Source organism: Gymnodraco acuticeps, unplaced genomic scaffold (assembly GCF_902827175.1).
Source record: "Gymnodraco acuticeps unplaced genomic scaffold, fGymAcu1.1, whole genome shotgun sequence".
NCBI lineage: Eukaryota > Metazoa > Chordata > Actinopteri > Perciformes > Bathydraconidae > Gymnodraco > Gymnodraco acuticeps.
The window spans coordinates 301,905-373,993 of record NW_022992023.1 but is presented as its reverse complement, the minus strand read 5'-3'; the positions used below and the strand labels follow the sequence as shown (position 1 = coordinate 373,993).

General features: G+C 41.9%; 2 protein-coding genes across 5 annotated transcripts; both read right to left on the bottom strand.

The window, feature by feature from the left end:
• Positions 1-36,324: 36,324 nt before the first annotated feature.
• On the bottom strand, positions 36,325-40,551 carry cx43 (connexin 43). The gene is made up of 2 exons (XM_034201512.1): positions 40,433-40,551; positions 36,325-39,091 (listed from the first exon to the last, which is right to left on the bottom strand). Exon 2 carries the CDS (start codon positions 39,073-39,075, stop codon positions 37,912-37,914), a length of 1,164 nt encoding a protein of 387 aa, XP_034057403.1. The 5' UTR covers positions 39,076-39,091; positions 40,433-40,551; the 3' UTR covers positions 36,325-37,911.
• Positions 40,552-42,700: 2,149 nt separating this feature from the next.
• lbr (lamin B receptor) lies at positions 42,701-68,586 on the bottom strand. 4 transcript variants are annotated; one of them, XM_034201517.1, is made up of 14 exons: positions 68,375-68,586; positions 63,655-63,829; positions 57,990-58,199; positions 57,220-57,303; positions 52,698-52,863; positions 52,003-52,199; positions 51,411-51,465; positions 51,080-51,274; positions 50,898-51,001; positions 50,546-50,671; positions 50,294-50,462; positions 46,045-46,125; positions 45,832-45,954; positions 42,701-44,231 (listed from the first exon to the last, which is right to left on the bottom strand). In XM_034201517.1, exons 2-14 carry the CDS (start codon positions 63,817-63,819, stop codon positions 44,071-44,073), a joined length of 1,836 nt encoding a protein of 611 aa, XP_034057408.1. In that variant the 5' UTR covers positions 63,820-63,829; positions 68,375-68,586; the 3' UTR covers positions 42,701-44,070. The 4 variants fall into 4 exon arrangements, with proteins under 4 accessions (XP_034057408.1, XP_034057407.1, XP_034057406.1 ...); XM_034201516.1 differs by lacking the exon at positions 68,375-68,586 and adding an exon at positions 67,189-67,527 and having other exon boundaries at positions 57,220-57,297; XM_034201515.1 differs by lacking the exon at positions 68,375-68,586 and adding an exon at positions 67,189-67,525 and having other exon boundaries at positions 52,698-52,860.
• Positions 68,587-72,089: the final 3,503 nt, after the last annotated feature.

The following is a 72,089-nucleotide window of genomic DNA, read 5'->3' as shown; positions in this document are numbered from 1 at the left end:
TGACCAAAATGTCTAGTGTCCAAACGGCGGTACTGCAACTTCTGTGACGTCACCCGGCCCAGAAAGACCTTTTCCCATTGACTAACATTGGAGGAAAAGCTGAGAGTGAAAGAGCTCGGACCTGATCAGCCTGACATAGGCAGGAGTTAAGGACAGAGGACAGAGGAAGGCAGTATACCTGCTCATGGGCGTCGCAGCCATTATATGAGGGTGGGACAAGTCCCCCCCACTTTTTGAAATGATTAGTTTAGACCCCCCCACTTTTACCATGTGGAAAGTCCGTGAATTGGTCTATCCACTCGCCGCACTTTGTAGAGCGCTGTGTCAGTGCTTCACTATCAAATCCATTCCACTTGCTTATTGAGAGAATGCCCAAATCAATGAAACTCCGTACCATGTTTTCACTGCTACTTTGTACCAAGGCAGATTCTCCCATAGAGAACCGCAGTGACGCATCCTAAAACCCGGAAGTAAGTTAGCATTTTTACCACGTCCGATAAAAAGCAATGCAATTTCTCCATAGGATTTTGGAAAATAGCTCCAAATAAGGTCTGTGTTTGACACAAATTGAAGAGACAGATCACGTTTTGTTCTACGACATTAAATACATCAGCAGTGACCCCACTGGTGATTTTTGAAGAGTTTACGTGTCTGAAAAACGATGGTTGTTAACAAGTGGCTGAATAGGACTACAGAAGTTGTCCAGGCCGTTTTACGCCATTACACCGAACACGTAAAACACTCCTGCTAAGTTTGTTTGCCCTGTTCTGCTTGAAAGCAAGTACCTGCCTCCTGCAAACTGTTCAAACAAACACTTCAACTCGTACCATTTACAATCTGTGTGTTTGAATATGGATCTTAAGTTGGCGTGACGTTGAAGCAGCGACCCTGCTGTAGTTCCTTTATAGCATAACGTTAGCATTTTGCTTCTGGCGACTAGATTTATGCTTAGAAAATGATAAAAGTAGGATAGACATGTGGAGATTATCCGGCTGAACAAAACGTGATCCGTCTCTTAAATGTGTCTCAACCACAGACCTTATTTCCAGCTATTTTCCAAAATCCTATGGAGAAATTGCATTGCTTTTTGTCGAAGGAACCGGAAGGAGTTTACATCCAGGTTTTAGGATGCGTCACTGCGGTTCTCTATAGCGCGCATAGATGTATAATAAGAACTGGATTCAGCGTGGGAGGCGGGGCCTCATTAATTCCTATGATAGTTGCTCAATGGCGCATGATGACAAAATTGCCCAACTTTTGAGAGAGCGAAACATCACAGATTACCCAGCATGCCTGAGAAGTACTCGTATGTGCACTCATAGAGCATGCGCAACTTTAACCACGCCGCCCAAAAGGCTCGTTCATATTAAGCACGTGAATTTGCGTACACGTAACAGCACCGCGCGTTCATGACAGCATGGTACTGGATTTATATTAACGAGGCGGCAGTTAGCAGCTAGCGGCTAGCTAGTCAATTATGCTAAGTTACACATCAATCGTTATGTACGTTATATTACGCTGACATCAGGATCTAGTGATATCCAAGCAACAGAGCTTCATTTAGCATGATACTTGTGTGGGTTGTACATGAAATCACTTGGTAATATATACAAATGTATATGTTGAAGCCTGTTATTATCAATTGTGAGTTAAAACTTTATCTAAAAAGTAAAGCTGATGATGGATTACTGTGGTGGAGTTAAAATAACAATAGCCTATTTATTTTTGAAATGTGATGGAGTAAAAGGATAGTAACTGTGATTATTCATGTTAAGTAGCCCACAAGTAACTAAAACAATTGCAAGTGCAATAAGAAGCTACAGGAACGTTAATCTACGTCGGTAATATTAACTTTATTTAATACAACATTTACGGTACAAGATTTAATCATACAGCCCATGTAGTATAATATTTTACAAATGATGAATTACAGCAAACATGTGCAATATATCCATTATTACAGCTCCGTGGGATCGCAGTAAGGCGATATGGTCCGTTGTTATTGTGCATCCATGGGTAAAGAGAAACTCATGTAGTACTGAACACGTAACATGAACGTGCCGGGCAGCGCGGTCCCGTGGGTTAGATGCGCGTTCATAATGCAGAGGGAAATAACTCTCAGAGTAACGTTATTAGCACATTTTTACAACTTGAGGAACGAATGTTTTTAATAAGGGCTATACAAACGTTCATACTGGGTAGTTTATTTAGTTTAAAAAAAATTATCCAACGAGTTACAGACCACTCTTTCCCCATGTAAGTCAAAGGGAAAAAGTGTTTCCGTGCCCAGCAATCTAAAGGAAGTGTAGTACCGCCGTTTGACCAGCACGAATATTCTCATCAGACTCCGGCGCACTTCCTGGGGGCTTGATAGCGCGCGCATGTTCAAGGAGTGTTATCATAGTTGGACAGCTCAGATCTTTTGTATGAAGCGATGCCGGTAGCGGAGGTAAGGCACACACACCAAATGTTCAGGAAACCTCTTAAGCCCTGAGCCTGTTTTTCAGGTTTCAGACTCGAAAATGCCACGAACACAACAAAGACTATATCTTCACTTCTAAAAAGGGGTAAATTAATAATCTTTTCTCTGAAAGCAAGGTTACATATGTGAGTTGGATATAGAAGTGTCAGAATCAATATAGATGTTTTTATTTTAAAGTGAATTCAGATGGAACATAGTAAAAACATGTAAATTATAATGTCCGCCTAAAGAAAACCCCTTTACTTATAGTGAAAACCACCCTTGAATGATGGGTTAGTAGACTAAAAGCTTTAGGAATCCAAACTATAACATATAATAAGTACCCTGTATCAAGATTGATGCAAAACAAGTGAAATTTGACCTTTTTAGATAGGTTTAGAAAAATAAAGTCCAGGCGGATCACCTCTGGGTAATTTGACCTTTTTCACTGTAAAAATCATTTTATTACTTTGAATTATCACTATAGGTATTCATTCCATCCAAAGACAACTGTTGTGAAAAAGAAAAAAAAGAAAAAAACATACTCTGTTATCCTCTTAGGCCCCACGGACCCGGTTCCGGGGCCGAAATCGCGTCATTTGCAGGAAAACAACGTCTAAGGAACCTTAATATTTGATAAACTATGAATATTTTATATCCATATAACGGGAAAAAACTCATTTAACTGAAATTTTTCATTTTTTTTCTGAAAAAACACACAATGCTAACAGTGAGCCTCTGAATTAGCCCCGAGCGAAAAATGCTAACCTATTACTGCACCGAAAATCACTCCTAGCTCCCTTATTACTTATCCTAGCTGCACATCCAACACATTGTTTATGATCGTAAAGACACAGAATCTAACGGTGCCCACCTCAACACTGAAAGATACAAACTCGCGACGTTATCAACAAAAACGTACATCAAAACAAGTGGCGCTAGGTACTAACATGCGCTAGGCTAACATGGCTTACCTTGGTCTTTGTCTGGTCTAAACTGGTCTTCAATGGCATTAAAACGATAACAACGATGATGTAGTTAATCCATGGGTTAATATCCAATGTGACAGTGTCCCCTTTGAAATGTTCTGATAATCTATAAGCAATAAAACTGCAATTCCGTTATCTGCTGTCCGCTCTGTGCTCCGTGCGCTTCCGTAGTAAACAATAAGTAAAGTCTGCTGCGTAATGTGCTTACGCTGGCTGGCATTCTTTATACTTTACGCAGGACCATATCTCTGGAACCCAGTGGTCGATTTGGGTGATTTACACCTTTTTCTTAACCATTACATCCAATAGAATCGATGGGCAGTTCCCAAATCCACGTAAACATTACCATTGCGGACGTAATAGAGAAGCAAACGAGGCATATCTGAAAGTACAAGCCTGGACGGCAAAACTTTATACCCAGTATATTGCCATAAATATGATGATGGATTATCAGTAAAAATGTCTACGTGACACAAAGACATTGGATTAACCTTGAGTGGCGTTTTTATTCCGTTGAACACAACTTTTGATCACAAATCAAAAAAGGTAAGATGTAATTATTGTAATATTTTTGAAACCGGATGTTGTTTACTTTCTCTTTTCTGGCTGATAGCTCCAGGAATTCGGGGTCGTACAGTGATGACCTTACATGTGTGGAATCTGTGGAGTCTCAGCTTTAATCGGATATCTTGTTTGTGCAGTTACGATAAGTAATAAGAGCATTTCTACTGTGAGTGCTGTGCAAAAGTCCGTTAGCATTAGTTAGCATTTTTTCGCTCCATGCTAATTCAAAGGCTTGGTATTACTCTTGTGTTTCTTTTAGCTAAAAATAGTTCATAGTGTCAGTTAGCTGAGTTTCTTACCGTTAAAAGGGTATGATGAAACATTAATAGTTTCATAAATGTTAAGAAGCCCTGAGACATAGTCTCGTAAAAAAACGGTGGGAGGGGTCCACTGGGGGGACCCTCGGGTTTAAGAGGTTAATACAGCGAAAATCAAAGCTGACGATCTCTTGGTTTGATATGTTTTCTCCCCCAGACAACATGGACATAAGAAAAAAAAATTCAAAGAAGAGGAAAGTAAGTAATCAGCTGGTAGCAGTTAATCAGTTAACAGTGATGGCGGCAAAAGCGTCTCACTTCTGGAGAAGAGTTTCGTCTTTATGTCATGATAGAGAGATACAAATACTGAATAGTTAAGATGAGAAAAGGCATCGAAATGCCAGGTTACTAGTATTTATCATGTAAACAGGGAACATGAATAACCCGATCTCTCTGTGCTCATGTAAACACCATGGTGTCCATGTAGAGACGCAGTCAGTGTGTTTTAATGGAGCCTCAGTTCGATAAGAGATTATTTTCTGAGTTCTTTAACTTCGGTACTCTCTCTGAAAATGATAATGTGCATTATGTTTTAATTATACTTCTTATCGTTCAGAAGCTTTTTGTGTGTGTTTATGTTTTACTGAGTGCTTATAGGCAATTTCCATCCCAGTATTCAGTTAACTGTTTATTTTCTGTGCACATTACATAGACTAGCTAATATTCTACCTACTGCTTGGGGCTTTGAGTCTTCAAAATGTCCAATATCACAGACTGGGACTTACTTTAGAGTCCGTTGTATTTACATTCAGTATGACTTGTTATGATTCAATGTGAAAGAGTATACTGCTCAGTAAATAATGATCACTTCACCACCTCTCTTGACATCTAGGCGCTTGAGAGTGAGTCAGAGGCAGAACACAGGGACAGTGGAGAGAGGTCCATTGCTGAGGTGAGAGATGAAAGGGAAATGACAGTTTAGAGTAAATTGTGATGTGGACTCTCATCCCAGAATGTTAAGGAAGTCAGTGGGGATATTGAACAGGAAGCATTTCAGTCAAGGGGCATCATATGACCAATATAGATAGAAGAGCAACATTTATTTGAACATTTAAGTCAATGATACCATTCCTAGGTGAACTTAACATCTGTATGGAGTCAGATCAGTCTCAATATTAATAAATGCTCACAGAAGGATTCACAAATATATTTTGCGATTTATATATAAATGACTCTCCACAACAATATATCTCAATGCACTCACAAATATTTATTGTTGTATATAAATGTACAAAAAATGGGCATTTAAACTGCTTTTTATTCATTCAAAGACGGCTCTGAATTAATAATCAAATATGTTTCCTTTCTCTACTACTGGATGAAATTACAAAATGCACCCATCATTTTCCTCATGCTAGTATAGCCACATAAAAGTATCAAACCACCTGTTAAAATGCACCAGAATACAGGAAATCTATTTATTTATTTTCGTGGGGGGATCCCCAAACCCCCCGTTAAAAATGTCCCCCCCCCACATTCAAGATGCTTCCTACGCCCATGTACCTGCTCTTTTTCAAGGAGCTGGTTTAGCAAGAAGGCTTGGCTAACTACCTGTAGCAACACCAGGGCTATATTTAGCTTCCCCTGCCTCCCTTTTCAAACGTCAGGATCAGACCAGTCTATGGACCAGACCCAGCATGGATCCAGACAGATGTGAGTGACTTAAAGGTCCCATGTCATGGCCATTTCTACTGATCATAATTCCATTGTTGAGGTCTACTAGAATAGATTTACATTGTTCAATGTTCCGAACTCACATTGGTTTCTCAAACAGCGTCTCTGTATAGTATGTGTATTCACTCTCTGTCCTACACACCTTGTTGGAGCTCCTGCCCCCCCCCCCCCTCCCTATGAGCCCAGTGTGCTCTGATTGGTCAGCTCGCCCACTCTGTTCTGATGAGTCCACCACCGTTACAGCGGAACATCAGTGATTATGTTTTACAATGGCGTTTGTTAGCAACCAGGAAATGACACCAGTAATGACAAACAGATGAGAATGCTGCGTGGGGTCTGGGTGCCGTGTTGGTGGGACGTTGCGGGGCTCGCTGCTGGAGCGGACAGTGTGAGCTGGCTTGCTGTGGGGGATCTGCGAGACGGCGAGACACAGCGAAACCCAGCCTGAACCCAGCCCTAGCACACACACACACACACACACACACACACACACACACACACACACACACACACACACACACACACACACACACACACACACACACACACACACACCTGTAGCCTGGCTGTGAGTCTGCGTGTGTGCTCAGAACGAGCCCAGAACGAGCCCCGCCGCATCTCGCAGTCTCAGGCTGAGTTCAGACTGAGAAATCCGCGGAGCTGCAACTGAGAAAAGATTGAGTGTGTGTGTGTGTGTGTGTGTGTGTGTGTGTGTGTGTGTGTGTGTGTGTGTGTGTGTGTGTGTGTGTGTGTGTGTGTGTGTGTGTGTGTGTGTGTGTGTGTGTGTGTGTGAGGAAGTCACTATACCCAATACGTCACTGTACTTTCTACACTATAAAAAGAAAACAATGGAAAAAGAGACATGTCCAACAAGGCGTTCTGGGGCAGCAGAGACAGGTATTTTCTGTGTTAGAGTTTTACTCCCTACAGGGTGTACTTTGAGAGTTTGTGACCATTTACATGCATAAAAACCTTCATAACACACAAGGGGACAGGTAATAACCAGAAAAGCATGACATGGGCCCTTTAAAGCACATATCAGAAAAAACTAAAAAGCATGAACAAACTAGAGTCCACATGGATGATGCTATGCGACTAGCCATGTTTAGGAGAGTAAACACCGCTGTCCAATGAGGGCTACAGGATAGGGATCAGTAAGCATAATAAGGAGGCTGACAAAAACAGGCACTCAAATAATAGACTGTTTCAAGTGCTGTGTGCCCTGCGTTGTAATAGGACATGTTTTGAGTTTGTGTATACGTTTGCTTACATTTTGGTAGATCCCCCCCCTGGAGAAAAAGGCACCAGCCTCCAACTTGTCCAGTCTGTATTGCTGTCTCTCTTCTTCGCCCCAAATATGTTATTCCCCAAACCAAACCTTTGTCCATCCATCCACCGGAGGCTGCTCAGACTTTTCCTCCTTCACCCAGACCTGACGTAGTTCTGCTGGCGGCACACGCAACAGTTCAAGTCTTTTCATGGATCATTAACAGAAACATGTAGAAATGCACAACACTTTGCTGGTAAAGCCTTAAATAGGTTTGTGTCACTTCTCACATCCTTATAATGTGGATATTTAGCACAGGATGCTTTGGAATGTTTCCATCAACATTCAGTCTCTTAGTTTTGTTTTAAAAACACAAATATTCTTATTTGCTCAGGGGTTTACAGAACTAAGGGCTAAAAGGTGTTCCACATAAGTGCTTCTGTCTCTCTCTCTTGTGATCCTTTCCTGTGCAGACCAGTGACATGCAGTGAACTCAGTGAATGGGGAGGAACCAGCTAATGGCAGGGCCATATTTACAAACGTTTAGTTTAGTTTATTTGTTTATAGTGTCATGGACAAATGGGGCAGCTTTAGCCAATGTCGCTAATTTCCAGCTGTTGTCCAGATGATAATGTACACACCTTTTAAAATCACAATACATCAACAGCATTAGTTATAAAAAAAAGTAGATGGAAAGGATAAAATAGAACAATAAAATGCAAACACGTTACTACTAGGGCTGTCAAGTTAACGCGTTAATAACGAAATTACATTAATTAACGCAAAAAAAAAATGAACGCCACTAATTATTTTAACGCGATTAACGCATGTGTATTTTTGTTCCTCGGCCGCCCCGTAGTTTCAGAGCGCATCGAGTTTAAAATACCATCTACAAGCTGATGCTGACAGCCCCGCTCCTGCCGCCCGCTTGTGGCAGACCACACTTCCACGCTCACCGGCAGGCACCGACTGGCTATTGGGAGGACCGGGAGGGTGTGTGTATGTGTGGCCCGAGCGAGCGAGAGAGAGACCTTACGTGCATTGTTAGCATCTGGTGCTAGCTAGCTGCGCTAATGGATAGAAGGAGCTGTTTAAATGAAAACAGAGGAGCGACATTTCGCCACAACTGCGCCGAGCACTTGACTTTACTTTATACAGGAAGCCAGACAGTGGGACATTGTACGAGAAGTCAGCACACTCAGCACGGATAGTGCACAACATGATTGCAGCGTCCAGGCAGCTCCCGTTCGAGCATATGCCTTGAGTTGCACATAGCGCCAACGATCCATCACACACACACACACACACACACACACACACACACACACACACACACACACACACACACACACACACACACACACACACACACACATACACACACACACACACACACACACACACCATTTGTATTGTATTATTGTATGAGAGAGGTTCCAGGTTGAATTGAGGCGAATATTTGTAATGTTCAGAGGTTGTTGTGTTTAATATTCATGAGAATATTTGTCATTGTTCAAATGATAATAAACATTAGCATAAAGCATATTTGTCCACTCATATGTTGATAACAGTATTAAAAACTTGAAAATATTCCTCTAAGGTACATTTAGAACAGATAAAAAATGTGCGATTAATTTGCGATTAATCGCGATTAACTATTTTAATCGACTGACAGCCCTAGTTACTACATGTCAGATATAGCACATCACAATCTCATAACAGAAACAAGGGGCAACATCCATGATCACAACATGTAACACAACATGTAACACACACGCCATACTAAACACAGAATAGTCTGCAGGTGTAGTTCTCAGTGAACCATGTTTTTTAGGCCCCGTCCACACGGAGATGAGACGGGTCGTATCCGCTACTGTTCTTTATCGTATAGATGGCTTGTCCACACGAGGACGTAACGGAACTGCGGAAACAGAGCCCTCAAACGATAACGCATCCCAAAGTGGGTAGATCTGCGGACGTAACGCTTGCGGCTCCGTGTAACGTTGACGCCATAGCCCCGCCTCTCCCCACCTCTGCTGCTCACCCCGCATCATTGCTGATGTGTTTCGCCAACAACAAAAACAACAATGGCGGATCACAGGGTTGCTTTCGTGCTCCAGACGCTACTGACCATGCTACAAATGTTAGTGCAAAATCTACAGCTCCTCTACCACAACCATCATCAACAAGTGGACATGGAGAACTACATGAACTACATGTTGCTAAATCCACCGCGGAGAATAAACAGAAGGGCAACCAGGCAACCATGGTAACCATGCTCGGGGGGTCTTATTCGCTGCTTTTGGTGTATTTTGTGGCGGAAGTACAGCGCCACTTACAGGCCCGGCATATGTACTACAGCGTCTCCAGCGGGTCGAGCAGTCTCGTTTGGACGGACAGGTTTCTTGAGCCGATTCCTTGTGGACGGAAGACTTTTTTGATATCGAATTTGGTTCGTTTTCGTCTCCGTGTGGACGGGGTCTAAGTTAGCTGTAAAGGCAGGCCCGGTTCTACGGGGTTGCATAGGCATGCATTGCACCCCCAGTTGAATGTTATGCACCCTCTATTCAAAAAAGAGAACGGAGCGAAAAATACAAACAACAAATTGTGTCAGGTGCGCGTGACCTGCTCCGCTGCGCGTGCATCATTTCCAAAGTGCTTCCACAGCAGTGACACACATCTGTGGATAATCATTTATACGAAAATGGTTAAAGCAACCATCACTAAACGCCAGCAACACTGCCTCTACTGCAGACAGTAGCAACAGGTCAGATGGGGACATCACGTTACCCTCCGTCGTGGACACTAGCTTACTCCCGCCTGACTCGCCGCCCTCGCCCCCGGAGCAGCAGTCTTCGTCGCCCCAAACACCGCCGCCCCTCGGCGGCCCGCAGGGGCCAGGATACCACGGCAAAACAGAGCCTGCCCAGGTATATCTAAACAAGTACCCGCCTGTACAGTGGGGTTAGGCGGTCATTTTGCAGCTCGTGGTATACAAATAGACAATGGCTAGAATATTTATGTGAAAATAGTGCCATATTCTGCCATGCCTGTAGAAATGTTGGGTCAAACATAATGCATACAATAGCACAGATGCCTTCACCACGAATGGCTACAAAAAGATCTCATATCCCAAGCTTATCAACAAGCTAATGTTGCAGCTGAAATGTTCTCCAGGTCACAAAGTCAGCCTCACGTGATGATGATGTGATCCAGTTTTCAAGCACAGTAAATATTCTCTTCCCAGAGTATATGATGGGACCAAGGTGATGATTTAGTACATGGTTTCAATAATACTTTTGCTTTTCAATGTTTGCCATTTCAAACCATGAGCTGGTTCGAATAATATGTGCCTTGATTTACAATATGTTCTCATTTCATATCAGTACAGTTTTGAAGCTTTTGTGCTTTTCTTTGCCACAGTCCACTTTGGACTATATGAAATATTTCAGGATTGCACTTTTAACTCACTTGAAATGTTCTCACTTGCTTGGTTTCAAAACATAACAAATGCCATAATCTGTTCATTGGGACAGATTATGGCATAACATCAATGCTATTTTTTATTGCTGTTGCTGGTAGGGCTGTACCCGAATATGCGAATCTTTTTTTTGGGAGCTGAGCTGCACTGCGTCTGCCAAATTGAATTTATTGAAATCTCCAATATCAATGTAAGAGCTTGTGCCTCTTCGGGAGGTGCTAACACTTAACCATAAACTTTATTGTTTACTTTATCCGTCTTTATATGCAGATATTACTTTTCTCCGTTAATCTCCTTAATGTTGTTTCCATAGCAACAACAACTTCCTGTCAACAGCGCTAACTCTCCTTCAAAATAAAAGCATATCCATAAAAAATAGGAAGCCAAGCCAAATTACACTTAAGACATATACAACTGCAACGAAAGTAACAAACACAATGCAATATCCTTTTCAATTTCAAAGAACACAAATTGGGTTACATTAACAAATAACTATAAAACAACAATACTGTAGAATAACAAAATGAATGCCGTGAATAAACCGAAATACACGTGTCGAAGCGGTTGAATATCCGGAGCCCGAAAAATGGTATTCGGGACAGGCCTAGTTGCCGGCCACTATTGCTCACGTAAACCTAGACCTAAACTACAGCTGCACCCCCTGTAATCTCAGATGCACCCCAAGTCATTTTGTTCTGGAACCGGGCCTGTGTAAAGGTGGTATATGTATGTATGTCTTTGATTTGAGTGGGTAGAGAGTTCCAGTTTGTATTGCTGTGACCAAGAATGATAACTGACCAAAGGTACTCTCCCTGAACGTACGAACCCAATAGGCGTAGATTAAATTCACCATTCAATTAGGATTTTGCACACCGTTTCATATTTGATATCAGCATTCTTTATAACAGAAGAAAAGGCCTACATGTAAGTTACATTTGAAACCAACATGTTATTTTTGTATCCCTTCGTTTATAGTAAGTTAGGCCTGAGCTTAAGGACCTACTTCAGACGGGCCATTCCTACAAATCACCCCAATCTATTGTATTGTAGCCCACACCCCCCCTGCTAAGGACCCCATGCAGGCCCATAAATTGAATTGCTGTCGCAAAGAGTGGACCCTCTCATTAAAGGGCCAGACCCTCTGGGCCCTCATCTTTCCGTGCTGCCCAGCTGATAATGAGCCACAAGCCTTTTGGTTGTGCTGGACCACTTTTTGGCAACTCACTTCCCAAGTCATGTACTCTATAAATCCAAACAGCAGCAGTATGAAAACGATTTGTTTAGTATCAAAGTGCGTTAATGAGTGCAGCTGCACTAGTGATGAACTGGATGATGAAACAGGGACTGGGGGGGGTAGTATGCAGGAGCCTGGGGGCTGCCTGTTGCCCTGCTCACTCTGATAGATGTCTAAGCCTCTCGCTGAGTGACGCCCTGGATTTCATGAGGAGTGGGGAAGTTAGCTTTATTGAAACAGCAGCACTCAATGACTCAAAGCCACATACATATTTCACCTTAAAACTAATGAAGCCCAGCTTCAAAACACAAGACAAGGTTGGAGGTCTCCATGACTCCGACTGGCTGGTCTGTAACTCCTCGTTCCTCTCCTGTTCCTACACCCATAGAGTGATGAAGGTTTTCCAGAAGGTTTTTTAGCAGTGATGTTCTGGATGTGTTCTGAAGAATAGGGGAAGAACAATGTATGTCAGTAATAACCCAAAAGTCAAAAAGAAAGAAAGTTTAGAACAACCCTAAATTATTCAGAGAGAATGGGGGGAGACTTATAGCTCTCAGGGTTGTAGTGCTATTTTTACAAGTTCCAGAGTACACCTATGACTCGCGCATTTTGAAATTAAATGCATCAATCTTGTGCACTTTCAGAGCAAAATTAAGGACTAGATCTATGTATACATCTCTCAACAACACCCATGTGAAACAGAACTGTAAACATATTTACTTTATGCATATTGTACTAATCACTCCCCTTTTAAACTGTATTCTTGTTTTACTGTCCTATAGTATGAATTGTATTTATTCTTTTAACTATAAAGATCATATAAAGGTGTGCCTTGGAAATACTTGTTTACATAAATAGTGAACTAAACGTTTGAGACCCACCAGGATAACATAGACTAAAGTGAACTGAGAAAATGTAATTAAATGCTCTGTTTTCGCTGTCTACCTCTTTTTTGAGCACGCCATTTGAAATAACTCCGACTGTTTCTGTCTTCTTGTCTCGTGTGTGTGTTTGAATCTATCGTGCTGACTCACTGACTGCACCGATTTGATTGGCTGAGTAGCGTCACCTCCTTAAAACATTAAACAACAACTTTTTTAAACCTTTTTATCTTTATGTTTTAAACATTTTTAACATTTTCAACATCGTGGATAAATCCTTATATGCTCCCGGCAACACACTGAACGTCAACTTTGCCTCCTCATTACACTCACCCCTACTTTAGTGGGAACAATGAGTCTGCGTCTTTGATGCGCACAGGCGGATAATGCGGGGGTCAGAGTCCTGCTTCCGGTCGGTACTTGCTTTGATCAAAGTCAATGCGGAAAACCCACACTCACACAGGTAGGTGGAGGTGAAGGGAATGAGCACTTGTACAGCCTTTTTGGCGCGTTGGGGGAACTCGGTCTCCACAGACAGCCAAAAGTGTGGAAGTGACACTTTACTCATCTTTTTGTCGTTATTTTTTTCTCACGCTGCGCCTCCCCTGAAGCTCTCTGGCGCCCCACAGGGGAGGCGCGCCTCACACTTTGAAAAAATTCCGCCCCTTCCTCCACACTTCCTTACAGAGCCCCTCTTCCAACACACAAGAACGCGCACATGACCAACACGAGATAAGTTTGTGCACGAGATGGAAGGCTGACAGGCAAGTAGTTGAAAAAGTAGTCTCGGAACAGCTGGTGTCACACCTAAGCTACAACAACCTACTCCATCCTATGCAGTTTGGTTTTAGGACCAATTATTCTACTGAGACTGCGGAGTGCCACAAGGCTCAATTATTGGACCGCTGTGGTTCAGCATATATATTAATGATCTCCCATCTGTTTGTGAGGATGTGAACGTCCAGATGTATGCTGACGACACAGTGGTTTACACTCATGGGAAAGATGCTGAACAGCTTGCCTCTAAGCTCTCGTCGACGCTGCAAAAATGTTGCTCAATGGTTAAATGACTTGTGTCTTACTCTAAAGGCAAGGCAAGGCAAGGCAAGGCAAGGCAAGGCAAGGCAAGGCAAGGCAAGGCAAGGCAAGGCAAGGCAAGGCAAGGCAAGGCAAGGCAAGGCAAGGCAAGGCAAGGCAAGGCAAGGCAAGGCAAGGCAAGGCAAGGCAAGGCAAGGCAAGGCAAGGCAAGGCAAGGCAAGGCAAGGCAACGCAACGCAAGGCAAGGCAAGGCAAGGCAAGTTTATTTATATAGCACCTTTCAACACAAGGCAATTCAAAGTGCTTTACAAAAAATGAAAGACGTTAAGAAAATGGCATTTAAAATCAGTCATTAAAAAGAAAAGATAATAAAATAAACATTAAAAGAAAAAGTACATGGATCAAAGTTACAGTGCAGTCTAAGATATGAATAGTTCAATGAAAAGCAGCGACAAAAAGAAAAGTCTTCAGCCTGGATTTAAAAGTAGTCAGAGTTGCAGCGGACCTGCAGGTTTCTGGGAGTTTGTTCCAGATATTTGGAGCATAATAACTGAATGCTGCTTCTCCATGTTTAGTTCTGACTCTGGGGACAGAAAGCTGACCAGTCCCTGAAGACCTGAGAGATCTGGATGGTTCATCATTTAGCAGGAGGTCAGAAATGTATTTTGGGCCTAAACCATTCAGTGCTTTATAAACCAGCAGCAGTATTTTGAAATCTATTCTTTGACACACAGGAAGCCAGTGTAAAGACTTCAGAACAGGAGTGATGTGATCCACTTTCTTAGTGTTAGTGAGGACTCGAGCAGCGGCGTTCTGAATCAGCTGCAGCTTTCTAATAGATTTTTTAGTGAGACCTGTGAAGACACCATTGCAGTAGTCCAGTCTACTGAAGATAAAAGCATGGACAAGTTTTTCCAAATCCTGCTGTGACATTAGTCTTTTAATCCTAGATATGTTCTTTAGGTGATAGTAGGCTGATTTAGTAACTGTTTTAATGTGACTGTTGAAACTCAGGTCAGAGTCCATGACCACCTAGATTTCTGGCTTTATCTGTTGTTTTGAACATTGCAGACTGAAGCTCAGCGCTACATTTTATACGTTCTGCCTTGGCTCCAAAAACCATTACCTCAGTTTTATCTTTGTTTAATTGGAGAAAGTTCTGACACATCCAGTCATTGATTTGTTCAATGCAGTTACTCAGTGTTTGAATTGGAGCATAGTCTCCTGGTGAAATTGTTACGTAAATGTGTGTGTCATCTGCATAGCTATGGTAACTTATTTTGTTGTTTTTCATTATCTGAGCCAGTGGTAGCATGTAGATGTTAAAGAGAAGAGGCCCCAAGATGGAGCCTTGAGGAACCCCACATGTCATATTTGTCAACTCAGATGTATATTTACCTATAGAAACAAAGTTGTTTCTGTCCTTTAAGTAGGATTCAAACCAATTTAGAACTGTTTCCGAAAGTCCCACCCAGTTTTCCAGTCGGTCTAGTAATATGCTGTGGTCAACAGTGTCAAACGCAGCACTGAGATCTAATAATACTAACACTGAAGTTCTGCCACTGTCTGTGTTTAAGTGGATGTCATTAAAGACCTTTACAAGAGCAGTCTCAGTGCTGTGGTTTGGACGAAAGCCTGACTGGAACACATCCAAACAGTTATTTAAATGCAAGAAATTACTCAACTGTTGAAAAACAACTTTTTCAATGATTTTACCTAGAAATGGGAGGTTTGATATGGGCCTGTAATTGTTCATTACTGAAGCATCTAGATTATTCTTTTTAAGAGCGGTTTAATGACTGCAGTTTTCAGGGCCTGTGGAAAAATACCTGAGTGAAGAGATTTGTTTACTATATGAAGTAGATCTGAGGCCATGCAAGGCAAAACATCTTTGAAAAATCCTGTTGGAATAATATCAAGGCAGCAGGAGGAGGATTTCAGAAGTTGAATAATGTCCTCTAGGTTTTTATCATTAATCTGATGGAATTCTGTCATGATGTCTGAATTGATGTTAAGTGGAGATAGGGACAACACATTTGCTGTTCCTGATGCAGAGGCACTGACTGCTTGTCTGATTTTCTGAATTTTGTCAGTGAAGAAGGAGGCAAAATCATTGCACGCCCTGGTGGATAGAAATTCAGAGGCTACTGACACTGGGGGGTTAGTTAGTCTGTCGACGGTAGTAAACAAGGCACGTGCGTTGTTTTTGTTTTTGGTAATGATGTCAGAGAAGAAAGACTGTCGTGCGTTTTTCAATTCCAAATTATAAAGGCCAAGTCTCTCTTTATAGATTTCAAAGTGAACCTGGAGATTTGTTTTTCGCCACCTGCGTTCAGCTTTTCGACATTCTCTTTTTTCTGTTTTCACGGTCATGGCCTTTCTCCATGGAGATATTTTCTTGCCAGACACTTCCTTTACCTTAGTTGGAGCAATGGCATCTATAACATTTTTTATTTTTGAATTAAAATGATCTACTAGCTCATTTACTGAGATGTTAGCAGGGGCAAGTGTGGAAGAAAAATTCTGAGTAAACATTTCCCTAGTATTTTCAGTTAAATATCGCTTTGTGGTTACCTCTTTTTGAACATTTTTGTGAACAGAAATAGAGCTCTCAAAGAAAACACAGGAATGGTCAGAGAGTGCAACATCAGTCACCACAACCTTAGAGATATTCAGACCCTTTGAGATAATTAAGTCCAGAGTGTGCCCCTTATTGTGCGTGGGCTCCGTCACATGCTGAGTCAGTTCATAGCTATCAAGAACACAAAACAGTTATTTAGCCCCTCTGTCCTGGGGGTTGTCAACATGGATGTTAAAATCACCAACAATGACTCGACGGTCAAAGTCAATACACACTATAGACAGCAGTTCAGTAAAGTCATCAAAAAAGCTTGCACAGTATTTGGGTGGTCTATAGATATTTAGGAACAGAGCTCGAGAGGAGCATTTCAGCTGAAGGGCCACATATTCAAAAGAAGCAAAGTTAAACACTAACAAAACAGTGACAATGTATTTCACGAATAAGAAAAAAACAACCACGCATCCACAGCTTCGTGTGAATGGTAAAATAATTGAAAACGTCAATGAGGTCAAATACTTGGGAGTGATCTTGGATGCCAATTTGACTTTTGAAAGCCATATTAGAAGCATGACTAGAAAGCTGAAATATAACATTTTCAAATGTAAACATATAACTCATTAACCATAGAAGCATCGAAAACCTTTTTGCATGCCATGATACTATCACATTTTCACTACTGTATAACCTGCTAATAAGACTGCTATGAGACCACTTGAGGTTCTTTATAAACAAGCCTTAAAAGTTATGGATAGAAAGTCATTAAAACACCATCATTGCAATATACTGTCCAAATACAAACTGTTCGGTTTTGATAGTCTTGTTCTACTTTCCCGAGTTCGATTGGTATTCAGAATCATTCACAATTCTACAACACCACCGTTGAGGGGCTTTTTTCAGCTTCGCCGTGAGCAGAGTTGCAGAAACTCCAGATCTGCATCAAATGCAGATCTAATCATCCCTCTGAGGCGCACTGCCTTTGGACGGTCAGCATTTTTCGTTTACGGCCATCAAGCACTGGAATACTTTTCCAGTTGAACTTAAAACCTGTACTGATTTTAACTCGTTTTCCTATGGTGCAAAAAAAATGATATTAAGCAACCAGTCATGCCAACATTAATTACACTGTAATCTGAGTTGTTGTTTTTTTAAATGTATTTGAACTGTATTGTCATACTATATCTTAGATATTTTATTTAAGTGTATTTGAAGTGTACTAAATATTATGTTCGTAACCTGTATTTAAATCAGGCTTTATAATTATTTGAGTGACCGAGATCATGTAAGTGTATTTCAAGTGTACTATTAATTTATTGAGCTGTACTTAAATCAGGTTTTAAAATGGTTTGACTGATAGAGATCATGCAATGTTATTATTTGTTTATTGATTGTTATGAACCTGTCTGAGGAGCACAGATGGAAATTATCTATTAGCTATAATCTGGCATATTGCATCTCTTCTCTTTGCTGAGATTAATGTTTTTGTTTAATGGTCCTTCTATAAATAAATACAAATACCAGATACCAGGTAGGCCATCCAATTATCTGACCCGGGCCGGCTCAGATGATTGGTCGTGCTTTTTACAGCGCCACAGATGACGTTTTTTTTATGTATTTATTGTCAAAGCATTTAATATATTCATTGCTATCGGGATGTTAAGAGCATTCCATGGAATATAACAAAAAGTGTTTCTGAAGTGAATGACCTACCCTACCTTTAACACCTGAGCAAATGCAAATATTAGAGGCACTGAACATAAAAGCTGTGGATGACAACGATCTAATCAAGTACCGTTTTAAGGTACTTACACTTCTTTTATCCGCCAGCTAATTTTATTTTTACTTTAAAGGATATGCTTGTGTATATATTGTGATGCAATATTTTATTTAAATCAGATCCACAGTATTTCATCAGTAATAATAACCCAGCAATAGAATATAGCCTCTTCATGGGTACTTTTATTTTAAATACTTTTTACTCTAAAACTTAAATGTAGAACTTTTCTTTGATATTTACTTTATTGTAGTCAAGTTAACCTGTTAACCGGGTGGTTTTCACTATAAGTAATGTATTTTTTTTGGACAGACACTATAATTTAAAATGTTTTACTATGTTCAATCTGAATTTACTTTAAAGATCCCATGACATGGACATTTCTACTGATCATAATTCCATTGTTGAGGTCTACTAGAATAGATTTACATTGTTCAATGTTCCAAACTCACATTTGTTTCTCATACAGCATCTCTGTATAGCAGGGCTTCTCAAACTCCGGACTCCCGCATTGCAGACCGCAAATTAACCACAAGTTTACCTTGACTTTCTAATGCAGGGGTGGGGAACCTTTTTCCTCTCAAGGGCCATTTCAATTTTTCCAACATCCTCCGAGGGCCGTACAAATGATTGACCTCTGCTTGAAAATACTGAAATCACAGCTCATTCATTTGGCCTTTCTTTCATGCTGTGCAAAGAAAAAGCAACCTCTTAATCCAGATATCTCACCATGACTCGTGCATGCATGCACGTGCACGGTGTGGCGTGACCACCAAAACAGAAGGATATGGACACAAGATGTGTGCAAATGTATTTAGTTTCATATTCATGTGAATCCATGATTTAGGTGGGGGGTGGATCTAACCACTAGGGGGGTCCGGGGGACAGATTTTTTTTTAAATGTTGAAGTTTAAAGCATCAATCTGGTGCACTGTGAGAGCAACATGAAGAGATCTATGGATACATCTCTCAACACCCATATGAAACAGAACTGTAAGCAGATTTTCTTTTTCTTTATGGATATTTTACAAATCACTCCCCTTTCAAACTGTATTCTTGTTTATTAACTTTTTTTACTGTCATATATTTTATACCCGTTTACTTTATTCTCTTGTTCTGTCTCATCTATCTCGAGTTTTCTTTTTCTGCTTTGCCAAACGCCACTGTGTCAAGTGTCCTATTAGAGTTGCCGTATGTAGTTGTCAAACATGGCGGCCCATCTCGCACATGCGCACTGCAGATAGGGCAGGGCGGCAGATCGGGTAGTGACAATGACAAACAGATGAGGATGCTGCGTGGGGTGCCATGTTGGCGGGATGTTGCGGGGCTCGCTGCTCCGCCCTTTGAGGATCGAGGAGCGGACAGTGTGAGCTGGGTTACTGGTGTGGTTTCCTGGTTGCTGCGTGGGGTCAATCAATCAATCAATCAATGTTTATTTATATAGCCCAATATCACAAATGTTACATTTGTCTCAGTGGACTTTACAGTTTGTACAAAATATCAGTATGACAATACGACACCCTCTGTCCTTAGACCCTCACATCGTACAAGGAAAAACTTCCGGAGAAAACCCACAGTTTAAAGGGAAAAATGGGAGAAACCTCAGGGAGAGCAACAGAGGAGGGATCCCTCTCCCAGGACGGACAGACGTGCAATAGATGCCGTGTGTAAATTGAAAAGATAATACATTTGCAACATAGGTAGTCCAAATGTTTGGAAATGCATGTGTGTATAATAGGAAGATGAATCCACGAGGATATCCATCCAGGACCTATGATCCAGGACCACAGCCACGACTCAAGATCCAGGGCTCGCGATCCAGGACAGAGGAGCGCAGGATCATCCATGACTCCGGATCCCGGCGTATATAGACACCAAAAAGAAAGACATTTGGGGAAGCTGGGTTAATCGGAACATGAGAGTACACAGGTATAGACAGAGAGAAGGAAGAAGTAAGATGTCCCCCGACAAACTAAGCCTATATCAGCAAAACTAGGGGCTGGATCTAATCAGCCCTAACTATAAGCTTTATCAAAAAGGAAGGTCTTAAGCGCACTCTTAAAAACGGATAGGGTGTCTGCCGCCCGAACACAAACTGGAAGCTGATTCCACAAATGTGGAGCTTGATAAGAAAAGGCTCTGGCTCCCATTGTACTTTTAGAGACTCTAGGAACAACCAACAACCCTGCATTCTTGGAACGCAATGCCCTAGTAGGACAGTAGGGTATAATGAGTTCTTTAAGGTAAGATGGCGCCTGCCCATTAAGGGCTTTGTAGGCGAGAAGAAGAATTTTAAATTCTATCCTGTGTTCTATAAGGAGCCAGTGTAAGGCAGCCAGAACAGGAGTAATGTGGTCCCTTTTCCTAACTCTGGTTAGTACACGAGCCGCAGCATTTTGAATCAGCTGAAGCGACTTGACTGACTTCTTGGTACACCCTGATAATAAAGAGTTACAATAATCCAGCCTTGAAGTAACAAATGCATGGACTAGTTTCTCTGCATCGTTTTGAGGCAAGATATGCCTGATTTTTGCAATGTTACGTAGATGGAAGTAGGCGGTCCTTGAAATTGATTTTATGTGGGCGTTAAAGGATAAATCCTGATCAAATATAACACCAAGATTCCTTACAGTCTCACTGGAGACCAAATTAATGCCATCCATAGTTAGTATATCCTTAGATAATTTGTTTCGTAGATTCTTCGGGACAAGTACAATAACTTCAGTTTTGGTCGTGTTTAACATCAAAAAGTTTAAGGTCATCCACGTTTTTAAGTCCTTAAGGCAGTCTTGAATTGTATTTAGATGATTAATTTCATCAGGCTTGATTGATAAATATAGTTGAGTATCATCCGCATAACAATGAAAGTTTACAGAATGATTCCTTATAATATTGCCTAACGGAAGCATATATAATGTGAACAAAATAGGTCCGAGCACTGAGCCCTGTGGCACTCCATGGCTAACTTTGGTTTGCGTGGAAGATTCATCATTGACACGTACAAACTGAGAGCGTTCAGATAGATAGGACCTAAACCAGTCTAAAGCAGTACCCTGTATGCCAACTAAGTGCTCTAGTCTTTGCAATAAGATATCATGGTCGATAGTATCAAATGCAGCACTGAGATCGAGCAAAACAAGAATAGAGACACGTCCCTTGTCAGAGGCTATTAGAATGTCATTTGTGACTTTAACCAGAGCTGTCTCTGTGCTATGATGTGTTCTAAAGCCAGACTGAAAAGCTTCAAATAAATCATTGTTTTTTAAGTAATCACACAACTGTTTTGCGACCGCTTTCTCAAGAATTTTTGAGAGGAACGGAAGATTAGAAATAGGTCTATAGTTGGCTAAAACCTCTGGATCGAGGTTGTGCTTTTTAAGAAGCGGTTTTATCACTGCTACTTTGAATGATTGTGGAACATAGCCTGATAATAAAGACATATTCATAATATTTAATAAATAAGTGCTAATTAATGGAAAAACTTCCTTCAACAGCTTAGTTGGAATTGGGTCTAACATGCACGTTGATGGTTTAGAAGAGAGAATCATTGAATTTAATTGTTCAAGGTTTATGGCTGAAAAGCATTCTAGTTTACTATCTAGTGTAATATTAGAACTTATGTTTCCGGGAGCTGTTGATAACACTATACTGGTCAAAGGCAAGAGGTCATTAATTTTGTTTCTAAGAGTAACAATTTTATCGTTAAAAAAGCAAATAAAATCATTACTACTGAGTGCTATGGGAATAGAAGGCTCAATCGAGCTGTGGCTTTCTGTCAGCCTGGCTACAGTGCTGAAAAGAAATCTTGCATTATTCTTATTCTCATCTATTAATGAAGAGTAGTAAGCTGCTCTCGCTTTACGCAATGCTTTCTTATATTCATTGAGAGTAATATGCCAAATTAAACGAGATTCTTCAAGTTTAGTAGAACGCCATATCCTTTCAAGTTGTCTCGACTTTTGCTTTATTTTGCGGGTTTCGGCATTATGCCATGGAGCTAGTCTATGTTGTTTTATTTTCTTCTTTTTCAAAGGAGCAACAGAGTCTAATTTTATTCGCAGCGCATCTGTAGCACTATCAACAACATGATCAATTTGGGGTGGTGTACATTTTGTATAAGTTTCCTCCCTTACATGCAGACATGCTATCGAGTTAAGTATTGGTGGAATCTCTTCCTTAAATTTGGCTATAGCACTAACAGATAGGTTTCTGCTGCAGGAGCTTTTGACTAATGCTTTGTAGTCTCGTAACAGTACTTCAAAAGTTACTAAGAAATGGTCGGATAAAGCAGGATTATGCGGTTCGACTAATAGTTGCTCAATTTCAATACCATAAGTCAGAACAAGGTCGAGAGTGTGATTATAGCAGTGGGTTGGTTTATTTACACTCTGACAAAAACCAACAGAATCTAATATAGAGTTAAATGCAACAGTAAGGCTATTTTTATCATCGTCAACATGCATATTAAAGTCACCTACGATAATTACTTTATCTGTTTTAAGAACCAAAGTTGATAAAAACTCAGAGAATTCAGATAAGAATTCTGAATAAGGACCTGGTGCACGGTACACTGTAACAAATAAGATTGGCTGCAAAGTTTTCCAGGTCGGATGCGTAAGACTAAAAACGAGACTTTCAAAGGAGGTATAATTTAATTTTGGTTTAGTATTGATAAGTAAACTTGAGTCAAAGATGGCTGCAACTCCACCTCCTCGTGCCTCGGGCAATATGAGTATTGATATGGCTGGGTGGAGTGGCCTCATTTATGCTGACATATTCTTCATGTCTCAACCAAGTTTCAGTGAGACAGCATATATCAATATTATAATCTGATATTAAATCATTTACCAATATTGCTTTAGATGCTAGAGATCTTATGTTTAAGAGACCACATTTAATACTCCAGGAGATCTTATGTTTAAGAGACCACATTTAATCTTCCTGTTTTGTTGCACTGTAGTAGTTGTTACATTTACTTTGATTAGGTTATTATGTATGACACCTCTATTAGGTTTTACCTTAACTTGTCCTTGGGCAGACACACACACCGCTAATATTGGGTATTTTATTGGGTTCGGGATTCCTATGGATGACTGCCTAGGAGAGAGCGCAGAGAAGCGTGTAAGACTGCGACTCCGCCTCCTGGTCTCAACTCCAGTTTGTCATGGATTAAGTCCACAAAGCCCTGAAATGTTTGCCGAAATGAGATCGGCACCTTCCAAAGTAGGATGAATGCCGTCTCTCTTAATCAGACCAGGTTTTCCCCAGAAGGCTGTCCAATTATTGACGAAGCCCACATTGTTTGCTGGGCACCACCAAGACAACCAGCGCTGAAATGATGACATGCGGCTATACATGTCATCATTGATCAGATTGGGGAGGGGACCAGAGAAGATTACGGTGTCCGACATTGTTTTAGCATAACTACACACCGACTCCACATTAAGTTTGGTGCATTCTGATCGGCGTATACGAACATCATTACCACCGACGTGAATAACAATCCTACTGTATTTACGTTTATTTTTAGCCAGCAGTTTAAGATGCGCCTCAACGTCGCCCGCTCTGGCCCCCGGAATGCATGTGACTGTGGAGGCTTCGGTCTCTAATTTCACGTGTCTCATAATAGAGCTACCAATAACCAGAGTTGGCTTCTCAGCGGGTGTCTCGCTGAGTGGGGAATATCTGTTAGATACGTGAACGGGTTGGTGGGGACCTGCGGGTTTCGCGTTATGCCCCTTCTGAACAGTCACCCAGTCTCCCTGCTGCTCGGGAGTTGCCGGGGGACGGCTAATAGGAGCTACCTTTTGCCGGTCCGCACCGGCTAACATGGGCTTTACTGTAGCTGAGTTTCTTTCTAAGATGCGGAGCCGGGCTTCTATGGCTATGATTCCCGCCTCCAACCTAACAACTATACTACATTTAACACATGTACCGGTACCAGTAAAGGAGGTAGGGAAGTAACCAAACATGAGACAGTTAGAGCAGGAAATAGCACCCGAGGGTGGGGAAAGAGCCATGGCTAGCTATCAAGCTAAAGTAGCTACCGTTAGCAAACCCGAAAAGAGTGTAGGCAACTGTGGAGTTACAGTCGCTAAGAGAAGGAGAGTTGTGAGAGCTTAAGTTATAGTAACGTGTGATTACAACGTCAGGCATTTGCCGTGATCAAGAGTTTTAAAACGATCGATTAAGTTAAGATAATAAGCTATCAGCAACAGAACGGGCACACGGGATACCCGGAGATGACAACAACCGGAAGTTACAACATGCTTACCGCAATAGTGGTCCGTGTAGAAACAGCTGTTGAAGCTCCACATCTTGTGGGGTCTGCGAGACAGCGAGACATCGCAGAACTCAGCCTGAGCACACACATAAACTCACAGCCAGGCTGTTCGCCACACAGTTCGCCACACACTCACAGCCTGAGAAAAGATAAGGCTGAGTGAGTGTTTCTCCACGATCCCAACTCGTCTATTACCAACGTTCATGGAGCTCTATGCAAGTCAATGGGACTCCCTGATAGTTGAATATGTACGCTAAAGGTCCCCCCACTGCGTTTGATAATGACGCCAAGGGATCCTGGTGTGTGAGGAGCTCCACGGATTGGTCCATTTGGTCGTCGTTACGTCAATTAGACCAGGAAGAAAAAAATGGAAAAAGAAAAATCTCCAATGAGGCAGCATAGACAGGTCTTTTCTGTGTTAGAGTTTTACTCGCGCACTTTGTGCGTACGGGTGTACTTTGAGGGTTTGTGACTTTGCAGACCGTTTACATGCATAAAAAGCTACATAATACGGGGGCGGGAAAAGCATGTCATGGCACCTTTAAAATTAAAAAAAATCTATATTGATTCTGACTTTTCTACATCCAACTCACAGGTGTATCATTCCTTTGAGAAAAAAGATTATTCATTTACCCCTTTTAGAAGTGAATATATAGTCATTTGCTCTGGGAATGTCATTTTCTAGCCCTGAGGCCTGAAAAACAGGCTCAGGGCTTAACAGGTTAAGGGAAAGATGTGGCTTCATCTTCTACCACTGCAGAAAGTAAAGCTATATCAGAGAAATTATGGAACCAGGAGGAGCTCATGATTTATAAATCGTTGTGTTTAACGGGGTGAGCTCATTGGCCTCTGGTGTGCATGCCATGTGCTCACAAACAGGCTGCTTCATGATGAGGAACATTAATAATGAACTGTAATTGCTGCATTAATAGGAAACAACAAAGCAAATGTAAAACTTGCTTCTGGACTGGGAGGGTGTTTGTTTTAGAACCTCCATAAATGCATCTATGGTTTGGCACACAGTTTAAGTATGTGTCAAAGTCTTTGTTGCTTCTAACAGAGGCCAGCAGGGTGGAGGAACGGTGGAGAAGACGAAGACAGGAGACATAAGGACGAGGGAAATGTATTTGGTTGTGTGACATAGGTTAAAACACATCGACAGGGGTATGGAAGAAATGCCTCAGATCCACTTTTTCGACACCTCATAGAAACAACAATGGTTTGTTCACAAAGCATGCCACTGAACATTTCTGAAAATAAGTTATGTATTCAAGACAGCTAACAAGTTTATCATAGGTCCATTTTCAACATTTCATATTAGGCTGGGTCAGTTGAGGTAGACAGGACTGTCCATCCTTCCAGGACATACATGTTCCCAGGCTAGATGGAGTATATGATATCTCCAGGGTGTTATGGGTCTGCCGGGTTCTCCACACAGTTCAACAGGAAATCCTCAAAGAAGACATCCAAAGGGCCCAAGAACCGTTAGAAGATGTCTGAGCTGCCTCAGGAGCTGGAAACTCAAAGCATTCAGTGTTTTGATATTTGTTCCATATGTTCTAGACTAGAGCCAACCAGGCCAGGCCCTCCCATTTTACATTTCTGCTCCCCCCCAAATAATAATAAACTGTGCACTTTAATGCTACGATGTATGTGATCTTAGATAGTAAGTCAGATGGACAAAATATATCCTACGTCAAATACATGTGACTTTTGTGATTTGATATTCGTCCACATTTAGACTAATCGCTATTAGAAATAGAATCGGAGGGATGAAACCCTCTTTAAGGGTCACACATGCAGAGCACACAACACACACAGTGAAAAGTGGCCTCTGCATTTAACCCACCCTAATACTATAGGAGCAGTGGGCAGCTATAGAGTGGTGCAGTGACGTGCCCTAAAACCCGGAAGTGAAGTTAGCATTTTACCACTACGGGTTCCCTCATCTCAGAGTCAATGGGATTTCTCCATAGGATTTTAGAAAATAGCTCGAAATAAGGTCTGTGGTTGACACAAATTTAAGAGATGGATCACGTTTTGTTCTACGACATTAAATACATCAGACAGTTTACGTGTCTGAAAAGCGATGGTTGTTAACAAGTAGCTGAATAGGACCAGGAATACGTTTTTTTCCCCTGTTTTGCTTGAAAGCAAGTACCTGCCTCCTGCAAACTGTTAAAACAAACGCTTCAACTTGTACAATTTTTTATCTGTATTTTTGAATATTGATCTTAAAGGGCCCATGTCATGCTTTTCTGGTTATTACCCGTCCCCTTGTGTGTTATGAAGGTTTTTATGCATGTAAACGGTCTGCAGAGTCACAAACCCTCAAAGTACACCCTGTAGCGAGTACAACTCTAACACAGTCTATGCTGCCCCAAAACGCCTCGTTGGAGATTTCTTATTTTCCATTGTTTACTTCCTGGGACACACCCTCTGCCAGCATTTCACAAAACAAAGCTTCCCAAACCTTTCAGCGATTCATGCTGGATATGTACAGCGTAGGGCACAGAAGAACGATGCTGTTCCTACTTTGTTTGGACCAGCAGGAGATTCGGGTACACAACCTGTAAGTATCCATTGTTGTTTGTGTATTTATGAAGTTTAAAACAAACAAGGTATCTACCTCGACTGTTTAAATGGGTAAACGTTTTTCGGGCTACTACGTTGGGATCGCGGAGATGCTCTCCGCAGACCCATTCTCACAGTATTATAAACCTTTTTCGTACTCAATATCAAGGCACACTTAATGTTTTTACTTCGGCTGTGAATGTTTGTGTGTGCTCAGGATGAGTTTCGCTTGTTCTCCTGTATCGCCGACCCGGAAGCCTGTCTGCTCCTCGCAGCAGATCGCAGCAACGGACCTTGCAACGTCCCGACCAATCAGAGCACACTGGGCTCACAGGGAGGGGGGGCAGGAGCTCCAACAAGCCGTTAATACCGGTGAATACACATACTTTACAGAGATGCTGTATGAGAAACCAATGTGAGTTTGGAAAATTGCTCAGTATAAATCTATTCTAGTAGACCTCAACAATGGAATTATGATCAGTAGAAATGGCCATTTCCACAGACCTTATTCCGAGCTATTTTCCAAAATCCTATGGAGAAATCCCATTGCTTTCTTGTTGAAGGAACCCATACGCAGCTTACTTCTGGGTAAATACGTCATCCCTGCACCGCTCTATAGTACAGCGCCCAGGGAGCAATGGGATTGAGGGGGGAAGGGGGATGTCCGATGTTCAGAACAGATCAGCCAAGAAGGTGTTGTGCGCAGGGCCGTATCCAGGATTTCCTAAATACATAGGTCCAAACATATTAGGGGGGTTTGGGGGTATACCCTCATATTTTCATGATCTAGTTAGGTGCTTTTTAAGTCCTGTGGGGGATCACAAATTGGATAATATGTTGATTTCAAAGCATGTCAGTGGGCTGCAGCATACATTATTTTTGAAAGTGTAATGCATAACAATCAGTTGATTGTTACTATTAATGATCTGGACATGCAGAAGAGGCTAAAATGATCACAAAACATTGTCAACATTCATTTTCCATGAAGCTTTCTAATTTCTCTAATTTCCCCTCCTCGACTCCTCGACTCCTCGACTCCTCGACTCCTCGACTCCTCGACTCCTCGACTCCTCGACTCCTCGACTCCTCGACTCCTCGACTCCTCGACTCCTCGGTCCTCCGGTAGTGACCCGGAAATGGATTTCAGCGCGCCATGTTGAAGGACATCTCATTTCTCTGGAGGAGCTATATCTGAGGATACACTGATGGATCCTCCGCCAATGACAGCTCTGCATGCATCCCCTGGATATTACCATGTACCACCGTGTACCATGCTGCGAATGGATCTGGCCCTTCCTACATCCAGGACATGGTTAAACCGTACACCCCAGCATGTGCACTACGCTCTGCATCAGCCAAACGACTCGCTGCACCCGCACTGCGAGGGGGACCCAAGTTCCCATCAGCAGAAACACGTGGGTTTGCTGTCCTGGCTCCAAGATGGTGGAATGAGCTCCCCATTGACATCAGGACGGCAGATAGCTTACACACCTTCCGGCGCAGACTGAAAACTCATCTCTTTCGACTCCACTTCGAGCGATATAATTACTAACAGAGCACTTATATACTAATAAAGGACTGGCTTATCTAAAGCCAGTTGAGTAGCACTTGAAATGTTTTTGCTCTATGAGGCCTGATGTACTTATATGATTCTGTTTTCTTCTAGTTTGTATTTTGTTGGTCGAACGCACTTATTGTAAGTCGCTTTGGATAAAAGCGTCAGCTAAATGTAATGTAATGTAATGTAATATTATTTTATTAACTGCTTGAATCAGATGCGATGTTTACAGTGAGAACAGCTGTGAGGTCCGTGCAGAAAGCAGAGCAGTGTGTATGATATATCACTCAGTATAACAGGCCTACATTACTCTCTTTATTTGTATGTGTTAGTTTAGTAGATATCTACGGAGCCCCTAAAGCAGTGGTTCTCAAACTTTTTCTTTCAGGCCCCTTTGGAGAAAAAAAAAAGTCGGGCCCCCCCAACACAAATAGTCACGTAATGGGCCAAGTTAACATTTATTAAAATACATCAATATGAACGTGAGCATTCCTTTAAAAAATAAATAAAAATCACTTTGCTAGAACAGTGATAATAAAACAATGCTCCATAAGTCTGTGTGCTCAAAACAATAAATACATAATACAATTGTGCAATCCCTTTGCTAGAACAATAAGTTATAATTCTTTGCAATCTGTGCAAAAAAATGAAAAGAAAGAAAATGCTGATATTTGGCAGAAAAGTGTGTCTTCTTATCACAGCATGAGTGGCTGCAATGAGCCTGTTTGGCACTGCACATTTCTTCAGAACGGGGTTGCAGGCTCAGTGGCGGCGCCAGAGATTTATTTTGGGGGTGCTGTGGGGTAGCTTGACGTTTCATAGAGGGTGCTCAAACATGTAGGGTTTCCCATTAATGTACCGGTCGCTACAGAGGAATTTTCTACTGCAACAATCCACATTTTAATATCTTACAGGACTGGCTATCACACAATAAACTACTGCTTAACAAAACAAAATCTTATACCATGGTCTTTGGTACCAGGCAGAAGCTCAAATCCAAACCTAATGTAGTAATAACATGTAAGGATGGCACTTCTCTGCATAAAGTTGATAGCTTTAAATATCTTGGTGTATGGCTAGACTCTGAACTTTCATTTAAACTACATATAAAGCATGTACAGTAATACAAAAAGTCAATTACGGAATCGGTGTTTTACACTGCTCTCAATTGTTTTACGCTCAGTGTCCGAAAGAGAATTGCTTCTCAACGTATTCTTCCGATTATGGACTATTGTGATGTTTTCTACCAAAATGCACATAAATCAGATCTTGCTCCACTCAACATAGTGTTAGGGTTAGGGTTAAACCCTAACAGAACCCTACACCCTAACAGACTATGCCGATTTGTTCTTGGTTGTCCTTTTCGTACACATCACTGCACAATGTATACATTGCTTAAATGGCCTTCTTTAAATGTAAGAAGACACACGCATTGGCTTCAGCTGATATTTAAATGCATTTATCTTAACTATCCCCCTTATTTAAAGCAGTATTTTGCACCCTACTCACCAAATCATCAAGTTAGACATTCTGTTCAGATTTATTTCTCTTTCCCCGCTGCAAAAAAATTGATTGGCAGAAAAGCGTTCATTTTCAAAGCCCCAACAGACTGGAATACTTTACCTGCTGTTATTAGATCTCTTGCGTCATTGGGTATGTTTAAACAAGCATTGTTATCTCACTTTCAACTGGTCTGTACTTGTTATAACTGATATTGATGAAACTGATTTGCTTTTTGTTTATGTATGTCTGTAAGTTGTTGCTATTGTCGGGACCCCCTTGAAAACGAGATGGTGCATCTCAAGGGGTTTATCCCAATGAATACAATTGTCTATATAACCTCTCAGTCTGACAGGAAAGGACTCTCCTCCACCTTGTTGTTGAAAAAACTCCTTATATCCGTTAGCGTAGCTTGCTAGCACCAGAAGCTAACAACAACAATCTCCGGTACCGGTGCGTTCTCTCTCTCTCTCTCACTCGCGCATGCACACAAAATGGCTCGTTCCACACACATACAGAGCTGAGTTTGAATGAAACACAGAGACCCAGACGTAATAGTACTGTACTGTATCGTATTATTTTCGAATCAATAATTTTTCAATTTATGTTTTTATTTTTTTTAATAACCATTTTTCCTCCTGGTCTCTCGTGCCCCCCCTGTCATTCCCCAGGGGGGACGCACCCCCTACTTTGAGAAACACTGCCCTAAAGGGACAGAAAAAAACAGAAAAAGTCAGGATAACGGGTCAGGATAACGGGTTAGTATATATTTTTGAGAAAGTTACCGGTGCGCCAAGGAGGAAGTGGAGCGCACAGGAGACAAACATTTCATTGCAGACTGTTATGTTTATGTGGGAAAATGACAGTGCATACATTATTTGAGATATATTTCGTACTCAGACTTCACTTTAAGGACATTTCGGCCAAGGGTGTGTGGTCACTCCAGGAGGCAGCGGGACGTGTAACTCAGAGAAGAGACCAGGGGGGGGCTAGAGAACTGTCAACGGGGAGGAGCCTCGCTGCGAGGAAACGGTGGACCTAGTGGCCCGATCGGAGTGGGCCGAGTGGCCCGACCGGCCTACTTCGGTACCGGGGAACGTCCTGATGGCCTGTCCGCCACTGGCTCTGTCTGTGTGTGTGTGTGTGTGTGTGTGTGTGTGTGTGTGTGTGTGTGTGTGTGTGTGTGTGTGTGTGTGTGTGTGTGTGTGTGTGTGTGTGTGTGTGTGTGTGTGTGTGTGTGTGTGTGTGTGTGTGTGTGTGTGTGTGTGTGTGTGTGTGTGTGTGTGTGTGTGTGTGTGTGTGTGTGAGTTCGAAATATATCTCAAATAATGTATGCACTGTCATTTCCCCACGTAAACATAACAGTCTGCAATGAAATGGTTGTCTCCTGTGTGTTCCACTTCCTCCTTGGCGCATCGGTAACTTTGTCAAAAAATAAAAATAAAGTCGGGATAACGGATTAGTTTCTCGTGCGCACAAACCCATTTTTATATCTCTTAAACCGTTATCCCGAGTTTTTTTTCTTTTTTTCCACAATTAGTATTGTAGTGTCTCGCTGCGGGAAACACACTTTGTCAGCGCTGTCATCTGCCGGTGCGTTAAGACCACCTCAGTGTCGGATTTTGGAAACTTGATTTCACCTGACAAACCAGGGGACTTAACTTCCTCTTGATACCGTCGGGTTATTTACAAAAAAACACCTAAATATAGCCTACTTCAGTGGCGACCGGCCCATAGGGGCGCTTGGAGTGCCGCCCCCCCTCTTCCCACACGTTTGATTGTCATTAAGAAATACATTTAAAACTATATTTAAAACAAAAAAAATATTTTAGATTTTTAATGAACAAGGTAAATATTATATAATTGGTATCAGTAAAATGTATTATCTACAATAACATCTCGTTTAAAATTGTGTTACGATGTCTAAAGTTACTGATAAGTCACATGTTTCCTGCCTGGCCGCAGCGTGTATCATTACCCTCTCTCGTCTGGGCGGTAAGAAAGGAGCCCGCAGCCAGAGCAGCAGCAGCCAACACATTGCTGACTATCTGTAAACTATGCCGCCAAAACATAATTTCAGCCAAACAGCGCCGTCAGATCTGATGCTCACAGGGCGGCAATTTCAGCGCCCGATGCAGTTTGAGTTGTTTGGACTCGTATCCAAGGTGACGTTAGTGAGGGTACCGGGGTTAGAGTTAATTAGTGAGTTTATTTAAGTTAATTAGTTAGAGGCCCTATTTTATCAGTATGTCTGGACTGCACAGCAGTTACAATGGTCAATCTACATTAGAACAGAATTGTCCCCATGTTGTCTTTAATAGTTACTAACATTAGATATTTTAATGAGATATGGACCGCAAAACAAAAAATGTCCCTGGTTTTCATTTTTAAAATCAAGTCACCGAATGCAAGTCGCCTTAGCTTATTTTGTTATGCGATGTGAATTACTGTTCAATTTAGTTGATGTAATAATCGTTTGGTTTCTTTTACATTAAAAACAAGTTACAATTTTCAAAAGGTCTTGTGTTTTTTATCGGGGGAGGCCCTTTTTCCAGTTTAGAGCAATAGCCCCTCCAGATGTCTGTGCACGTCCCTGCTGCTTAATGTCTTTATTTTTTTTTACATGTCTAGTAGTTTACTCCAACTATATGTGAGTAGTAATTTGACATATTTAAATCTTCAAAAATTGGGCTTTCTCCATCACTTTCTCATCGTTTGAGTTATCGATATTCTTTTGAAATGTAGCTTTACATTTGATTAGCAGCTATTCCTTCCAGAATTGAAATGTGTAGGATCTATTCTCTGGGAGAAGGTTTTAAAAGTTTGCTAAAAACAAAGGAAAAACTCACATTAATAAAATTGTCCAGGCTAATGAAAGCCAATGTGAAATGTGTTAACAATTCCATGAGCAATGTCTGTTCCAAATTCTGTGAAAATCGGGGAAACTATATCCAACTACCACGATAGGGTATTGAAGCTATTATAACACAAATGAAAGATCATGGCCTGTGACGTGTGTACAAAGTTGTGTTTGCAGCTAACTCTAACTCATTGCAAATTTAGAAAATATCATAGGCCACAACCACATTCTTCAAAGTTTTGATCATTGAGATCTTATTTCATACTCGCCCCCAGAGCATCTGTACCAAATTTCGTAAAATTCTGTTCACCGGTTTATACAATTGTGTGGTGTTTTAGCAGAATCAGCAGTCCAAGTAACCCAATGCCAACGACCAGTGACGGTCAACTTGGAAAACTGTTCCAGCTGTTGACCTGGAATTCTAAACCCCATCTAACTGAACTTTGCCTCTTTCCATTTCTCCTCCTATACAAACAGTCTTGTGTTTGGACTTAAAAGTCATAATCGTTTGGTTTAGCACTTTAAGCCGTTTCCAACACACACACACACACACACACACACACACACACACACACACACACACACACACACACACACACACACACACACACACACACACACACACACACACACACACACACACACACACACACACACACACACACACACACACACACACACACACACACAAACAAACAGCTTGTTTTTCATTTGGCTGGATGTGCAGTGACTGTCTGTGGTTAAGGCAGTAAAGACAGATCAGATGGAAAATCACCTGAAGAAACAGGGAGTAGAAAGAAGATGATGTTTATAATATTCCAAATAATAATAACATTAATGAGGCATAATTGAACTGTGCATTTACAGGAGAATTAAGGGGACTATATTTTCCACTTTACTGGGTTCCCACAATTGCCAGGAACATTTTCTGAAGAGACACAAGGAAAGTGGTTGCTGGGGAAAGAAAAGGGAATTTCATTTTTCATTTCATTTCAAACCTTTATTTAGCCAGATTGGTCCCTTGAGATCATAGATCTCTTTTTCAAGGGAGACCTGCACGTAATATAGACATGTACAACACTGAGTACCTTATTTTTATTAAAACACAAATGTAAGCAAGCAATAATCTTCTATTGAAGGTCTCCTATCATGCAAAATGCACTTTTTGATGTCTTTTATACAAAAATATGTGTCTTTGGTGTGTCAGGGAACTCCCAAAGTGTCAGGAAACAAAACCCTCTCTCTTTTCCTCCATACCCAAATCTCTAAAAAGCTGGTACAACGGGGCTGATCCAGATTTGCGTCCGATATGACGTAATATCGGAAATGTTGGCTGGCTTCACACCCACGGCCCAATCAGAAACATCGCTCTATCAGAAACAATGTGGTCATCTGTCACCTGCAGAAGTTCTCTGACGACTCTCGCTCATCTCCAACGAGGACGACAGGGAGTACAGGGAGCTGACGCAGGACTTCACCCTCTGGTGCCAGAGGAACCACCTCCAGCTCAACGCAGGGGAGACCTGGGAGCTGGTGGTGGATTTCAGACAGCCCCAACACTCCCTCCCCACACGAGTGAACATTGAGGTTGTAAAATCTGACAGGAAGAGACTGTACAGAATGGTTAAGAAGGCCAGCTCTGTCCTCTGGACACTGTGGAGGTGGTGGGAGACAGGAGTCCTCTGGACACAGGAGAAGGGCAGCCAAGCTGTCCTCCCTGCTGGACAATGTGTCCCCCCCCCCTCCAGGACACCCTGTCATCACTGTGCAGTTCTTTCATTGACAGAATGCTGCACCTTCAGTATCTCACGGAGCGATACCGCAGGTCCTTCCTTCCTGCAGCGGTCAGTGTACAACCACCACAGCCCCTAGTAGACCCCCACACACACTCACACACCTGAAGACTAAGACACTGTGTAATTACACCGACTTGCAATAATATAACAAACAAGACTACAACACCACTGTTGTGCAATAACTCTTCTGGGCAATTTGTAAATTAGTAGAATCTACTTTGAATGTAATTTGTACATTTGAATAACTTTTAAATTGTTCTCATTTAGAATTTTACATTTTCAGCGCATTAGAACATTGCTTTACATCTGAATGTGAAAACGCCAGGGTCAATGATGGATTTAGGTCTGATATCTCAGATCTTATGTTATAATACGATGTTCGATTAATAAAATGATAAGCTGCAGCTCAGCTCTGCGAGAACATGTGGTTTGATTTAGTGCTGTGGAAAGATTAAATAGAAGACTTGGAGTTCATATTAAGAAATCACTGCATATGTTGCATTGTTGGAGTAGCTCAGGTCAGAAGAATTTAATTGCCATTTCGACACAGTAGCGTATGTGCATCTGACAATAAAACCTTTGAATCTTGAAGAATCTTGAATCTTGTCCTTTAGCAGGCTCAGAACTTGCTGCTCGCCAGTGTTAGATCATGATGCATCTCAAAAGAACTCATCATATAAAACAATTGGCTGATGCTAAGAGACTTTATAAAGGCCATCCATGACAATGTCTCTCTAATGGCGCATTTCCACTGCAGCGAGTAGCCCCGTTTAAGCGTCCTTAACCGTCCTCAAGCGGCCAGGCCAGTTTTTGTTGGCCTTTCCATATAGCCTAGCACCGGCTAGCGGGTACTTTGGTTCTATCAGGCCAGGGCTGAACTAGTGACGTCAACACTCTCGACTGCTGATTGGTCAGAGAGAATCGTCACAAGATCGCGCGCGAGATCATCCCTAGCGTCGCATATATATCTAGAAGCAAGCTTGCAGCATTTTTATACACAGCATTTTCTAAACGGAGGAGCTACAAAAATGGCAACGTCAAAGAAAAGCACACCGTGGTCGACCGAGGAGGTGACGACGTTCCTTCATCTCATTGGGGATGATAACATCCAGCGGGAGCTCGACGGAACAACTCAAAATGTGAACAAAAAAAAAGCCGATCGCCCCGCCTACACTGCGTTGCTACCCCAGGTCCTAAACTGTAACGAGGCAGCCCGAGGCCTGAGCGAGGACGCTTAGGGACGCTTAAACGGGGCTACCCCGCTGCAGTGGCAATGTGCCATAAATGATGGACCCTGTGACATTGTTCTTTTATCTGCAGCCGGCAGAGTTTAGTCAGTCTCCTATAAACGTTGTTTCTCACCTTATACCAGGCCACCTCTGACTGCACATTAAAGATGGCAGCCGTTGTAATCTGAATGATTCATTAAAACAAAAAATTATGATGAAATTAGACATATCAGGTCTTCGTGGAATAATCATTGCCAAAAACAAAACAATTTGTCAACTGTTGTACATTTATTGGTTAAAATAGCTTTTCACAGATACAATGAGAGAGTTTTGCACTTACACTGTACAACAGTGGAGGGATTAGCATAGACTGAATTATGGCAACAAATGAGCTCTGCTCCTGCTCTCACAGGACCAGAGCTCAGATGTCTAATGGTATGCACTGTAGTGATTTTTGTGTTATAAAATAAATTAGTAACATGTGTATCAGAAAACTCTTACAACTAACTGTGTGCATCACATTACATCTCTACCATCAAGATTTCAGTGCAAATGCCATTGTAGCTGAAAGATCCATGACACACGTAAGTACCGACAATATGATGCACAAAGGATGATTTAAACAATTACAATTCAAAGAAAAAAAGGCCAAATTGAGAATGATCTTAGTGTTTGTAGTTATGGAGCTACATTGGCATACATTTTAATATAACTGACTAAATATTAGTCCAGATCTATAGGCAGTCTTCTAAAAACTCACATTTTTATTGTGACATAGTTAGCTGCATGTACAGTACTTAAACATCTATTCCTCAAGCAGCAAGGGCTACATTGAGTCTGAAAAAGAAAACAATACCTACAGAACAAAAAAGATCATTCATTCAAATATGTAAAAGAACGAAAACCATTCTACTGTCTTTCTCTACAGGCCACGAAAGATGAAAAAGATAAGACCCAATAATAAAGCCTTCCTTTATGTTTGCTGAACCCTCACACACACATGGAAACATAACAGCACATACATTCAAAGTGTATCAGGAAACCACAGTCCATGCTGACTGAAAAAGTAACCAAAGAGAACAATATGTCTTACTGTCAATAAATATAAAGTTTCAGGGGATTAATGAAAAATGTTTTCTGTGAGTTAGAGATGCTGATAGTAGTCACTTGTTGGAAGTCCTACTGATGCCAAGCAATACATATTCACTCAACTGATATTAAGCATCCTGCACTAACACTTGCTGTAGGCCCCGATAAGGCTGTGTCTTTGTTCCGACTCAAGTGATTTGAATAAAGTACTGGGACAAGAGTTACCATGGATTCATTATATTGATGCACTCAAAGTGTAGGAGCTACTCAATGCATGTGTGTTTGTTTTTAACCTGAAAGCTGACTCACTTAAGAGTTACCTTAAACTCAGAAGTAGCAGAGTAGAGTTTACTCACTTTTTTAAGTCCAAACAGTGTGGCGTGCTTATTGGCCAACAGAATGTAAATGAACCAGAATAAGCAGAAAAGACTCCTTTTGATCTACTCACATGTAAAAAACTAAGAAGGCTCCTTATTCAGATGTGATGATGGGAAGTGAAATGCTGTCACCAATAGCAGAAACAAAGAACAGAATGTAGCTGTAACCATGGCAACTGAGAGCAGTAAACCACTGGCTGTTAGTCTTCTCTCAACCAACAGTTATTGAACAAATATTTGCAACGTGTACCTATGACAGTGTTACATAACAAATGAAATCTCTCTTTGAGTGACTAAGAGTCTGTGATTGAGGTAACCCCCCCACATGGATCTTACATGTGATGAAGTGTTTTCAGCCACATGTTGGGGGGGGGGGCGCAGGGCTTATTACACGTCCAGGTCGTCCGGCCTGGCCCGGCTGCTCATGCGGCTGCTGGCCCGGCTGCAGGGCCGCGCCTCCATCAGCGCTAGCGGGTGCAGCTCGTGTCCTGCGGCCGACGACAGTTTCTTATCGTGGGTGTCATCGGGGAAGTCAAAAGCCTGGGCATGGGAGTTTGAAATAGTGCTTCCTCCACCAGTCTGGCCAAGGCGGTTCTGCTCTGTGGAGTAGTTGGCCCAGTTCTGCTCGTTGGCCTGCTTGTTGTAGTTACGGCAGGAGCCAGTTCCCCGCTCCCCTGTGGCTAGTTTGTAGCCTGGGGGGGACATGGGTGAGAGTGGTGCGGTGGGGGAGGAACAGCCGTTATAGTAGGCATACTTAGTGGTGGACAGGTCTTTAGGAGTGGGGCTCAATGTGCCTGCATTTGGGTACAGAATGGGGGGCTGTCTGCCCTTCACGCGATCTTTGATCCTCTTAAAGAAAACGTAGAAGAGCTCGATGACGTTGAGCATCAGAGATACCATAGACACTACCAGCATGAAGATGATGAAGACCGTCTTCTCCGTCGGACGGGACAGGAAACAGTCCACCCTATGGGGGCAGGGGTCCCTCTCACAGGTGTACACTGCATTAAGGCTGAAGCCGTATATGTACCACTGGATCACCAGGAAGCCCACCTCAAACATAGACTTGAATAAAATGCTGACTATGTAGGTTCTGAGCAGGGCCCCTTTCATCTTCACCTTGCCGTGCTCCTCGATGCCATACTTGAGCTTTTTCAACTCAATTTTCTTCAGCGGGATGTCAACATCACCTCCATCATTTTGCACAGCTTTAAGTATCTCCTCCTTCCTGGCAAACTTCTGCTCCTTCCTGTTTAGGTAGAAGACGTGAGCCAGGTAGAGCAACGTGGGCGTGGACACGAAGATGATCTGTAGGACCCAGAAGCGCACGTGGGAGATGGGGAAGGATTTGTCATAGCACACGTTCTCACAGCCAGGCTGCTGAGTGTTGCATTTGAATGCAGACTGCTCGTCTCCCCAGGCGGACTCCACGGCGGTCCCCAGGACCAGGATCCTGAAGATGAAGAGGACTGACAGCCACACCTTCCCCCCCGCAGTGGAGTAGGCCTGGACCTTGTCCAGCAAGCGGCCCAGAGCACTCCAGTCGCCCATTCTCAGGTAGCCTCAGCTGTTTAAAGAAGAAGGGGAACAATGTTGAACTGTCAATCATATAGAGACACAGAACCAGAATAACATAAGATTCACTTCCTCAGGGTTTTTGGCCTTTTGGAGCATTTCATGATTAAACAGCAGCTAATCCAAACACTGCGAGCAGTGGTCAGTGTATGCAACACTCCATTTAAATTCATGTAAATGAGGAAATATGAATTGGATTCATTAATAGAGCAATTTTAAGAAACCCTGAATCAGCAAGACGATCAAATCATGTTATGTAGCTCTTCAATAGAGAACCATGGGAAAGTAAATAATGGCATATTTAAATGCATCTTAAAGCAAAGCTAACACAAAGCGCTCTGAGGCAGGCAACTAGCCAGGCAGCGCGAGTCACATGACACGAGTCCACCTTCCTGAGGGTCCACACGCAGGTATGCTAACCCCCATATAAAATAACCTTATTCTATATCATCTTATCAGTCTTCTCCTCTCTACTCCTGTGAGCTTTTTTCCAACAAAGATTTATGCTTTTAATTATTTGCCATGGTGAGGACAAAGACACAGAGGGAGGCAGCGTAAAGTGTCTGCCCCTCCAGCCGGTGGAAGAGCATGTAAAGCTTCTCATGTTAGCTGTTCTGAGAGCAGCACAGAGCTGTGACGACGCTGGGAGATCTTCAGAACTTTAACAGTGCTCACACACTCTCCTGACCACTGAGTCTTCCTCTTCATCTCTCAGCATAAATCTGACTAGCTTCACTAAGCTGGACAAGCTGACCTGTTCAACATTAGTGTTCTTTAACAAAACAAACTAAATACATGGGTTACATCCAGGACCAATATTTCTTGAGTCTTGAAGTGACTATGGTTTCCTCAGTTATATGAGAATATGACCTAAGTAAGTAAAACGTTTGTCACATGCCATAATTAATAGTTGTCAGGGGTGTGGACTCTCTGCCGAATCTGAAGGCATTATCTTAATATATAATAATAATAATAATAAGTCAGCTTCACCATGGGAACTCTCTTCCAGGAGAGACAGACAATGGGAACATTTTTTCTTTTTGTTATTACACAGAACATATCCCGCCACTTTCTACATGAGTGACTTTGTGTGCTTAAATGAGCAGACAGAAGAGAACAATGGAGTCCAACACTTCTGAGGGTCAACGGACCCCAGACCCGGGTCTGATGGAGAGTGTGAGCGGGGGAAGGGTCCAGAGGGAGGGAGAGCCGCAGCGGAGTCTCTTAAACTCTTAAACCAGAACAACGCACACAGTGAAGGAAAAAGTTGTAACTTTAAAAGTGTCACTGCGCGTGAGAGGAGCGCGCTCAGACAGAGGAAAGTGTAACTCACCCGCAAAGTTTCAGAGAGCAGAAGAAGAGCCGCAGCCGCTGAGCACTTCAAATCCAAGTTCGGGACCAGGAGGAACTGAGAGGAACTTGTCGAAGTTCCTTTATAAAGGCCCGTCAGACTCCAGTCACCTGATGCATACGTCAGGAGGAGGGGGGGGCTGTTTTGTGAACTCTTATGACTTGTTTATTTTTCTAATCTTTGTTATTTACTCTTAACTATGATTGCTTTTTTATTTATGTTTTATTTTTTACTCTTATATTTGATATATCATTTACTATATCATATACTCAAATGTATGAATTGTTTTTGTTTTTTCATGCTTTTTTATTTACGCAATTATTATTTAGCCTACTCTTTATTATTTATGCTTTACTATTATTCCTTTATTAATTGTTTTGATTCTGTATTATTTAGACTTCAGTATTATTGTTAATTATTCAATCTTTTTATTAATGCTTTAGTCTACATTTTTTAATGAATTCCTTTACTCTATTATTTATAAGTATTAATGCTTTATATTATTTGTTTGTGTTATTTTGTATTCTTTATGCTTTAAGTTATTATTTATTCTCTACTCTTAATTCTTTTAGTCAGATCCCAGCACCCTGCAGAGTCCGTAGAGGACAAACTGTTGAGGCCCGACTCCTCACAAATATAGCTTTCAGATACTCTACTATAAAATATGATGCATTGTTGCAGCCTCAACATGAACACGTGAATCCAGAAAACACGGTGACATGTGTCTTTTGGCTCACCTCTGCATAGGCATTATTATTCTGTTATGTATTCAAATGATTAGTTATTGTTTTCTTTTTCTTTAAAAGGGCACTATCAGGATGAAGATGATGATGATGATGATGATGAGTAACTGTTGGTGCTCTAGTGGAGCAGTGCACAGCACCACCTAGTGATGGAGACAATGTGATGCTCTGCTGGGTACATGCAGTAGTATTATAGAGTATTAAACACACATGATAAACATGTAAATTACACATGTGGAACATGTACAGTTCACAGGCCTAAAGAGAGATGACCTGAACAGAGCAGCAGTAACATCTAACGGAACCCTGTGTTTCCATTGGACGTGGGCATTTCTGGCAATCTACTTCGTAAAGTAAATAGGTCATCTTTGCTTTATGGAATGTACAGTAGAATGTTTTGCAAGTGATATAATAGCAGCAGTAACAGCTTTATAAGCAGCAGTGATTATTAAACATAGCGAATCAGCTGTTCCATACAAACTTTGAGTTTAAACCATGTGTTTTCAACATGACCTATCATTTATGGCATTCTGTGTGCGAACATATGACAAGAAGTATCCATTATTTTTGATATCAGGTAAGCTTGTATGTGAAGTAAATATTAGCATGTTGGCAAGGTGTTAACTGAATACACAGCGTGTGAAAACATTAACAGACGGATGGTGGCTTATTGTATTTAGAGTTTTTTTTATTTGACTACACAATCAACGACAATGTTAAAGTCTGTAAAAAACTGTAAAAGTATATCTGTTTAAAAAGTTTCTCAGAAGTGCTTTAGTAGAATCCACAGCTCATGTTTCCAGTCTTATGCTGAAACAGAGGACTTTCACTAAAACTGCCATTCGAAAGAACTTTGAGATTAACACTTTATATTTGAATCTTGTATTTACTTAAGATAGCTCAGTTATAAAAGGCAGTGGTGGGATGTTACGTAAGTCAGCCAGATAGAAAGTATAACTTCTTGCTTAAGACAAGCTTCTTTTGACATGATATCCAAATGGAAGAGATTCAAAATTAAGATGGAAAGGCAAGATAGCTAGTGTAGTTTTGGTAATCAAAATCTTATGTCCCAGGCTCCTCCAAACATTTGATATAAATATATATAAGACATAAAACAATAAAAATAGAGCAAGAAGAATCTGAGATAGAAAGAAAATAAAGGGCACAACAAAGTAACAAGTGCTCGAGACACCATCTTCAGCACTCTATTACACATTTACTGTTTTTGTGATTTTCTTTGATTTGTCAGTTATACATTTTTAACAAAATGTTAGCTGAAAAATAATAACTGAATTGAACCGTTGACCCTCAGAACATGCTGCTGTGAGCATTCACAACTATATTGCATTGAATAATGTCATTGTGTTCTCCACATGATATATCTGTGCGTCAGTGTGTCAGAAGATCTAAGCTTCGTTCTGAGCGCCAGAAGAATTGAACTGTCATCATGACCTAATTACATGTTCCCCTATTCCTTCTAAAGACACTCTAAATCTCAACTCAAAGCCCACGGAAATACTCTCAATCTTTATTTGATGCTGCACCATTTTTATAGAGAAGCTTTTTCCAGCCAGTCACAGATATGATTGATGCTCACTGTAAAAGTAGATCCAACGTACTGCTTCCACTCAGGCTGCCCACCAACTGCTAAGCACAGCATGTGACCTGACTTCTCTTGATCTAACATGTCTGATCAGACAAACACTGTTACAGACCATTCCACATGTGCTTTTAATACGTAGAAGTATTGTCCAGAAACATCTATGTGTAAACATTACTACAGTGGTCAGATTTACAAAGTTAACTTCAAACAACCAAACACATGCAACAAATGAAATATACAATGGGAACATTGTTATCATCACTACTCTCATTGAAAAGGATTTAAAAACAATATTTACATTGCAGTCACAGCATAAGAAATGCTTACTAGTCTAGTCAATGTATTGCTACTGGGCTCTACAGCGGCAGGCAGAACATACTTTTTGGGTTTTGTAAATGCATTAAAAAAAGGGCTCCATGTCATCACAGTATAAACATCATTACATCTGCTAGACAAGGAAAAGCAAACGTGTGTGGCAGTGGTGGGAAATGAACAACCAGCTCATAATCTAGCTGGACAGAATGGTTTCATTAGCGGCATCAAGTGCAGGAAATACAAGTCAATAGCTCAGAAACTTATATTATTGTTAATATGATTCAGTCATTTTGTTTGTAAAGCAGTGACGCTCATAATTACACTTGCATCTTTCCTGAACTCTCCAAAATCATTTTACACTCTCAAGTCAAAATTAGATATCTATATAAAAAGATACACACAATTAACAAGACAAAACTGTTCTAATGGAGCTTTGGACAAGGTTCTGGATCCTGAGAAAGAACACGTTCCACTGTGCAGCTTATTTAAAACCTCCTTCACAACATACACAAGCAAGGTGTACTACACAAGTATTCATATAAACTAAGCTGAAATCCTTTGTTCTATTGAATATGCAAAGATTTACCAAAATAATGTACATTTTGGAAATCTTTCCAATATTCTTGAAGTATAAAAACAAATGTGTATCTACAAAAATATACATCCCAACAACACATTCCAAGCAGAGGTGGTTTTAAATTCCCCCAGATTTTCAAACTTTTTAAATCTATATTTTTTTGTATTTTCTATTAAAAAGGCAGTTCTTCGAATAGTCCACAATACCAATGTGGCATGTTTTTCTTCCTTACAAACATTAACAATACTGTAGCTTCTTCAGTCCAGAAACACAATTTAAAATATTCTTAGTTTAAACAAAAGATTATAAAAGTAAAAACAGTGGCCCATCCATTATTAATGAGAGTTTGACTGGGGGGCCTCAGCAGAGGAGTCTGGCACCCTCAGTAGACGCGGGGAATGATCCGGTAGCGAACTGTTCGGCAGTACTCGTCCCACGCTGAGCCGTACTTCCTTCGGCACTCGCTCATGTCACGGGAGTCTCGGTGCACCAGCAGGATGATGAAGTAGATCATGTAGTACCAAGGGAGGAGGTGGCTGAAGCCTGCCAGGGGGAGGACACATGTTAGGGAGTACATCAAACAAACCCATACTCTTTATTTGGACTGTATGCTTCACTGTGTTTTGTAGGGATGTAACGATATACAGAATATCGCGATAAATAAACGTCTCAATACCGTTGTGAGACTGACAAAATCTACCGCGATATTACATGGTTAATAAAAAAAAACCTTTTTTAAACCTTTATTTAACCAGGTGGTCCCAATGAGATCATCAATGATCTCAAAAGAGATCAATCTCTTTTTCAAGGGAGACCTGTCCAACATGGCAGCAAGTAGGGTACAACATGAACATATGTGTTATGCCATGCCCACCGAGATATGCATGCACCTCGCGGGAGCGTAAAGCAAAAACTCCCAGACATAGGTTTGGAAACTATATCATTACCTTTTGGAGGAGTTTGCATAACACGGCAAACACCAGAGCCTCGCTGCGGGGAAACGTTGGCGTTGTTCCGAGTTTGTTCTAATCCGTCAAAATGACAGACTGCTTTCAGATTTTTCCGTCATTGTTAAAAAAATATATTCAGTTAACGCGACCACTGCTGTCCCAGCAACATCAGTACCAAGCCAGAGAGTTTTCCACAGCATATTGTAAACGCCCAAACATCCCAGCTTCTACCTGGAAATGTGGACATCCTCATATTCCTAAAAAAATAAATACCGTACCGTGGACTTCTTATCGCGATATTATCGTACCGTGAGTTTTTGGTATCGTTACATCCCTAGTGTTTTGTATTTCTCATCGAGTGGATGCGTTATAGTTCCACACACACGGACAGTTTCATCCCACAGGCAATAAGACTGTTAAACAACATTTCTAATATTCATCTGGCTGCTACTTAAACATTATTTATCTATTTCAATAACTTGCATATAGTCTTATTGCACTATTTCTCTTTTTTAAAACTAGTTTTCTTTGTGTATTTACTATTTATTTGTGTTGCTCTGCTGGAGAAGCCACACCCACCCACCCACCCACCCAACATCAGCCGTTAGCTCTTAGCACTCAGAGCTCACAGCTCCTCATATCTGTTCAGAAACTAGACAAAAGTTAAACAAGTACAAACCACAGACTGTCTGTGTCATGGAGAATACAGTCGCTGGTTTATTTATGTCTGTAGGCCGTTGTTGTGAGTGTGGACGGTCGGAGCATATATAACGTTAGCTTAGCCAAGCTCCATTTAGAGAACACACATTCTAAAAGGTGTTTCTCTGCCGTCTGTCTCCAGACTTGTCAAAGCATTAATTCATGGTTTTTACTAACCGGTATCAGTATGTTTTTACTTCGGCATCATTTTGAAACGTGTATTACAATTAAATCACGGTCAAAAATGTTCATCTTGTTGTAGTTGTAGCTCCCTTGCCAGCGATTCTCTCTGACCATTCAGCAGTCGAGAGTTACGTCACTAGTTTAGCATATTCAGCCCGGTTGTTGGCCCGGTAAGAACCTCGATTTTGGAGTGCCAGAAAAAAGGTGAGAAAGTAGCTCGAGCCCGAACTACTCCTAGTGGAAAAGCAAAAAAAATGCTTGCAGTGGAAATGCGCCATTAGTGTCAGAGGATCAACAAAAAACACACTCACCACATGGCAGGGACCAGGCTAGAGCCATCAGCAGGTCCCCCAGGTAGTTAGGGTGGCGCACCACCCCCCACCACCCAGACACCAGCAGACTCCTCCCTGTAGCTGTGGGGATGGTCTTCAGATCTGCAGGGAGGCAGACACATAGAGGTTAATCAGATATGGACAAAGCAGTGAGTGTTTTGACATCAGCTGCAGGGAAACAGCAGAACTTACGGGAAAGTTGGGGGTCTGATGGGTTTCTCCTGAAGGCGTTCTTCTCAGAGTTTGACTTTCTAAAGATGTAGAATCCAACAACTAAATGAGAGACACAGAACATTTTAATTTATAATTAATAAATGCAATGTAATGTAATTTCAGTTTCGAAACCGGAAAGGAAATTAACACTGAGATGTTGAGATCATCTCTCTAGGTCAGGGGTCGGCAACAGGCGGACCGCGGTCCGGATCCGGACCCAGACCTATACATTAATAGGGGATTTCAATTTTTACGGGGCGATTCTATTTTAACCGCCGCCGACAGGGGGCGAAAGAGACGAGTGAGCGATACAGGGAGAGAAACACAGAAGAAGAGAGGAGTGAGAGATACAGGGAGAGAAACACAGAAGAAGAGACGAGTGAGCGATACAGGGAGAGAAACACAGAAGAAGAGACGAGTGAGCGATACAGGGAGAGAAACACAGAAGAAGAGACGAGTGAGAGATACAGGGAGAGAAACACAGAAGAAGAGACGAGTGAGAGATACAGGGAGAGAAACACAGAAGAAGAGACGAGTGAGCGATACAGGGAGAGAAACACAGAAGAAGAGACGAGTGAGAGATACAGGGAGAGAAACACAGAAGAAGAGACGAGTGAGAGATACAGGGAGAGAAACACAGAAGAAGAGACGAGTGAGAGATACAGGGAGAGAAACACAGAAGAAGAGACGAGTGAGCGATACAGGGAGAGAAACACAGAAGAAGAGAGGAGTGAGAGATACAGGGAGAGAAACACAGAAGAAGAGAGGAGTGAGAGATACAGGGAGAGAAACACAGAAGAAGAGACGAGTGAGAGATACAGGGAGAGAAACACAGAAGAAGAGATGAGAGAGAGATACAGGGAGAGAAACACAGAAGAAGAGAGGAGTGAGAGATACAGGGAGAGAAACACAGAAGAAGAGAGGAGTGAGAGATACAGGGAGAGAAACACAGAAGAAGAGACGAGTGAGCGATACAGGGAGAGAAACACAGAAGAAGAGACGAGTGAGAGATACAGGGAGAGAAACACAGAAGAAGAGACGAGTGAGAGATACAGGGAGAGAAACACAGAAGAAGAGACGAGTGAGCGATACAGGGAGAGAAACACAGAAGAAGAGACGAGTGAGAGGATACAGGGAGAGAAACACAGAAGAATAGACAGTGAGAGATACAGGGGAGAAACACAGAAGAAGAGACGAGTGAGAGATACAGGGAGAGAAACACAGAAGAGACGAGTGAGAGATACAGGGAGAGAAACACAGAAGAAGAGACGAGTGAGAGATACAGGGAGAGAAACACAGAAGAAGAGAGGAGTGAGAGATACAGGGAGAGAAACACAGAAGAAGAGACGAGTGAGAGATACAGGGAGAGAAACACAGAAGAAGAGACGAGTGAGAGATACAGGGAGAGAAACACAGAAGAGACGAGTGAGAGATACAGGGAGAGAAACACAGAAGAAGAGACGAGTGAGAGATACAGGGAGAGAAACACAGAAGAAGAGATGAGAGAGAGATACAGGGAGAGAAACACAGAAGAAGAGACGAGTGAGAGATACAGGGAGAGAAACACAGAAGAAGAGATGAGTGAGAGATACAGGGAGAGAAACACAGAAGAAGAGACGAGTGAGCGATACAGGGAGAGAAACACAGAAGAAGAGATGAGAGAGAGATACAGGGAGAGAAACACAGAAGAAGAGACGAGTGAGTGATACAGGGAGAGAAACACAGAAGAAGAGAGGAGTGAGAGATACAGGGAGAGAAACACAGAAGAAGAGAGGAGTGAGAGATACAGGGAGAGAAACACAGAAGAAGAGACGAGTGAGAGATACAGGGAGAGAAACACAGAAGAGACGAGTGAGAGATACAGGAGAGAAACACAGAAGAAGAGACGAGTGAGAGATACAGGGAGAGAAACACAGAAGAAGAGAGGAGTGAGAGATACAGGGAGAGAAACACAGAAGAAGAGACGAGTGAGAGATACAGGGAGAGAAACACAGAAGAAGAGACGAGTGAGAGATACAGGGAGAGAAACACAGAAGAGACGAGTGAGAGATACAGGGAGAGAAACACAGAAGAAGAGACGAGTGAGAGATACAGGGAGAGAAACACAGAAGAGACGAGTGAGAGATACAGGGAGAGAAACACAGAAGAAGAGATGAGTGAGAGATACAGGGAGAGAAACACAGAAGAAGAGACGAGTGAGAGATACAGGGAGAGAAACACAGAAGAAGAGACGAGTGAGAGATACAGGGAGAGAACCACAGAAGAAGAGACGAGTGAGAGATACAGGGAAGAGAAAACACAGAAGAAGAGGATGAGAGAGAGATACAGGGAGAGAAACACAGAAGAAGAGAGGAATTGAGAGATACAGGGAGAGAAACACAGAAGAAGATAGGAGTAGAGAGATACAGGGAGAGAAACACAGAAGAAGAGATGAGGTAGAGAGATACAGGGGGGAGAGAAACACAGAGAGAAGAGAAGGAGGTGGAGATCTACAGGGAGAGAAACAACAGAAGTAGAGAAGTAGAGTAGTAGATACAGGGAGAGAAACACAGAAGAGAGACGAGTAGAGAGAATACAAGGGAGAGAAACACAGAAGAAGAGACGAGTGGAGGATAAGGGCAGGGGAGAGAAACACAGAAGAAGAGAGGAGTGGATAGATACAGGGGAGAGAAAACAGAAAAGAGACGAGTGAGAGATACATAGGGAGAGAAACACAGAAGAAGAGAGGAGTGAGAGATACAGGGAGAGAAACACAGAAGAAGAGACGAGTGAGAGATACAGGGAGAGAAACACAGAAGAAGAGACGAGTGAGAGATACAGGGAGAGAAACACAGAAGAAGAGAGGAGTGAGAGATACAGGGAGAGAAACACAGAAGAAGAGACGAGTGAGAGATACAGGGAGAGAAACACAGAAGAAGAGACGAGTGAGAGATACAGGGAGAGAAACACAGAAGAAGAGACGAGAGCACGGCAGAGAGAAGCGGAGAGGAAAGTGAGTGAAGAGAATAATTAGAGATACAGGGAGAGAAGCGGAGAGGAGAGTGAACAGGTGTTTTAGCGGCAGACAGGGAGAGACACATAATGACACATGGCGCTCTCCAAGAAGAGGAACGTGGACAGTGAGAACAGAGCTTTGAACCCTGAGTGGACGGACTCGTTCATGTTCATCCTGCCCACTGGGAGCACAGAGCCAGTGTGTCTCATTTGTTCAGAGACTGTGGCGCTCATTAAAAGTGCCAAAACGCCACTATGAGACAAAACACAAAGTGTTTGACCAAACATTCCCTCAAGTCAGAACTGAGGTCACAACAAATAAGCAGTCTCAGAGTGCAATATGATCAGTCCACCAGGATCAAAATAAAACTAAATATGGTTCCAGGCTAACCAATGAGCTAACCGAGGCTAACCAATGAGCTAACCGAGGCTAACCAATGAGCTAACCGAGGCTAACCAATGAGCTAACCGAGGCTAACCAATGAGCACCTGCATGTGTATGAGAACGGCCCTGACACCATTTCAGCCCAGATCTAAACTCCTGGCAGGACAATAAGCTCAAGCTCAATTCTCGCACTGAATTAAACAAAATGAGTAAGGGACTACAATATAAGAGGGAAAGAAAGAGAAACTTTAAAACTGTTCAATTGTTATGATGTAAAGACTGATATTGTTCTATAATCGTCTGAAACTGTTAAGTCATGATGTGAAACGGTTAACAAAGAAAAAGGGACACTCAAGCTGCTGCTACACTTTATTTTATTTATCTAAAATTAAGCACTTTTAAGATGCACATATTTTCAAAAGCCATTTTATTTATTTTCTCTATTTTATTTGTAAATGCAGCCCGAGAGGAACATTACACATAGCCACAGTATTTACTGTATATCTGTATAGTTCTATGTTAATTGACAATACATATTGTTGTTTTTGAATTGTACTTTCTTTATTTGATTGACAGTCAGTTGTTGATTACATGCAGACGTTGATAAAGCTACAGGTCACTTCAATATATATCACAGTAATTCATGAAGCAACTTAGACATTTTGATGTTCCGGACCTTTGCATGGGGACATTTTCTCTAACTGGACCTCGTTGAATTTTAGTTGAAGACCCCTGCTCTAGGACTTAACAGTTTTCTCTATCAAATGCCTGCGACATTTTTGATTGAGAAGCTATACAAAACCTCAGGACTAAAGGCAAAATGGTGAGTGAATTTAATTTGACACTTACGTTTAAGTGTGACAATGGCAGCGAGGGCAGGGGGGCTCAGCGGGGTGGGCCGGCTCACCAGGTAGTAAGCCTGCAGGGTGTAAGTGAAGGGCACCCACACCAGGTCTCCAAACGCCAACATGAAGCCAAAACCATCGTGCATTAGGTCCATGGTGGTCAGGATGGCCTCCTGGACACACGTGATAATCTATGTAATTGTTTTCTTTCTTTGTTCATGTTGGAGTGAACATGTTTGTGTGCTGTGTGTCATACCTCGTTCCAGAGGCCATCGGCCACGTAGAGCAGCTGGAAGAGGTTTACCAGGATCATGGCGTGAGAGGGAGCCTCCAGACCCTGCCGTTTCATCTCCGTCAGCGCCAGCGCAAAGTTGATCAGACACTGAACAATGACACAAAAATCCAAAACAATAGGATTTTTTTTGGAGCATTCAGAAAGCTGCAACACCTGCCAACTCATTCAAGGCTTTAAAGACCAATGATGCTACATCAGAACAGCCCATGCATCTGGCTATGCAAATGCAATACCAACAAATAATCTTCCTGCTTTGAGTGCTCGTTGGGTGTATGTTAAGACAAATGTTTTTTTTGGTTTTCCGTGAACTCACCCAGCCAATCAGACCAGGGCGCATCTCGCAGAAGAATTTTAGATCAAAGTATTTGATTCGTGGATTGAGCTCACGTCCTTTGAAAAAGTCATAAGCCACATTTCCTGATGAAATAAAGAAAATAAATGAGACAGGTGAGCACAACAGGAAAGAGTGAATAACAGCTGCATAAGGGAACTCACCAGAGCTGCCGCCCAGTGCCAGCTGCTCTGCAGCAGCGCGCCCAGAGCGGAGGTAAAGGTAGCTGCTGAGCAGGACGGAGATCAGGAAGGAGGACACAGCCAGCTGCAGGAAGTGGCTGTGGATGTATGTGAGGTCAGCACCTTGCTGCACCGCTGCTGCTACTGCCACACAACTCACCACCATGGCAAAGAAACCTGCACGGACACACAGTTAGATACGGTTGGGCAAATAAAACAACAACCAAAGGGAGTGAGTGGTAGTGAAAGCTCAATCATTTTGTTTAACTGAGACTTAAGTGAAGTAAGACTTGGCTGGCAGTTGGAGGCTCACCATTGGTTCTGTACTTCAGCCTCTCCCCAGAGCGCAGTGGCATGCCCTCGCTCAGCTAGAGACACAAACACATTTTGTTAAGTGTAGTTGGAGTTAACACATGCATGCTAAAATATATGGAGCCACTGGATAATGTAGCTGGTCTGTGTTTATTGGAGGCTTCTGTCCTCATCGTACTGGGGTGATTTTAAAGGTGACCAGGAGTTCTATGAAACGATACACCTCAGCTTACTAGTTGTACTAATTGAACTGATAACTTAAAACAAAATAGAAATGTCATTGTAAGTCTAATTATTATCTTGTGTGTAAGATATCAAGAGAGAGATGGCGCAGGATGCAAAGAACAGGAGCTCTGTGTTCCAGTGTAGCATCTGAGTCACTGTTACTCCTGACCATTAATTCAATGTCTGCCTCCTGCTGAAGCTAACTGCCAGAGGTATGTGCGGCGCCATGTGTTTTTCCTGTACCAGTGAATACACAGAGGCTTGATAGAAAAACTGTAACCATGATGATCACCGCTTCGGAACGATACCAACTTAATTCTCTCCATCAAACTATGCATTTCTGAGTGTAGAGGTCTCTTTTCACTCACCTTTCCAACGGGTAAGATGTAGAGCAGGACCTGGAATAAGATCCAGAGAACGACAAATCCAAGAGCCTTAGCATCCCAAAAGCTTTCAAGGGGGGGCCAAGGAGGGGGGAAGTTGGCGAGGCTGGGGTCTTCCTGGTTGACTTTGAGTACCAGGAAGAGAACCCAGGCTGGCAGGAAGAGCAGCCAGAAGTAAGCACCTGTAGGACACACACACACACACACACACACACACACACACACACACACACACACACACACACACACACACACACACACACACACACACACACACACACACACACACACACACACACACACACACACACACACACACACACACACACACACACACACACACACACACACCACACACACACCACACACACACCACACACACACACACCACACACACACACACCACACACACACACACACACACACACACACACACACACACACACACACAGCTATTGCCTTTTCACTGAAAACGGGTATGCTCCCAGCAGACAAGGTATTACATACACACATACTTTTACTTTTAGTTAGTTGGTTAGTGTAAATTATACAGAGTGAGCAGATTGGTAGAATTCTCTGCAGTACAATGCTACTGTCCTCTTAAAAAAAGTTGGCAGTCTTTGCTTTAAAGATCATCCTCCAGGCTACTGGATGTAGTTTCCTTAACATCCTATAACTACCTAGCTTCCCTCCAAAGTCAAGGGAAACGGAGGGGGGAGCAGCAGCTGCAGCCATCTTGGCCTCTTTTTCTTCCAGCTGCTCTGCTTTGACCTCAGCTTTGCCATCTCCATCGTCCTTCCTGCGCCGTAGATTGTAACGGCTTTGGTTCTTCTCTGGCTCTGACTTCTGAAGAAACAATTCGGACATAACAATCAAATTCAAAAGTTGCACAAGATGTGGGCTAGCAATCTCAACAAAGTTCCTGCACACCATACAGGTTTGGTGAGAGGTGCAGCGGTTTAAAATCTCTTGACTTAAAGGAAGCCAGGAGTCCTGTCCATCACATTTACACACGGTATTGCTCGTCAGACAAAACCAACAACCAACAAGATTGAAGGTAAAAAAAACAACGTATGTTATATGTTGATTGCAATATTCATGTTAAAATTATCAAAATAAATTCTTGTTTTCTTCAATTTAAAATCTAAAATCATAAACAAAGGATGATCTTGCTGCTCTCTACACCCCTTTCTGTCAAAGTCAATCTGTTGATGTAGTGAGCTCCTGTTTTTCCTCAGAACGCTTCTTACAGAAGGTATCTAGGATTAAACATCGGGGCAAACAGACAACAATGACTTTAGAGGCTGGCTGCTCTCGGGTCTGCAATCCTACTAACAAAAACTAAACAACAGAGCTCGAAAAACAAGACAGTGTATTCATGTAACACGTAGTACTTTTTAAAAAGCATCACATATTCTACCACTGCACTTTGTGTAAATGTAGGAGCCTGCCAAGGCAAGTTTATTTAAATAGCACCTTTTAACACAAGGCAATTCAAAGTGCTTTACAAAAATGAAAGACATTATTAAGAGCAGTGTTTCTCCTATATACAAATAGTGGCAACGCAGTATGTATTTTTGTTAATCTTGAGACATTGCCACTGTACTGGCAGGGCCGATTTTTGGGCGCCAGATCTGGGGAGGGAACATTTTTTTTTACAGTTGATGCTCATCAATTGTTGGCCTTGATGTAACAACATTCATAATTAAGTAAATGTAACACCCTTTTCACCCCGGTTACACTTTTCATTTGCCCTGTACGATGGGCGCTGTAAGTGATGAAAGTGGGGGATGTTGGCTTATCAGGCGCCCGCAGCTCACAGCCAAAGTGCGAGTGTGGGAGCGAGCGAGGAAGAGAGAGAGAGAGAGAGGGCGCACCGGTACAGACGCTGTTGTTATTAGAATCTGGTGCTAGCTGCGCTAACGGATATAAGAAGTAGATGTTTCTACAACCAGGGTGGAGGAGAGCTCTCCTGTCAGACTGAGAGGCTCAGTGAGGTAAAGGACTCTGAGTGTTCAGTAGGGTTGGGAACCGAAACTCGGTTCCAGATGAGAACCGATAAGAAAATGCCGGGTACCGGGTACCCATACAAAATACACAATTTCGGTTCTGCTTAACGGTTCCTAAACGCGGTAGACCCTGTATTCCAGCGGGTCCGTCTGTACCGCGGTGCTGCGGTGACCCGGTGGAATACAGGGCGGACCTGGAGAATCACAGAACGGCCGGTCGTCAGCGGGCCGTTGACGGCTGGCTCGGTACGCTGACGGCCGGCACCGCCCTTCATTTTTTTAAACGGCATCATATAAATTGCGCTGACAGGCGACAGAGGTCCACAGTTGCCCCGCAGCGATGCTCCACCGCCCTCCCGTAGACATTTCACGAGCTCAGTCACTTCATAACACCAAAGATAGGTCGCGGTAAACACTCTGAAGTGAGGCTCCACTACACTAAAAAAGAAAAAGAAAAGGCAAAGTGTAATGCCTGTTAATAGCTTGCCACAGGCAACGCTAGCTCAGTTAAAATAAAGCACAGCTATTGTGCAATACATTTGTATTGCATGTATATTTTTTAGTAACAATTTCAGTTAAAGCTTTTAAGAATAAATATATTTTTGTTATCTAAACGTTTGACCTCTTTATTTTACAATTTTGGAATCGAAACGGGGAATCGATAAGAACCGGAATCGATAAGCAGAACCGGAATCGAAATCGGAATCGATACATTTCAAACGATACCCATCCCTAGTGTTCAGATAGTTCATTTTAGTCCAAGTCATCTCAGTGGGTCTAAAACAAATATGTGTTTACAAATTATGTAAACAAATATTTCCAAGGCACTCCTTTATAATTATTAGGATAAATAAAAACAGGTTTGAAATCATTCCAATGTATACTAATAGGACAGTAACCAAAAATATCGTTTAAAGTTGGAGAGATACAAAAATATGCATGAATAAATAAATGTTAAGGTAAAATAAGATATGAATGAACAACAAAAATAAAATAAGTTACATGTATTTGTTATTGGCTATGGTAGGTTATTGGTTATGTTCACATACTTATTTGATTATTAAAATGTAAACCGATCTTTTTCATATGGGTGTTTAGAGTTGTACCCCCTAGATCTAGTCTCTAGTCATTCTGCTTAAAGTGCACCAGATTGAAGCATTTTACTTGACCCCTAGAGGATGTGACATCCACCCCCCAATTAAAACATGTTCATACAATAATACATTTGAAGCCATTTTGACGTATATTTTACCTATGTCAATAAGTTTCTGTTTTTGTAGTGTTTTTGTCTTTTGTAGAGATTTTTCATTTATTCTTTATATATAAAATCTCACCTAGGGCAGCAAATAGTCTAGAACCGGCCCTGGTACTAGGCCTCAAGAGCCTTTCTTGTGCTGGCAGACACATAAGAGGTTTCTCAATACTCAAATCCCCCTCCTCGACTCCTCGGTCCTCCGGTAGTGACCCGGAAATACATTTCAGCGTGCCATTTTGAAGGACATCTCATTTCTCTAAATGCACTTCGAGGACCGAGCATCGAGCGTCGAGGAGGCTCTCTGGAGGAGCTCTAACCGAGGAGACACTGATGGGTCCTCCACGGCTCCTCCGCGGATGCATTTCCGGGAACGGTGGAGGCGTGACGCACGGCCGGACTTATCTCAGCCAATGACAGCTCTGCATGCATCCCTTGGATATTATATTAGTAACTGCTTTCATTGCAACGCGATGTTTACAGTGAGAACAGCTGTGAGGTCCGTGCAGAAAGCAGAGCAGTGTGTATAATATATATCACTCAGTATAACAGGCCTACATTACTCTCTGTATTTGTATGCTGTAGTTTAGTAGATATCTACAAACAAAGAGTCGATATTTTTCTAAGACCATTTAGTGCTTCACATAATAAAATACGGCTGTAGCCTGATTATGCTTTAGGAGTTGTAGGTGTGTGGTACAGTGTGTAGATGTGGCGGACAGATGGGTCTCAGTTGGTTTGGTATCCAATGCTTACTTTTAATACATGTAAATACAACTTTTGGCCCGTAATTTCAATTCCCCATTTCAGCGACCAGAGAGAGGGGGGGATTTATCCAGTCTCTGATTGTGTTACGTTATTATGAGAGTGCTCTCATACTTGTTTGATTCTGAAATTGTATATATATTCATATAAATATATGTGTCTGTGTGTCTGCATCTGTAGCCTGTTATTGTCTCATTATACCGCACTGTGAATGAATCAAAGTAAATATATAAGTGGTCATGAACACATCTGTCCATCAGACAGAGGGCTGCTGTGCCTCCTGTCATCATTAATGGACGTCTCTTTAAAATGACCGCTCAGAGGAGAGGAGTTCTCATTTCTCTAACCGCCTGCTGCTTCCCCTCCTCAGTCCTCCGCTCGCCTCTCCTGTGGGCGGCACCAAGTCTCGAGGATAGGAGTCGAGGAGGGGAAATTTGAGTATTGAGAAACCTCTATAGAAACAAATTGACGGGGCGCACTTCACACGCACAAACAAATTTCACGCGCTCCGCGCTCACATTATGCTGAGCCCACGTGCCTTAGCACCGCTGCTATGACTCCATCCTAGGGGAAACACTGAAGAGCATTAAGAAACATATTATAAAATGGGATTTAAAAACACTCATTTAAAAGCAAAGATCTAAAATGGCATTTAAAAACAAGCTGCAAGGGAGAGGAAAGGAGAGGCACATGTTTCGCCATGTGACCGGCTCATGAAGCCCAATGTTGTGAGGGGAGCCTCTCAGCTGAAACCTCACATGGCCCCACAACCTGCATGCATCATGACATTCCATCAGCTCCAACTTTCACTATAGGAGTAGTGCCAGGCAAGTTAGATGTTGCTTGTTTGTAATAGTATGAAAAACTCAATTAAACTCTTAAACTCTCAACTCAGAGAGAGCCCTTCAACCTAAGAGAGAGAGAGCAGAAAAGCGTGTCAAGTTAACAGCGGCATTAATGCCTTCTAATGCAGCTGTGTTTACATGTTGGGCACATACTAAGGTTTTTGTGTGAGTGTGTGTCCTGACTTTGTTCTTTGTTGATGGTCATGTGAGTACTGAGAGGAACTGGCCAATGCGACTGCACCAATTATGCCTTTCTGAATCTTTCATTTGAAAAGAAATGTCTTTTTTTCAGACAGAGGGGAATTGCTTTAAATAAGAAAATACAACTCACCTCATTTACTTTGTTAGCAGGCTCATTGTCCTCTTTCTTTTCATGCTTTTTGTTGCCATTGTTCTCAGATGCCTTTGTCTGTTCCTGTCCATCAAACAATGGAGGGAGATTGATGGAGATGAAAAGAGACAAAAAAGGGAAAACCGCAACGTGAGGAATAAGCAGAGTGAGCGTGAGAGGTTCTGGTCAAAATTCAGAACAACAAGCCACAAGGATGTGCTTTAGGTTGTGATGCTCTTTAATTTAGTAATTTAGTTAATGAAGAGCTGAGTGGAAATTACACAACTACAAATCAAATGTAAAATACTGACTGACTCACAGGGAGCCAACATTCCATAACTACATCTCACAGGTTCAAGTCAAACTATAGAAATAAAACAAATGCACTGTTGCCCAGTTCCAGTCAACACAGAATGTAGCTCAGATTGTGCGACACAATCAGTCTCTGCTTATGCAGCTGACACTTCGCAGGCACGTTTATCAAACTTCACACAAGCTTTATTTTTTTTTAAGTTTGACAAGACAATAATGGAAGACCTGAGTCAAGTTACTCTAAAGCAGCCAATCAAAGAGAATTTATATTGAGCCGACAGGGTACAACAAAGTCCTGTAGGCAGCAGAGCAGACAGCATTACAGGATTACTGTGTGGCGTTTAACATTTACTGATGCTTTTGATATCAGTCGCAGGGACAGATATCCTGGGAATTATCTCTTCCTGTTCATCAACTTCTGCAACCTCCCTAGTACTGAATGAGTAGGTGGCACTCACCGGGGGAATTAGCCTGACTTCGAATGAATCCTTCAGCTTAGCATCGCTGCGAGAAGGCGGTGTGCTCTCTGTGATAGCTGCAGCAGCGACGGCCGCCGCTGTGCACGAGGGCCGCGTGGTCCGTGCTGGGGAACGAGAGCGGCTGCGTCGACGGCCTGGTGATCGAGAACGAGAGCGGGAGCGAGGGCGCGACTGGAAACCAGCTGCACTCTGAGGGGAGACAGCAGATTGCGAACATTGTAAACAATTTTACCTTGTTTTGTATTGGACAAGATATTTAAAAGAAGTCTGCCTTATCTTTTCTAGAACGTATAGAAAAGACATATTGAAGGCTTCTCAATACTCTAATTTCCCCTCCTCGACTCCTCCGGTAGTGACCCGGAAATGGATTTCAGCACGCCATGTTGAAGGACATCTCATTTCTCTAAATGCACTTCGAGGACCGAGGATCGAGCGTCGAGGAGGCTCTCTGGAGGAGCTCTAACCGAGGATACACTGATGGGTCCTCCACGGTCCTCCACGGCTCCTTTGTGGATGCATTTCCGGGAACAGATATGTTTCAAAGAGTCGTGACGCACGGCCGGACTTATCTCAGCCAATGACAGCTCTGCATGCATCCCCTGGATATTATTTTATTAACTGCTCTCATCACAACGCGATGTTTCCAGAGAGAACAGCTGTGAGGTCCGTGTAGAAAGCAGAGCAGTGTGTATAATACATATCACTCAGTATAACAGGCCTACTCTCTTTATTTGCTGTAGTTTAGTAGATATCTACTAGGGGTGTAACGGTTCACAAACATTTCGGTTCGGTACGTACCTCGGTTTATAGGTCACGGTTCGGTTCGGTTCGGTACGTTTTCGGTACAGCAGAACAAATTATCACAAAACATAATATATTTTTTTTAAATTATTATTAAACTGTGACTAATGTATTCACTCAAATAAATACAAAATATAATAAAATAAACATTAAGGTGCAGCATTTCGATGAACTGAAATAATCTGTATTTGAACTTTACTGTACTAGCACCGACTAGTACTCACAAAACATAAACTATTGGTTTTGGGTTTTTAATTATTATTAAACTATGAATATTCACTCAAATAAATACAAAATATAATAAAAATAAACATTAAAGTGCAGCTTTTCGATGAACTGAAATAATCTGTATTTGAACTGTACTGTACTAGCACCTAAGCCGCCAGTTTGACATTAGGACCTGCTTGTCATTGTATTTTCATGTTGTTTTAAAGAAAGATGAACTTGTCCACATTGCTTGCTGAAAGGGAAGATCTGCTGGCACTAACAATGTCTCCTGCTGTGGAGAACACCCTCTCTAGGGACAGTGGTAGCAGATACAGCCAGGTAGCGCTTTGCTAACACGGCAACATAAGGATATTTGGCGTTTGTAATAGCTTTGGCTCGGTCTGAACTTGTTGCGAGTGGTGGAGGCTTAAATGCTAGTGGGAGTTGGGTTTGCACTTCAGTCTTTTGGTACCGGTGATATTCACGTTCGGGTGATGCCTTTTCAAATGAGTGTGCAAGTTTGATGTATTGCCAGCCGCGTAACCAATGTTAGTTGAACAATGCCGACAAACAGCTTTGGTTCGGTCCACCTGTCTTTGTCCTTCATCCTTGAACGTAACTGCGAAACCAAAATGTTCCCAAACCGGAGACTTCAATGATGCTGGAGGATTTTCAGCTCAACTTTATCTGCGTTCGCCATTTCGACAGTTCCTCAAATTACTGATTACATTTGAACGCATCCCTCTGACCAGCTCTCATAGTATGCCTCTCGTCCAATGAAATGACTTGCTCGCTCTATGACGCGTTGAACCCAATGTGAGCAAATTACTCTGAATGCTGCGCCGCAGTACCTGAGATTACTTCCAAGAAGTTGTTCACGTTCTCAATTTTTTACGTTTAACGTTATATTCGTTCGGTATACTTCGGTACACTTCGGTACCGAACCGAAGGGCCTGTACCGAATAATTTCGGTACGTGTACCGTTACACCCCTAATATCTACAAACAAAGAGTCGATACTTTTCTAAAACCATTTAGTGCTTCACATAATAAAATACACAACGACTGTATCCTGATTATGCTTTAGGAGCTGTAGAATAAAATGACCGCTCAGAGGAGAGGAGTTCTCATTTCTCTAACCGCCTATTGCTTCCCCTCTATGGAGTCAGATTTGGGTCAATATTCTAGCGCGTAAAACAAGCTACTCACGAGACAATGTGCTTTTACACGCGCATAAAATGACCCTCGCGCGCAGATTAAACCCCCACGAGATTGAATGGTAAAGTTGTCCATAAAAAACTATTATATTCGTAAAGTGTACAGCTAATATATATATATATATATAAAAATGTATTTTATATAAAACAATATATTTTTGAGTGGGCTGTATCCGTCGAAAACTGCTAGCTACTGTCTGCAGCATAGCCTACATTTATAAGCTAAGTAAACATATTTCGGATCCTTAACAGCTATGCTGTGTGCCCATGTATGGAATCGTTTTACAGTTCTTCTGAATGGCCTATAACTGAAGAAGAAAATTCCAGAAGTATTTGACGAACTGCAAACTAATGGCATTCTTACGGAGAAGACCAGGCTTAAACTTGTCAAAGTTTGCATCTCTGACTTGGTGGAGAGGCATTGTAGGTATATGAATGTGAAATGTGTGTATAAGTGTTGCATTTAAGTGATATATTGGTTGTAAACATTATTTTTTTATTTGCTTGATACAAAAGGACATTCTTTATTACCAATTGCTTTATTATCACGCATTTGTCATATTTGTATGCTAGAACTTTTTGTATTTTTTTGAAAAATAAAAAATAAATAGCTCACTTGTCATTCATTTGTATCCTTAATTATCCATCCAACACTGAAAAGGTGGTCCTTGTGAAGAATCTCATCACTATATTCCCTCAGCTGAAAGTCATTTACAACAATAGTTTGCTGAAGATTAAGTTTGTTTTAACCAAGGTATAAGGTTGTTTTAGGTGTGATTTTATGAATGATCTATTCTGTCAACATTTGATGAATTAGAAAAATATTAATGTTTTTAAATGTTAACAATTATTTTCTTAATGACATATTGTGCTAATGAAATCCTTGCATTCGATTTTTTGAATAAAAACCATATCCACCACCTGGTACTTCCAGTAATCGTCATTGACACACAATGTGCAGATATAACACAATCAAATGTTAATTCTGGTTAAAGAAATATAACACAAAATGTGCAGAAATAACAAATGAGTGTGTTCATCTTGGTTACACATTTATGACACACAATGTGTAAAATGTGCACATTGTGTGTTAGGGGCATGTAACACATTTTGTGTGTAAAAATGATTTAAACATAAACACAACACGTGTTGTCCCTGAGCACACTCTGTAGGCGTGTTGAAATTCAACACATGTTGTGTCATTTTTGACACATCCCTTCTAAGAGTGTACAGCAGACAGAAGCTAGCCATTTTCGACAGATACAGCCCACTCAAAAATATGTTGTTTTATATAAAATTAATTAATATATATATATATATATATATATATATATATATATATATTAGCTGTACACTTTACGAATATAATAGTTTTTTATGGACAACTTTACCATTCAATCTCGTCCAACTGATCTTGCAGCTGTCACTCCTCGGCTCTTGGTAGTTCAGGCATTTATCAAACCTGGCAACTCCGGGGTTCCTGACAGCTGTCAATCAAAGTCCAGTGGCTCCGCCCCAAAGTGCCAGAAACTTTTCACGCGCGCGTAGACAGACTCCGCGAGGCTGACACTCCCGCGAGCGAGCAAGAGGTCTGTCTCTCTCGCTCGCGGGCGCAGAGCCGCTCGCGGGGGTTTAATCTGCGCGCGAGGGTCATTTTATGCGCGTGTAAAAGCACATTTTCCGCTCGTGAGTAGCTTGTTTTACGCGCTAGAATATTGACCCAAATCTGACTCCATACCCTCCTCTCTCCTCCGCTTGCATCTCCTGTGGGACTAAGACACGAGCATAGGAGTCGAGGTGGGGAAATTAGAGAATTGAGAAGCCTTAATAGACTACACAGTAAGGTCAGGAAGAGATTTTTGGCAAAGATAACAGGAAGCATTACAATATCATTCCTCCAAATCATTAAATAGTTCAGGCAATAAGGACAAATATGAATTATAGTAGTCAGTCAGCACTCGGAGGTTTTCTAGCATTGTTTCTACATTCAAGCTGTATCCTGCCTTGGAAATGACAGGAAAACAATACTTTTTCATTATTTTAAAAAGCGTAATATATAATTGATCTGCCGAGTAGAAATGTTCCGGGTTACATTCGTCGTGAACGCTAGTAGCAGTACACTCGGGTCTAACTGTTTGTTATGGGAGTCATGGTTTTTAGGGTTCCTAATTAACCATTAGTCGTCATGTTAGGTTATAAATGGAGTTGGTGCACATTTATGATATATTATTATTTTCTTTGGCTTCACAAAATTCAATTCCAGGGCTGAGAAAAAGCGTTAGCGTTATCGCACAGCATGGACGAAGAGACAATTCAAACTGCACCTGTAACGATTCCTAATGCGTGTCGGAACAAGCAGCAAGGAAACACATTCAACATTTAATTTATTCTTTCAACAGAGTATAGCATGAGTTACATCATCGTACACATAGCCTTTGAACGTGTGTCTTCATTTGTAACATAAATAAACATTTTCAAGTATTTTTCAAATTTAAATAAATAGAACAAGCAAATAAATAATACAGAGCAAAGGGAAACTCTCAAACTTGCCAAAGCACATAAAGCTTCATCATCGAATGAAATGTAATACAATCAGGAATGCACCGTTGCATGGCTCAGATATCAGCATCTATTTACACTTCTCAACAAATATGGTGATTATACCTTTATGAAGACTTGACAATGAGAGTTTCAGAATATGAATGATCTGATTATCTGTAGAGTCAAGACTTTATATTCTAACAATTGAATAGCAGTTGATGCTAAAAAGCAGAAGAAACCAAATGGTGACATTATAATTAAGGGCAACTTGTGTATTGCAGAATGGCGACAGCCCTATTATTGGTTAACACTGCATCAGGGGCGCCCAATACGTCGATCGCAATTCAACTTTTTGGTTTTCTTTCAAAGTTAGCCTATCATCCATCCTTACTATGGCATTTGCCACTTGATTGACGTACAGGTAAGCCAGTCTGAGTTGTATTGTGCCTTACAGGTTCATGCCGTTATGAGGCGGCCTCCCCTCCTCATCTGAAGCACAAATGCAGCGCACTATAATGCGCTTATGCGGCGCAATTAGTGTAAGTGCGCCACAGTTTATCCGCCATTTAGTCCACTAGCACCCCCCCCCCCCCCCCCCAAGACACAGATTGGGCCCTGTAGGTAGATCATTTGGGCGTGGTCATTTTAAAAGTAGCTCCCAAGCTGAAAAAGTGTGGGCACCCCTGGTGTATATGATAAAGCTTGAATTACCTCTTTACGTTTACCTTACAATATTTGATAAGGGGTTATCTCCCTAAGGTTGCGACCTGTGTCACCTAGAATTGTATATCAAAGACGATAATAACAAAGACACTTACACAAAGTAATGTTTCATGAAAGTGTGAAAAGACAGTTTGTAAGTTACTTTGTGACAGGTACCTTTATGTCTTGCTCCTTGAGTTCCAGCTCAGTGCCATCCTTGTAGATGACAGTGTAAAGCTGGCTTTTGGCATCAAAGTGAAGCACCTTCACCTCGTAATACAGGCTGCTGCCAGGCCAGCGGCCCATCACCATGTCCCCTCTCTGATACTTCACAGTAGGCATTTTTGTTGACCTAAGAAAGAGTGAAAGACACAAGGTAGATTATAAAGCAGAAGATAGTGTGAAAAGGGGACAGAATTAGAAGGGTAAAGATTAGGACAGCAAAAATACAAAGGCAAAGACATAAGAGTAAATGAATGTAGGCTGGATTTTTGATTTTTAGAGTGAAAATAAAAGCTAGAGAAAAACCCTACATTAGGAATCATATACATTCAAATATGTATTTAGAACTCTGTCAAAGCAGAGCTAACCTAATTTGCAAGGCATTGTCATTATGTTCCCACACAGTGCACTGAAGCGCATTATGAATCTGTTTTTATGAGATCAAAAGGATCTGGACACCAGTGGGGTTTTTAACTGACCAAGAAGAAAACATCACCATCTCTTCAGCTGGTGTCAACCACAGACCTTATTTCAGGCCTCCAACCAAAAAAGACTTGCTCTGAGAAATACGGATAAAATGCTCTTCTCACATTTTGATTCAACTCTGTTTGCTTATCTGTCAATCAGAAAACACTAGGGGTGTAACGGTTCACAAACATTTCGGTTCGGTACGTACCTCGGTTTTTTGGTCACGGTTCGGTTCGGTACGTTTTCGGTACAGCAGAATTTTTTTTCACAAAACAAAACATATATATATATATTTTTTATTATTATTATTAAACTGTGAATAATGTATTCACTCAAATAAATACAAAATATAATAAAATAAACATTAAGGTGCAGCATTTCGATGAACTGAAATAATCTGTATTTGAACTGTACTGTACTAGCACCCGGTAGCCATTTTCGTTCCTACCCTCACCTATGGTCATGAAGGATGGGTCATGACCGAAAGAACGAGATCGCGGATACAAGCGGCCGAGATGGGTTTTCTCCGCAGGGTGGCTGGTGTCTCCCTTAGGGATAAGGTGAGAAGTTCGGTCATCAGGGAGGGACTCGGAGTTGAGCCGCTCCTCCTTCGCGTCGAAAGGAGCCAGTTGAGGTGGTTCGGGCACCTAGTTAGGATGCCACCTGGGCGCCTCCCTAGGGAGGTGTTCCAGGCACGTCCAGCTGGGAAGAGACCAAGGGGTAGACCTAGGACCAGGTGGAGGGATTATATCTCTTCGCTGGCCTGGGAGAGCCTTGGGATCCCCCAGTCAGAGCTGGTTGATGTCGCCAGGGAAAAGAAAGTTTGGGGCTCTCTGCTGGAACTGCTACCCCCGCGACCCGACCACGGATAAGCGGGAGAAGATGGATGGATGGATGGATGTACTAGCACCTAAGCCGCCAGCTTGACATTAGGACTTGCTTGTCATTGTATTTTCATGTTGTTCTAAAGAAAGATGAACTTGTCCACATTGCTTGCCGAAAGGGCAGATCTGCTGGCACTAACAATGTCTCCTGCTGTGGAGAACACCCTCTCGCTAGGGACAGAGGTAGCAGATACAGCCAGGTAGCGCTTTGCTAACATGGCAACATAAGGATATTTGGTGTTTGTAATAGCTTTGGCTCGGTCTGAACTCTCTGCGAGTGGTGGAGGCTTACATGCTAGCGGGAGTTGGGTTTGCACTTCAGTCTTTTTTCTTTTGGTACCGGTGATATTCAAGTTCGGGTGATGCCTTTTCAAGAGTGTGCAAGTTTGATGTATTGCCAGCCGCGTAACCAATTTTAGTTGAACAATGCCGACAAACAGCTTTGGTTCGGTCCACCTGTCTTTGTCCTTCATCCTTGTTCGTAACTGCGAAACCAAAATGTTCCCAAACCGGAAACTTCAATGATGCTGGAGGATTTTCGAGCTCAACTTTATCTGCGTTCGCCATTTCGACAGTTCCTCAAATTACTGACTACATTTGAACGCATCCCTCTGACCAGCTCTCATAGTATGCCTCTCGTCCAATGAAATGACTTGCTCGCTCTATGACGCGTTGAACCCAATGTGAGCAAATGACTCTGAATGCTGCGACGCAGCACCTGAGATTACTTCCAAAAAGTTATTCACGTTCTCAATTTTTTACGTTTATCGTTATATTCGTTCGGTACACTTCGGTACACACCTGTACCGAACCGAAGGGCCCTTACCGAATAATTTCGGTACGTGTACCGTTACACTCCTAGAAAACACACATTGCTATATATATATAAATATTATCATATGGAAAAAAATATCATCATATGTATTAACAGTATTAGAATTCAACCAAATAAATCATTAAAAAGTATCAAAAACCCCATCATTGTTATGTTTATCTTCAAGTTTAAAAACGTGTCTGTGTTCCAGTCTTACTTTAAAACCATCCAAACATACTTCAGTAGCTAACATGACTGCATGTGCACCACTGGACACAATGAGGTGGCCAAGGCCAGCTCAGCATTATGGACCTTAGAGATCAGGGAGGCTCAGTGTGTAGAACTGCTGACAGCTCTGTCCCATAGGGTCCCCCAGCTGTCTGTCTGACTCCCACTCCCTCAACTGTAGCTCCAACTGTTAAGTTTGTCAAATCTAGCAGCCACTTTAACAAAACCAAACGATTTGAAATGGTTATAACAGCTGCTCAGTGTTACTATGAGACAAACATTACGTTTATTCTACAAATATTATTATTTGCAATGCTCCTGAATAATATCTAGGGATGCACCTTTGCATTGGCAGGACATCGGCCAATGTTCGCCCTTCTTACTGCCGTCAGCACATCGGTAAACAAAAGGTGACATTCGCTAATGGTTATACATGTAGCTGGGCTGTGTGTGACTTAGCACTGTCGAAGAGGACTTGTCATTGTTTCAATAATGAAGGCATCATCTGCAGTCTGACTGAGATCTGCAGAATCTTTAAAGTCATTAGCGGTGCAGTAAATCCCTTTTCCAAGTGACTTTGCCACCGCCAGAGCCTCGGGGGCATTGCAATGTGTTAGAAATGTTGATTATTTGCACTTCTTAACAACAAGTGTAGCTCACTGGATGAGAGCTTCAGCAGAGCAGGTGAAGCTCTCTGCTGCTGGCAGCTGAGCCACTGACCTTAAATGACTAACAGGAGTCTAAGTTCCATTGGTTAACACTGTGCTCTGCTTCAGTGAATGGCAGGCAGCGTTCACTAACTGCTTACCATTAGTTGCGATTGTCACCCTAAAGTGTCCTTCTGAGAAAAACACCTCAAACCGGCAAATACACATTCATGTTAAAAACTACAATAAGTCTACTGAACCAAGCTGTTGCACTGTCAAAGCCATGCATAGCAAATCAATGTGTACTCCTTCTAAAAACACAACATAACTGGCTCATCAGGATTTTAAAAAGGGCAAGGAGAGAGAGAGTCAAACATAGTCAACCCCTATTCCACTGCACTGGTCGAATCTCAAAAAGCCACAACATCCAAATGTTACAATGACACACCCGAGCTCAGTCCCCGCGCTGCTGTGCCGGCCGGCCTGTCCGCAGAGCCCCATCTCCGGCTGGGCTGGTGACAGGATAAGGGCTGCACCATAGGGGGACTTTTAAATACAAGTCACACATCCCCCCTTTGTGCGGAAACTCCTGTTTAGCTCCACATGGTATGCAGAGCAGCCCCTCTGAAATGTAGCATGTGAATCCAGTGGTAAACGCCCTCCAATCGATAGCACTAGACTCTCAAACTTTAACTTTACTTATATACTCAGTTTGATAATGCGTCAGCTAAAATCAAATGATAGGTGAGCTAACCCCGTATTAGTAATCAAACAACAGTAACAAAGTGCTTTCCAATAAAAGCAGAATGCATTTAAAATAACGAACTAAAACTGAAATAAAACCAAACATTTGGGTCCCAATACAATCTCAAATCAACCTTAAGTAACACTTAGCATCACATTTAAACATAACATTATTCCTTAAAATAAAACACTCTTCCTTCTGGCTGCAGTTTTCACTGCGCTACCTTTTGTGATTTGGCAAAGTTAAGGTAATATCGACGAATTTAGAGCATTTTCCAAATTATTTTGTGAACTTCCCCTCGCTGTTTTACAACACGCTCCACAATGTAAATAGATCTTAACATACAAAGTATTCCGGAAAAGCAGCCAGTTATATTCTTCCATTGTAATGTTTCTGAGCTGTTGCTTTAAGCGTCATGGAGACAGCAGGAAGCAAGGAGGGAAAACGTCATGCATTCAAATCCTGTTGGCCAGCAAAACAGACGGTCCTTCAGCCGCAAGCGCATGAGTGAATAAGTCTCGCTGGACACAGGGACGTATCCCAGAACACAAACATGTCACATCATCGAACGTTAGGTGCACACAAATCTAAACCGCTCCTAGGCTGATATCAGTCTTTGACCAAGCAGGCACGGTCTACTTTCTGACCATTTAATTGCGTGTCCTTCATCTGCTTACATTCTAGTTCACTTCACAGTGCTGCTGAAAACATCTATCTAACCTTTCTGAAACTATTAACCATAAGCGAGTTAACAGTTACTTTATCATCTTACTTGGACCTGAAGAACAAGTTATGGTTTCAGGAAGTAGTCGGAGCCTAAAACACAATTTCCCAACAAAGGCAATCGACAGCTTTTTCACAAACTCATGCGCTGGACAAAAACACTTACCTTATTATACCGCGGGTAGTTCCAGTAATTACACCTGATGAATATTCCCTTGTAAGACAAATAATTGATAAATGTAGCTATATATATATATTTTTAAAACAGACTGTCCTAACGTTTGACGTAGTGCTCGTTCTCCCTCCCTCTGAGCAAAACTACCAGTGACCAGGAAGGCGCGAATTCTTCTGATTGGCTTGTTCAGCGTTCAATTCAAACAACTCTGCATTGTGATTGGTTCAGCTCAGCTCGGGTTCTGACTGATTTGGGATTGGTTTTAAGGGCGTCACGGCTACTGTGTTTAATGGTGTCATATTACCATCAGACATAATGATGGTTATCATGAAAAAAAAAATATATATATATAAAACAAATTATTTTAATATTTATTTATATATATATACATAAAATGTAAAAAAAGTATAAAAATCTTCCAATATATATATATATATATATATATATAAAAAATCTTCATATATATATATATATAGCCTATATTGGAAGATTTTTGAACGCTGCTGTGTGGACGGCCGTAACTATCGACAGTGCAGCCGGCCCAGAGCCGGACAGGGGCCCATGCAAAAATAAAATATACATATACTTTTTTTACATTTTATTTTGGCATTCACGCACTCTTCAAAGTAACCAAGCAACCTAAATTAATTTGTAATTTGTCTGTCCAATGACCTTGCTCCCTTTCATGTCATGTGATACCTTGCGTGACGAGCGAATCGTTTACTCAACCTGTACTGTACTGTAGCTAGAAGCAGCAAGTTCGGCAGCATTATAAAAAATGTAATAGCTTGCATTTATAATGTACAGCAAACCAAAGCACAAGAGCAGCACTCAAAAGAGAAAGGACACACAACCTTGTTACGCCACTGCTGTGTACTCTGACACCTGTTGCTCACACACAATATTAAGGAAGGATATTTCAAACTCTCTAAGGACCCTTCTCACTTCTCTTATTTTTCATTTCCTCGCTCCTCGGTCTCACCGGAAGTTGATTTGTCTGCGCCATCTTGAGTAGCGTCCCAATGGCCTTATTTTTGCCGGAGGAGCGATAATGGAGGAGCTATAATCGAGGAACCACCAGACCATCCTCCGATGAAATCCTCAGACACTCGCCCCGCCCCCTTACTGTGTATCGCTCACTGATTGGACGATGCAGCGCATGCACTGATCTGATGCTTCTTGACATGAGAGCAGTTTCCCAGCGGAGTGAAGAAAACACATGAACCTCACGGGAGTCACTCCTCAGTCTATACCGTGTTTTGTTTCAATTCATGTTTCATTTAGTTACAAATATGTGATATATCTGAACAACTAAGTGGTCAACAATCATTTTATTCATTTATTGGAAACATTTTCATGATCGCTTTTTTCGTTTTACATTTTCATTTATTGTCATTTCCATTCAGTCAGTCATTAAGTGCTATTAAAATGTTAATGTGCTACATATCCACACAAACACACAAAGTGTGCAATCCAATGAATGTTAATCTAACTGGGTTTTGATAGATACCATATCTCTTTTTCTTCTCTCAATTATTTTATTTCTATTGTGCACTCTAATCAATATTAATCCAACTAATGTTCGTTTATACATTTTAAGAATGGCGTTTATCTTTTTTGAGAATGAGTTCTTATTTGATTTTATTTATTGGGGTGTTACGTTCCCTATTGGGCTAGGGGAACCAAAGGGAAGCGACACGACCAGAGTGGTATTGGTATTAATTATAAGTGGCTTTATTATAATGCAAAGTGTAACAAAAATGGCAGGCAGGCAGCCTGAAACAAACAAAAGGGCCAAAAGGGCACCGGTTGACAATTTACCAAACAAAGGGAGGACTCTTAAAAAGGAGTCTACTGGCATACAGAATAAATAAATACTAATAGCGAAAATGAAACAAAACCTCACTTTAACAGTGGTACAACTAAATAAAGGAAGGCACAGCTGTAGCTGATCAACAGGTGCTAGTTACCTGGGTCTAAGCTGTTTCACAATATCCTACACAGCACACTACTTCTACACACATATCTCCACACTCAATACTAAGCACATAAGTTGTCACACGACACTGAACACATATATGGACACTCGTCACTAAGCACAGTCTGTAATGTCCATGACACAAGCGCAAAAAGGTATGAGGCGTCTGATCGCAGCAGAGCCTCCAGAGTGGTGATAGTTCCCAGGCTTTGTAGTCCTCTCCAGCAGGTGTGCGCTGGGCTGGCACAGGGATTGGAGAACGTCGGACCCGGCGTGCTCCAATTAGTGTCCTCGGAAGTGGACCAGGAGATGACAGCCAATGATGTTGGGGCAACCACACAGCTCATTTACATAATCACCCACAGCTGAAAACACTCACAGGCAGGTTAATGAGCAGACAGCAGCAGCAGCCGTGACATGGGGTCTACAACAGATGATACAAATGTTTGTGTCAGTAAATGTGTACTAACAGAGGCGGGGGTGTGTGTGGAAATAACGGGGACAGAGCTGCTGTCAGACGATCAGCTGTGCAGCGTCATCACAAACGGACGTCGCTTCACGTGACGCTCCGGAGGAAAGGACGTCCCATTGCTCTTAAAACTAATTTCCTTGCTTCTCGTGGTTTCCTTGCGTCCCTCCATGCTTCCCTGGTGGGAGGGACTAGTCGCAGGGAAACGACACAAGTGAGGGACGCAAGGAATCCATTTAACCGAAGTGAGAAGGACCCCTGCTGACGCTCTGCTGGCAGCTCAGGGTGTTTCCGGTCTCTGAGCTACACCTCTGCTGCATGCTCTGCTCAAGCCCCCAGGAAGTGCACCGGACTCTGTGGGTGTTTCTCAGGCTTCTCACTTCGGTTCAATGGAATCCTTGCGTCCCTCACTTGCGTCGTTTCCCTGCGTCTCTCCCACCAGGGAAGCATGGAGAGACGCAAGGAAACTACGAGAAAGGAGAAGAAGCAAGGAAATTAGTTTTAAGATCAACGGGACCAATATCATCCAGCTGCAGCAAGACACACCCCCTACACGACACTACGGTGGCTGAGAGACATTGGCAGATAAAAAAAAAACGAATTGCAAATGTTATTGTAGCGTTTTAAGCAACTATTAGGCGAATAAAATAATAACCTAGTCTATCCGTTTGAGACACAACAGTATATGACTTTCAGCACAAATCATTTTGTCTAATTAATCATTTGAAACAAAAAGGTGGCTTAGTAAACTTTATTTTTATTTTTTAGTACATATAAAATAGGTATTAATGAGATCATCTATTAATTATGTTTGTCTAGTTAGACAAACAAAAATGTCTACAAAAATATCTACATGTATAAATACATGTGTAGCAGTTGCTACACATGTAGATATTTTTGTTTTCGTGATAGATTCCGAAGACTTATTGAACATGGCTGATCGTGATGTTTATGTTAAACTGCCGTAGTTTTTGGGAACATGCCGCTACGGCGTGGTTCGCACACGTGGAGGCGCACTTTGCCTGCCGCCAGGTCCGTGACGGGGACCTGAAGTATTTTCACGTGGTGGCGGCACTGGGGAGCTCCACGTCATCCAGGTTAGTTGGATTTATCGCAGATCCCCCACGCCATGGCAAATATGAGGCGATTAAGGCCCTTCTCCTTAAGACATTTAGCTTATCTGCTAAGGAGAGGGCTTACCTGATTCTTGAGATTCAGGGTCTGGGAGACAGCAAGCCATCCCAGCTCATGGAGAAGAT

Excerpts from the sequence above, each read along its gene's own strand:
- lbr (XM_034201514.1), bottom strand. The coding sequence starts at position 67,241 with ATGGGGCTCTGCGGACAGGCCGGCCGGCACAGCAGCGCGGGGACTGAG. Across the intron at positions 57,304-57,989 it reads AAGTCAGGCTAATTCCCCCG|GAACAGACAAAGGCATCTGA; the intron begins GTGAGTGCCACC and ends TTTGATGGACAG. Across the intron at positions 51,002-51,079 it reads GGCACTGGGCGGCAGCTCTG|GAAATGTGGCTTATGACTTT; the intron begins GTGAGTTCCCTT and ends TTATTTCATCAG.
- cx43 (XM_034201512.1), bottom strand. The coding sequence starts at position 39,075 with ATGGGCGACTGGAGTGCTCTGGGCCGCTTGCTGGACAAGGTCCAGGCC.